Source organism: Dermacentor variabilis, chromosome 11 (assembly GCF_050947875.1).
Source record: "Dermacentor variabilis isolate Ectoservices chromosome 11, ASM5094787v1, whole genome shotgun sequence".
NCBI lineage: Eukaryota > Metazoa > Arthropoda > Arachnida > Ixodida > Ixodidae > Dermacentor > Dermacentor variabilis.
Window position 1 is genome coordinate 124,363,142 of NC_134578.1, and position 72,089 is coordinate 124,435,230.

Here is a 72,089-nt window from a genome sequence, read left to right on the forward strand (position 1 = left end):
AAGATCCCACGCGGAAGGCCTCACGAATTACGCAAGTATTTTATTAAAGAAGTTGCCGAGTCAGGCTCGATGGTGAAAGTTCACGTTGAACTTGTAGTGTACTAGAAAACATACATAACTTTACAGAAAAGCAGACAGGATAGCGCTTTAGAGCTTGGAAACTTTGCGGAAACACACACAGGACTGCGCTTCTCAATTTTACTGTAAAGCAGTTACAACACCGCATCTGAGAAGTCCTGTTTTTCCTACTTTTCTGTATAATTTTGTCTGCCTTTTGATGCACTTCATGGCCTGTTCAACATTTTAAGAGGTCTTTATTTTCGACTCTAGTCAAGAAGCCACCGCATTTTGATAAAAAAAGACTACTCATAATAAAGGGACGCTTATCTGCGAAACCTTTTCTGCCGTGGCTGCAGTCCTGTCAAATATATTTGCTCGTATACGCTCAAATAATATATGAAGGTACCCACGAAGTGGCTCAAGCGGCGCGAATAGATAGCAGCCACGGGCTTATCTTATTTAGGCCTGCCATGGCGTCGATGCTTCTGGGGGCCGGCAGAGAGACGCGGCCGCTCAGGCAAAGCGCGTCACCGTGTTCTTCCCTCGCGGTACGTGCTTGTGAGCCGTCTTCACCGGCTCTGGATGCGATAGTCGCAACGCTACAGGGCTCGCCTCATAAAGAGTAACTTGCTGGAAGATATCTAAACGGTGCGCAAAGAAACGGATAGACATTACAAGCCTATGTACATGACATGAGCGGCAATTCCTAGCGTCAGTTAAGACGTGCACGCAAAGTCCACGTTGGGATGGATGGATGGGTGTCATGAGCCTCCCCTTTGGAACGGGGCGGTGGGTTGCGCCACCAAGCTCTTGCTATTATACTGCCTAATCTCCTACTTAGGTTAAACAAGCGAAGTGTGCTTCTGTACCCCTCCGTTTTTTGTCGTTTCCCTAATTTTATTTCACCGATCCTCCACTAGCCTCTTACTAATCCCTTTTGCGGACATGTTTACTTTTGCACTGCTCTAGCTGAACCCAAGGGCTTCAAGGAGGTCAGTGGTGCCTAAATCGAACGCTGGGTAGACGTTTTCACATTCTAATAAAACATGATCCATACTCTCCCCAGCTTTACCGCAGCGAGCACATGCTTCTTCTTCCTTCTGATATCTCGCTTTATAGGTGCGTGTTCAAAGGCATCCCGATCTCGCTTCGACAAGTAATAAGCTTTAATTTGGTATATCATAACTTGTTTGTTTCCTGATTTCCTTTTTTCCTCTTGTGTAGTTACTCATGGCAGGCTTATTTTCTATCGCCGCCATCCATGAGATTATTTCGGCCTCTCTGAATTTCCGCTTGACGTTATTTGTTCCTGTGTTGTGTGTGTTGCGAGAGTATGGTATCGTGGGACGGACGGGACAGAGAGCCCTCTCGTCGTCTTAGCTGGGAGTGTGGCCGAGGACGAGTGTTGCTCGAAAAAGTGCCACAACGAGCGGAAAGGAGACAGCCGCCTCTTTCATAGGTTAGATGCATACCAATGCATTACATCGGACAGCGTTGGGATGTCAGCTGTGGAAGAACAAAGATGTATCTTTGAGCAACGGTGCTGGCGTGCGGACGGTGCCGCAGGCTGACCAAGTCTGGAAATGAGACACACTGGCTTCCCGCGCTGAGGACTTCGCCTTACCCTGTGGACATCTGTGCGCCCAGTGTGGCGCGACATGACAGGCAGGATTGAGGTGTATCACCCGGCTGTTAGCGCGTGCAGAGGGAAGAACCCAACGAGGGGAACGGCGCTGACGACAAGGAAGACGGTGTCACCGGACGCGCTGTGTCGGTGGCAGGAGCGCTGTGCTGTGAGTGTCGCTGTGCATTGGCGCCCTTGCAGGCTCATGCAGCTCACTGTTTGAGATGCGGGGATAGTTGACCAAGGTGACGTCTTGTGGCGCCTAGCAAAATTTTCGTTTCAGGACAGCATGGTCAGTCTAACTGCTGCTCATTTGTTGCCTATTTGCCGGAGTTTCCGTCAGACAGTCTAGGGAAAGCCACTGCTGTCGCCGTCGGCGATGCCAAGTTCCCACAACTCGAGCGAGCAGTATCAGACAGCAGCGGTTCCATAGTGTGTAAGCGAGATAGTGATTCCGTAGCGATCAATCGCGGACTGCTGCATGTTATACTCGACGCCTGAGTCTTGTAGAAGTTGGAACTCTGAAGGGAGGCCGCTGGGCAGCTTGCGAATTGCGTACAGATAGCGCAATTGTTTGTCGCTTACGCTGTTGTGACTCACATACCTGATCATTCGACATTTTATTTGCGAGTAAATCAATCAGTTGGCATGATGGGCTATAGCTACACTAGTTACTCGACTGTAGTTCGAACGAACTTACAAGAGACTAACCCTATGGAGCTTTTTACAAGAATAAGTTCATGAAAAAATAAAGACAGTCCACATACACGCACGTGGAATACATACTAACAGATCACACTAGGTACTGTCAAAAATGAAAATGGTCCGTAAAAGTGGAATTAAAATATCCACAATTTTTACATCGCGCAATTTACTGGTAACCACTTAAACATTGTACAAAAGGAAAATCTTAGTATATTCTACTAAACCACGTTAAATGGTGTTAAATATTACCAAGATAGTACTAGCAAAGCTCTAATATTGTAACTGAGAAAAACACGAACAACATTGCCGATTACTCAAGTCATTCGTATCTGCCTACCGAAGCAGAAAGGCATAGGCCAAAGATCAGTGCGTTTAAATTCTGCAAGAGTATGGTATCGTCGAATTGTCCGAATTTCGTGCGCCAGATCGCCCGAGATTCCAGACTTCTGAAAAAAGGTTTAAACATGTGTTGATGAAAAATGCATACTTGTAATAAATCGAAAGTGCTAGCATGTTCAACTCGAATAATACCGAACTCTCCGAAAGGGTATGTTGTGGTGGATAGTGAATCTATATTTTGAATAAGGCAAATGTTTCTTCTGCAGATCGAGAACCCCAGTTATGTTACCTTTAGTTGTATCTCACACTAAAGCGGAAGAACTTAAATGTGAAATAATTAAAGCATAAGAGATTTGCAGCTTAGCTGCCACTGCGAGCAAAGCGCGGCAAGGTGGTATTATCGCGCTTATTGAAGGAACATTTTAGAGCGCAGCTCTTCGGTTACCGTTCCTGCGGTGAGCGTCGGCGGAGTAAACTAGCGAACGAGCGAAGCAAAGTATGAAACAGTGAACGCGGAGCGGGCGATAAAAGATCCGAGCTTCAAACGGTGGAGACCAATGACAGCGGCCCCTTCAGTGACGTACGCGCAGGAAACTGGTGTCATGCGAATCCGCCCCGCCGCTGTATGCGTGCTCATATCTGGGGCCCTATAACGTAAATCTATTCCAATTTTTATTCCATTCTCCTGACGTCAAATTTGCGTAACCGCCGACGCAAGCATCGGGCGGTCACCTGCAGGTTGTCTGCACAGACCAATCAAATGCTCTCCTCCTTCATGAGAGGACACTTTTGTTTGATTGAAAAACGAATAACATTGCCTACACTGAGCGGCTTGTTTATTCTAATTGGCTGACGAGAGGCGAGGAGCACACTCAAGTGGAGAGGGGGTCGATGGGGCCGAGCCACTGCACTACATATCGATAACTGGCTGAAGGAGGTGGTGCTGGCGTCTGCGATTGGTCCGCTTCCTGTTACTTATCTTGCGGTAGCTGGTCGAAAATCGCGGTAGCATGCAATGGATGCTTACGAATGACGCTAAACGGATTGTCAGCAAAGGAGAGTTGGCAGAACAAGAGCGTAAACGTGTCGAAAGCGCTTGGTACCTTACACGGCCACGCAAGAAGTTTTATTACACGCAAATAAACCCATGCTCTCCGGCAAGTGCGAGTAGCCTGTCCCTAAGCGATCGGCGGCAGCCATCGCAAGCCGCCCTGTTCCTTCCGGAACGGGGCAGCTTGCGGGTATTCAGAAGAAAATTCAGTTTTTTTGGCATATACATGGATCTTTAAAGCGTACACATCACTTTGACGCGGATAGTTTTCGCGGTTTTGTGACGTCGCTTGACAGGCAAGTGGGTGCAGCCCTAAAGCTTTTAACGAATAGCCGAGGTCTAACGGCGAAAAGGCGTCGAATCTGAAACAAATATTTTTCTTTGGTTCGCTCCAATCATGCATAATCAGTGTGCGCGGGTTATCGCGGTTTTAGTGACATCGCGTGAAAGGCAGGCGAAGTGTAGATGTTTCTGCATAGTTTTTGACCAATCGTGATGGCCTGATTGCAGAATTGGAATAGAAAAGTTTGGAATAGTTTTACGTTATAGCGCCCATGGTCTCAGCCAGTTTCACACTATCATCTGCTCACGTAAGCTCTAGCTGGCGCTTTTTGTTTTTGCTTGGTTTGTTCTCATTCACGCTTATTTCGATTCTCGTGCTTTGTGATTGTCTTGAATTCTGATTGGATGCGGGACGCGAACTGTGTAGTACTTTCTCTAGCCACGAGGCCTTGCGATCATACAGAAACCTTCCATCAGTGGTTTATAAAAGACGACGCGCTTGACCCGCAGATAAGTTTTCCGACGTTTGCCGACTCTGCTACTTATCTCTCTCGAATTCTTTGCCTCACTATATCGCGAAATGAAACCACGCATAGAAATGCGCTGAAATTTTGCAGTATGGAGTATCGTAATCGTCGGGGAATCTCCTTGTATGGCTCATTACGCTCCCGCGATGCGCTTTCAGCTATTCCTTGAACTCGTACCACACACGTGACAAGCCCATCTTTTTTTTTTCATATATAGGTATTGGGATAGCAATTGTATGGATACTCCAGGCGCATTTCCCCTGTCGGTGTGGACGTCGGCGTCGCCGTGTGGTTCCCTATAAAGCCCAAGGGGCATAAAGCCGTCAATGCGCGCCGTGTGCTGTAGGTGAAAGCCTGCGAGGGTGAACCAGTGATCGCGGGTCAAGTGCGCGCAAAGTCGTAACGCGACGCCGCAGGCCGGATAAAAAAAAGTATGACGAGATGCATTGGGCAGTAGAAATCCACGTGAAACAAGATTAGAGAGGGCTACAGAGCTTCAATATAGCATTTCCTGAGTAGCACGAAAATTTGAGTCCGTGGAGCTGTCTTTTACTCTTGCTTCGTCGCAGGCGCCCGTGTGTTAGCGATGTTATTATTGACGTACCCGCTTGGAACGCAGATATTACATTTTCAAATTCCGACTGAAGGATGGCTCGCGCACTGACGCATATGGTAGTAATAATGGAGACGAATGCTTACATTACTGATTTCCCTACAATGCTTACATTAGAATAATTGATTGGCTGTGGTTAAGTACGAGGTATCTAAGCCACGCCATTGTACTTAGTTTTCCCTGACCTCTCACTCCGGTAATTATAGCCAAGTGACAAAAAATGCGGAAAGCCTTCGCATGGGGGTCATGGGTGATGGCTACTTCAAGCGAATAATGATCAGCATGATAAGCGCCGCCAAGTCAAATGGGTGCGTATCGAATGGTCGAAACTGCGACAACCATGTTTCTGTCTTGAGAAGCGGCTGCGTTCATTGATTTGTACTTTAGAAACACCTCATGGTGTAAAAATGGCCAGATATTTATAGTTCTTATAGCTGAGGGAATTCCCATTTACGAACTAGATGAGGGATGTTTGTTCGAACAAGCCCTGTGGCAATAAAATGGAGCCTGATAGCTGTTCATGTGTTCGTATTGTAGGTCTCGTTACCTTTCGTAGCGTAAGGAATTTCCATGATGTACATATCTCAAGTTAACAATGATAAATACATTAATTGTCATTTTTATACAGCGTACAAAATGGAATGGCCTCGAACAGAAACTTGAATATAGCTCGATTGACGAGGTTTCGATTCCCTGTAAGTTAGCTTGAAGGTGGGCAATAGATCATGATATTCTTTCTCCGGTGATAACCTGAAAGGCTTTAGCATGAAAACTGAATAGGGCACTGTGTATGTATTGTTAAAACAGATGAAGAGACTTGGTGCCTTGTACGGGACGCGCCGGAGAAAGAAAAAGTGATTACTATGATTTGATTACTATGATGCGAGTTTGGAATCGAAAACGAAGCACCTGTTAGTTTGGAAGAAATGTCCAGTATCAGCAAGAAAACCAGGCAGCGTCGTTGTAAACATTATTGACAAGATGGTAGGGGTCTGCGAAGAGTGGTCCTTTGTGACCGACTCGAATGCGAAATAAGTAGTGCCAGACGCAAATGGAAGAAAGCATGCAATAGCTGTCGAATGGTTTGCTGGTAATGTGCCGCCTTCTCATCGTTCACATTACCAGTTTTTTTACGAGCTGTTTAGCATTTAGTTGGCAATAAGCATGTGGCGCTGTGCGGACTCCCACCACTGCGGCGCCAGACCCCAGCTCGAGCTTCTGGTGCGAACGCCTAGGACTCGCGATCAAGCGCTACTTGCGTTCCAGCGTACGAGCTGCAATAAACCCCCTTTCATTTGGTGGAGCTGTGGGGTAGACCGCGGAAACTGGAACTCCGAAGCCGGACGCTACCTACTGCTGCGACCATGCCTGACGAAACCACCCAGGAAGATGCACCACAGCCTCCGGCGGTCATCGTTTCCGGTGTGTTGCGCCAGCGTTATCCTGCCATCTTTAGCGGCACCGATGATCATGACGTGGAGGATTGGTTGTCATCTTAAGAACAGGTGAGCCAGCATAACAAGTGGAACGACGTCACCAAGCTGCACAACGTGCTGTTTTACTTAACCGGCGTCGCGAACCTCTGGTTCCTAAACCACGAACACGATTTCGCAACATGGAGCACATTCAAAACAAATTTCGCAGAAGTGTTCGGGCGCCCCGCTGTGCGCAAGCTTCGCGCAGAACAACGCTTACGGGGGCGTGCGCAACATCACGGTGAAACTTTCACAAGTTACATCGAAGATGTCATTGACCTGTGCAAGCGCGTGAATCCCTCATTGTCAGAACAGGACAAGATAAAACACATTATGAAAGGCATTGATGAGGACGCCTTTCAAATGTTGTTAGCGAAGGATCCGCGTACCGTGGCTAAAGTTATCAATTTGTGCCAAAGTTTTGACGAGCTACGGAAACAACGCATCTTAACCCGGCGCCAACCGCCTACGGAAGATTCGCTAGCAGCATTAATTATTGGCGACAACCACACAACTTTGCTGACGCAAATAACAGAATTTGTGCGCGAGGAGGTTGCACGCCAGCTCCCGATTTTGCCGACCACGGAGAGTCCTTCTCCATGTTTGGCTCCAGCGATCCGACAGATAATTCTAGAGCAAGTGACCGAAGCTCTTCCACCTCCGTGTCAGCCGGCTCCCGTGGCCGCGCCTCTGACGTATGCTGAAGCCGTTGCACGGGCCAGGGTTCTGTCCTCCGCCTTCAGCGCCTCGCCCGCCGGTGTTCTCTCCTCGGCCTTCGCCTCGCCAGCCGGCGGATCCCTTTTTCAGTGCACAGCAGCATGGTACAAATCCTTGGCGTAATGCTGACAACCGCCCAATATGCTATGCCTGCGGTACCCTGGGACATGTAGTGCGCTTCTGCCGCCGGCGCTTGCCGGCCTTCGTAGGCAGCCCGCGACAACCCAGCTCCGACTTCCGACCTTTCCGTATGCCTCAAAGACCACCACCGGAAGTTTACGCTGCTGATGACATACCGGCACCGCAGTCACAGCTCTAAGGCACTCGTCGCTCGCCTTCCCCTCGTCGGCGCTCACCCACCCATGCGTCGTTGACCCAACCCAGTACAACGTCGTAGACCCAGTACAACTGAGGCGGAAAACTGATTTCCGCAGTTCCTGAGGCACGAACTGCGTCATCGTCGGAACATCAAAGTCCTCGTTTTTCCCCCGCTAACGTTATTGAAGTGTCCGTTGATGGCATCAAATCTGCGCTCGTCGATATATGTGCTGCTCTATCCGTGATTAGTGAGAAGCTTTGTCGTGCGTTACGGAAAGTGACCATGAAGCCGTCGGTACCGTTGCTTAGAACAGCCAGTGCACAACAAGTACAGCCAGTCGCTATGTGCACTGCCAGGGTGCTGATTCGAGACATCTTGTATTCGATTGATTTCTTTGTGTTAACTTGTTGCTCCCACGATGTGATTCTCGGTTGGGATTTTCTGTCGCGCCATGATGCCGTCATTGACTGTGCACGTGCTGAGGTTCAGTTCTCCATTCTGTGCGATTTGCATCTCACGACTTTCAAGTTCAAGACCTTAGCAGGATCTGTGTAGCTTCAGATACTGACCTTAGTCCTCACAGTGCTGTATTTGTCCCTCTTTCATGCGCATCGCTTGCCGAAGCGACGGTCATGTTTACACCCACTGCCGTCTTCATTCGCCGCCAGCCTATATTCTTGCCTTTCGCCCTCCTCACGGTTCACCATGGTGTTGCAGAAATACTGATTTCAAACCCAAATTCATATACTTTGGCTTTCCACTGTGGCAAGGCTATTGGTACCATCGAGTCTGTGGACGCTGACGGTATTGTGCATTTCCCTATTGCCGACGACGTAGATACTGCCAACGTAACAGCACTGACACCCCATGTGCCATCTAACCGAGTACCACCGGATGTTTTCTGTCGCTCCATTGCCGATGACCTCGAGCCGACACAATGTGAGCAGCTAATAGCTCTTTTAAATGAATTTCACGCCTCTTTTGACTGGAAGCAAGCATCATTAGGCCGCACAAGTACCGTCTCCCACCACATTGATACGGGACATCATGCACCATTACGCCAGCGTCCGTACCGCGTGTCATCCACCGAGCGTCGTGTCATCACCGAGCAAGTTGAAGACATGCTTGACCGTGGTGTTATCAAGCCATCCTGCAGCCCTTTGTCGTCACCCGTAGTACTCATTAAGAAAAAAGATGGCTCGATTTGTTTCTGTGTGGACTATCGTCGCCTCAACAAGATTACACGAAAAGATGTCTATCCTCTACCGCGCATAGATGACGCCCTGGATTGTGTACATGGTGCTGAATTCTTTTCTTCTTTGGACTTGCGATCGGGCTATTGGCAGGCGCCAGTGGATGAATCCGACCGCTCGAAGACAGCTTTCATTACGCCTGATGGCCTGTATGAGTTTACAGTAATGCCATCCGGCCTCTGCAATGCGCCCGCGACATTCGAAAGGATGATGGATAACATTCTGCGAGGCCTCAACTGGAAGACGTACCTTTGTTATTTAGACGACGTGGTGGTTTTCTCCCTTGATTTCACCACTCACCTCTCTCGTCTACGCGAAGTCCTTACTTGCCTTGCCACCGCCGGCCTTCAACTTAACTTGAAAAAGTGCCGCTTCAAAAAGCCCGCCAGCTGACCATACTTGGCCATGTGGTTTCCAAAGACGTCGTCCTTCCCGACCCTGACAAACTTCGTGCTCTCGCAGAATTTCCACGGCCGACTACACTGAAAGAGCTCCGAAGTTTTGTGGGCCTTTGCTCTTATTTTCGACGCTTTGCGCGCAATTTTGCCTGCATCATCGCTCCCCTGACGAAGCTCCTGGCTGGCCCTGGTGACCTTCGTGATTGGACTCCGGCATGTGACCAAGCCTTCACCACTTTGCGTTGCCTGCTTACCTCACCACCTGTTCTACGCCACCATGACCCGACTGCACCGACCGAAGTTCATACGGACGCCAGCGGCGTTGGTCTTGGAGCGGTCCTTGCGCAACGCAAGCCTGGCTTTTCGGAATATGTGGTTGCGTATGCGAGTCGTGCCCTCACGAAGGCAGAAACCAATTATTCTGTCACAGAAAAAGAATGTTTGGTTATAGTTTGGACGTTAAACAAATTTCGCCCTTACTTGTATGGCCATCCGTTCGATGTTGTGACAGACCACCACGCGCTCTGCTGGCTTGCGTCACTGAAAGATCCGTCAGGCCGTCTTGGACGTTGGGCTCTTCGGCTCCAAGAATTTGATATTCGCCTCATCTATCGATCCGGGCGCCAACATTCTGATGCAGATGCACTCTCCCGATCGCCCATGCGATCCAACGAAACGCCAGCCTCATCCATAGAGTGCCGGGTTGCTACACTTTCTGTTACTGACATGCCGTCTGAACAGAGGAAAGATCCGTGGATTGTGTCTCCCATTGACATCCTTCACAGTTCTTCAACGGATACATGCTCTCGAGCCCTTCGTCGCCAAGCCACCCATTTTGTGCTACGGGACGCCATCTTGTACCGCCGAAACTATCAACCGGACGGTCGCAAATGGCTGCTGGTCATCCCTCGCAATTTGCGTTCCGACATATGCAAGTATTTCCACGCCGACCCACAACAAGCTCATGCTGGCGTCTTGAAAACCTACGAGCGGCTCCGCCAGCGCTACTACTGGCGCGGCATGTATTCTTATGTCCGCAACTACATTCGGTCATGTGTAGCCTGTCAGCGACGCAAGACATCTCCTCATACGACAGGCCCTCTGCAACCTTTACCGTGTCCTGCACGTCCTTTTGATCGGATTGGCACTGACCTTTATGGGCCTCTTCCATGCACTGCTAAAGGAAATCGTTGGATAATTGTCGCAGTAGACCACCTTACAAGATATGCCGAAACTGCTGCGCTTGCTTCGGCTGCTGCTGGCGACGTCTCCGCATTCATGTTACGGCATGGCGCACCGCGAGAACTGCTCAGCGACAGAGGCCGTGTCTTCTTGTCCGATGTTACTAATGAGCTGCTCGCCGCTTGCCGCACTATTCACCGCGCCACTACGGCGTATCACCCACAGGCTTACGATCTAACGGAACGCTTCAACCGCACTTTTGGTGACATGCTCACTATGTATGTTGCGTCTGATCATTGCAATTGGGACGATGTCCTCCCTTTTGTGAGGTACGCGTATAATACCGCCGTTCAGGCTACCACAGGCTTCTCACCATTTTTCCTTTTTTATGGACGTGAACCATCCACTACCCTCGACACCTTGCTACCATATCACCCGGATGCCTCTGAATTCACCCCTCTTTCCGAAGTTGCTCGCCATGCTGAAGAGTGCCGCCAACTGGCTCGCTGGTTCACATCGGCTACCCAAGGAATTCAAAAAGATCGCCACGACAACGGGCAGCCCACACCGTCCTTCGCCGTGGACTCTCACGTCTGGCTTCAGCTGCCCTTCCAATCTCCAGGCCTTAGCCCAAAGCTTGCTCCGAAATATCAGGCTCCGTACCGAGTCGTCGCGTGTACATCGCCTGTGAACAATGTGGTCGAACCGGTGACGCCATCTTCGGACAAACGCCGCCGTGGCCGCGAAACGGTTCACGTCAGCCGCCTGAAGCCGTACCACGACCCCCTTATCGTGCCATCCCCTTAGGTCGCCAGGATGGCTCCTCTTCGCCGCGGGGGCAATTGTATTGGGCAATATGCATGTGGCGCTGTGCGGACTTCCACCGCTGCGGCGCGAGACCCCAGCTCTATCTGCTGATGCGAACGCCTAGGGGAAGTATAATGGCATGTTATGCAGCGAGAAGACACGTGCTCCATTTAAATATATTACTAAACACCCATTGTAGAATGCTATGGTATTACACTTTATAGCGCGTGGTCATGCTTAGTCTGAAAAGGCTAGCTGCCTGAGCAACGCAGCGTGCTATAGTACATGATGTCCACTGTACAAGGGAATAAGTGTATGACCTTTCTGCTTTAATTCAATACGTGATCATGTGCAGTCGACGACATGAAGTGTTCGAAAGTTATTAACTCTTCTGATTTTGCACTAGTGGTCATTTGAATCGAAGACAGAATTATGCAGTGCATATTCCATTCAAGGATCGATTGGACTAGGCCAATACTAATTCATTTTACAATAGTTTCCCATATTCGCACAACCCTTGAAATTGGCTAAACGCAACATTGTCGCATGGTAAGCTGTATCAAGTTGAGTTTTGAAGAAGGCCATGTCATCCGCTGGTTTATTCGCTAAAATTCCCACATCATTAAGAATTAACGCGCCCAACAGTACTCAACACACGTATAGCATGTTCTCACCAACGTAATTTTCTCATGTTAGGTGAGCGCTCATCATCAGGCGCATAAAGGACAATTTTGAGCAAACGACTATTCCTTAACGCGCAGCATTCTCTGTCCCATGCTTGGCATATTGCGGTAGGTAGGTTCCTGTGTTGCGTCGCTTTACTAAAAAGAGAATATGAGTTGTGAATGCGAAAGCAATAATGACGAACTTAACTGCGCTGAGCGGCCCTTCCAGTTTTGCGCAGCGAGTATTGCACCCTACGGTACGTGCTGCCCGAGCCACCAAGCAGCAGCAGCCTGCGGTGCAAACGCCCCATGCCACCGAAGCTGCGAAGCCGTCTCCGCTCAGGCAAACGCTGGCGCGCTAATGCTGCAGCACGTGTTCCTTCCGGACACTCTGCCGCCCTGCTCTGTCGAGGTGCCGTCGTGCCGACCGCGAGAACCAGGGTTGGCGTAGCGGCGATGCCTTCTTCCCTCAGGCAACAGCTGCGGCGCTACTGCGGCAGCAGGTGTTCTTTTTCGGTCGTTCGCCTCTATCGAGGCGGAGCGCGTGAAGTGGCGTCGCAGCCAATGGCAATGTGCGTTTAGGTGCCGTTTCGCGTTTACACAGGACAGACGCCAGCTTGTTTCATCAATGGATGTCTTCGCGTGCATAAGTGTATACCGACGGCGAAATCAAACCTATGCTGTCGAGCACAGCAGCGCAGCGCTCTAACCTATAGGTCAGGATTGCACGCATACTGCTCTCGTTCCAAAGCTGGCCAGGCCGAATGCGGCCCGTGGCGCTTTCTCGTCTTTTAACAGCTCGCGCTCTGCGGCACTGTGTTAGGCAGCGGCACCTACGGGGCCGGCTCACCTTTCTCATGTCTAGATATTGTGCGACGTACATTGGGCTAATTTCATGATCACGCTGGGTAACGAGGCATTACCAATTTCTTGCCGGAGTTCACATGTAATAGCCATTTTACATACGCCACATAGAATAGCAAGATATACGTAGGATACATAACACGCAGGCTATGATGAGTTCACAATCTTTGTTTCACTCCTTCACACTCTCCATTATTGCGCGCAGGCTATGATGACATCACAATCTATGTTTCTGTCGTTGACACTCCCGCACTACCTATCTAGAAACAAAGTAATGCCATGCAGGATCTCGTCTAAAGGCCGGCGCAGAAATCATGCCGTTACCGCCATAGGATATTTTTCAACCTGGTCGTCGTCATGCTGCTATCGTGACAGACAGATAGGCTCGGGACCCACACACACGCAACTGCTCAATTTACCCAAACACGTTGGTCCATCTGGTATCCCCTTGCGCTAACAAGCAATGCTAGCAAATCCAAAATGCCTCGCATACCGTCGATTGCCACAGTTCGTGGGATGTGCACAATGTTTTATTTGTAAACACCATTTGGATCCTTCTCATATAACTAATAATTGCATAAAATGAATACATTAGCATTTCTCATTCAGGTCCTAACAAATTGCGTAAGCGAGCGACTGCAAGATAATTCTAGGGGCTGCAGGTGATTACAATCATTTCTTTATAAATTATGCCATTTCGCAATGAACTCTTTTTTCATGTTTTAATATTTGTCTTGCGCCAGACAAAGTTTCAGGTGGCTTCAACTGCAGTTTAGTGATGCACATTCTTTTTCTCTCTTCGTCGCGCAGGAGCATCATTTTCGGAGGAGATTTCTGGTAATGACGTTGCCTCACTCTACCCACATGAACCGGAACTTGGGGCTTGGACTGTTGTTATCAGTACCGACACTGTTCTTGCAAGTTGCTTTTGGCTGCTACACACCACTCCCTCGTCAGTACTCGTAATTTTTTTCTCTTTTATGTCCTATATTCAGAATCCGTGTGTTGCTCATGTGTTCTTTGAAAGATAAAATTGGGTTGGTTGGGACAAACTGGTTGCATATGTCGCCGGAAAGCACAAACACAACACTAAGATGAGCAAAATCTGCCAACTTGTTGACGTGCCATGTGAACACTTTGTCCCTTGAACACTTTGTCCCTTCAGCGCTTGAGGCTTAATGGCGTATTTCCCTTTTTTTTAATATTGTGTTTTTTAGGCGAGCCACGCAATCAAGAAATTTTGAATAAGGGATACATTGCTCAGGCACTAAGCAGAAATCATCATCATAATCATCAGCCTGGTTACGCCCACTGCAGGGCAAAGGCCTCTCCCATACTTCTCCAACAACCCCGGTCATGTACTAATTGTGGCCATGCCGTCCCTGCAAACTTCTTAATCTCATCCGCCCACCTAACCTTCTGCCGCCCCCTGCTACGCTTCCCTTCCCTTGGGATCCAGTCCGTAACCCTTAATGACCATCGGTTATCTTCCCTCCTCATTACATGTCCTGCCCATGCCCATTTCTTTTTCTTGATTTCAACTAAGATGTCATTAACTCGCGTTTGTTCCCTCACCCAATCTGCTCTTTTCTTATCCCTTAACGTTACACCTATCATTCTTCTTTCCATAGCTCGTTGTGTCGTCCTCAATTTGAGTAGAACCCTTTTAGTAAGCCTCCAGGTTTCTGCCCCGTAGGTGAGTACTGGTAAGACACAGCTATTATATACTTTTCTCTTGAGGGATAATGGCAACCTGCTGTTCATGATTTGGGTATGCCTGCCAAACGCACCCCAGCCCATTCTTATTCTTCTGATTATTTCCGTCTCATGATCCGGATCCGCCGTCACTACCTGCCCTAAGTAGATGTATTCCCTTACGACTTCCAGTGCCTCGCTGCCTATTGTAAATTGCTGTTCTCTCCCGAGACTGTTAAGCATTACTTTAGTTTTCTGCAGATTAATTTTTAGACCCACTCTTCTGCTTTGCCTCTCCAGGCCAGTGAGCATGCATTGCAATTGGTCCCCTGAGTTACTAAGCAAGGTAATATCATCAGCGAATCGCAAGTTACTAAGGTATTCTCCATTAACTTTTATCCCCAATTCTTCCCAATCCAGGTCTCTGAATACCTCCTGTAAACACGCTGTGAATAGCATTGGAGATATCGTATCTCCCTGCCTGACGCCTTTCTTTATTGGGATTTTGTTGCTTGCTTTATGGAGGACTATGGTGGCTGTGGAGCCGCTATAGATATCCTCCAGTATTTTTACATATGGCTCATCTACACCCTGATTCCGTAATGCCTCCATGACTGCTGAGGTTTCGACTGAATCAAACGCTTTCTCGTAATCAATGAAAGCTATATATAAGGGTTGGTTATATTCTGCACATTTCTCTATCACTTGATCAGTGTAATAGAAACGCCCGAGTTCTGTCTATGTACAACACTAAATAGATGAATTTTCCCCAAATGTGCGGTAACCAACGGGGCGCGTCTTCGGTTAACCTACCTGTATTTCCCTCTTCGTGTCTTTCTCGCAGAAGCATGGGCGCGCATTTTACTGAGTTTCCACGACCGATTTTCTCTGCGGTCAAGCGATAAACAGAATATATGAGCGTACAGCTGTTGCGATCTTTTCTCTTTATCAACCATGCGGTCCCCCGGCATTGCAGCGTATATCTTGTGCTTGTTGACCCTGGTACATCGTTACAAAGTTTTGCAGTGCATTGCCAGAACTTCATTCAGCTCTTGCAGCTAGAGCACCGGCAAAGTCGTGATGCCTTTGTCGTAATGCAACCGCCGCAACGCCGTGTGCACTCTGCCGCCGTCCCTGCGTCGTCATTACTGCGGCATATTCGAGCTGTCGCCATGCCACTATCGTAATTTAATTGTCACCATGAAATTGACGTCATTGCTATTTCGTCAGAGAGTCGCTGCCGTGACTTCGCGGTTGTGCAAAGGTAGTCATGTTTTTGTAGTGATTCACTGCCATCATAATTTTTCCGTCGCGTTTTTATCGTCATTGCGTGAACATTCTGCATTAGTCACCCCATTGTCGTCGTGGTTATGAACTCCGTTTAATTGCAGCGGTGTGATTCTCTGTCGTGATATCGTCAGCGTCATGCCATTGTAATTATTTACTACCGTAATCCCTTTGTCATAACGTCGTCGTCAATATAGCTCCGTCAATCGTTATTCATTTTCTCGTCATGCAGTCATCATTATGATGATCATAATGATGACTGCATTGTGATTCCATTGTCGTCATTCCTTCGTCGCCTTGCCGTCTTGGTATTGTCATTGTAAAAATTTTGTTATAGTGATTTTAGCGTCGTCATCATATTGTAGTCATTCTATGGACACCATTATTTCGTCTGCATCATCGGTAAGTGCATAATCGAGCACCACGTGTTTTCTTTAAGCGAGGCGGTTCTTCAGTATAATATGTCCACATGGCTAATGGGGTCTCTGACAATGTTTTTCGCAAACACCAGAGTAAACTTATAAAACAACATACTGTTGCCTACCATAGTTTTCTTTTTGCTTAATCATAAATGTACTTTCTTTTTTTATTCCACTCTATTCTCTAACGCCCTTGACCCTTGAAGGTAGTATAATAAAGAAGAAAATAAATAAATGAATAAGGGCCCATTCCACCAGTGCGAAAGATCACATATAGTTTCTTCCTGTTGGCGAAAGCATATACATGTATATAAAATGAATGAAAAATAAAATCATTCAAGCCCATCAAATCACTGAATCCCAGAACGCATGCAACTCCTGCACTACCTATCTAGAAACGAAGTAATGCCATGTAGGATCTCGTCGAAAATGAATGAAAAATAAAATCATTCAAGCCCTGAATCACTGAATCCCAGAACGCATGCAACTTCACACAAACACACGCACGCACGCGCACACACACACACGCACGCACACACGCACACACACACACACACACACACACACACACACACACACACACACATACATATACATATATATATGGTCAGGTCCATAGTTATGCGATTTGGCCAGCAGAAATACGTTTATTGATTAGGAGGTACATAACCTTAATCCCATTCAAAGTAGTACCCTAGGTAATGCACACAGTCCTCCCAGCAACCCCGCCATTGTTCGAAACACTTCTGGAACTCGTCTTTTGGAATGGTGATCAGCCGAGCAGTCGCATTCCGAACTTTGTCTTCTGTTGACTGAGATCGCGTTCTTTTCAGCGGCATATTAACCTTGAGAAATAGATGTCACAGGAAGCCATGTCGGGGGAGTTGGGAGCGTGAATAAATATTGTATTCGGCGAAGAACGCCTGAATATGATGAATAGGCAGGTAGCCAAGCTCTCGCTGCCCACAGATGAGGTAGTTTGCGCCGCACACCATCACGTAGGCGACGAAAAATCTCCTGGTAGTATTGCTTTCTGAAGTCTTGGCCTTGCGGGCGTACTCATAATGCACCAGTCCAGGGGAGTCGAAGAAAACTGTGACCATGATCTTGTCGTTGCTGAGGACTTGCCGTGCTTTTTCGGCCTCGGAGATGTCAGATGTTTACACTGTAAAAATGCACCTCCGTTTCAGCATCGTAACCATAAACCCTCAATCATTCCCTGTGATCACAGTGTTCAGAAACTTGGAGTTACTGTTTGAATTATCCAACAGGTCCTGCACAATTTAGAGACGGAGTTGCTTTTGCTCCATTGTTATCCCTCGTGGTCGCGATTTCGCGAGCACTAGCTTCATAACCGAATGCTCGGTCAAAATTAAATGTACCGATCGAATGCTTATGCCTATCTCGTGCGCAAGTTCTCGGACTCTGATGCGACGGTCCTCCATGACCAAAGTCCGCACTTGCTCAATGACGTTTTCATTTTCGCTTTTTGAGTGTCTGCCAAAACGTGGTTCGCTTTCCGCAGATGTGTGGTCATCTTTGACATGGTAGGCCCAGCCGTTTATTTGTGCGGTGCTCACAGCGTCGTCCGACAAAGCCCTTTGAACCTCACGAATGGTTTCCACTTGCGTATCTTCAAGCCTTCGGCGAAATTTGATGCCATATTGCTCATCCTGTTGTTCCGTTATTTTTACAACTTGCTGGAATACGACAAGCACTTAGTGCACGTTCTCACTCATAGGCCATCAACCAGTAACTGACAATTTCTGCGGGCGGAAAAAAATTCTCGCATGCGCATGAATTTTCCCTCTATATCTCCTCCAAATAATCCTGGAACACTTCACTGTAAAGAAGGTTGAATAGTGCTTAAAAACATCTAGTATGTATAAGAATATATTATTACGATACCATCGACTGCCACGAGAAAGACCATCAAGTGTCCGGGCTACTGGCGAGACCAAGTGTCTGTCTTGCACCCTGACTCCAATGTAACTAGTGTTCTTATTCTGCGTCTTTCCAAACGTAGTATATTGGTGGAGTTTTGCTATCCCAGTCCTCCACAAGGAACTCCGCAGCGGTCGGTACATCCAGACTGTCACCATGCCTCCTGGTGAAGACAGCGCATCAGCAACGGCGGCGGTTCATGAGACTGCTCCACCATCACTGGTGCTCACCATCGCGAACTTGGTGTGTTCAGTGGCCTGGAGTGAGTCGATGTCGACGAATGAATCAATCTCTACGGAGGCGGCAGTGCTAATAACAGGTGCGACCAAAGTATTGTGCTCTCCAATATCATATTATTGTCTAAGGGACACTCGACGCGTGTGGCTCCGAAGGCATGAAAGAGAAGTGTTAACCACGTGGCACATCTTCAAAGAAAACCTACGCAAGGTAGACGGCGACACCTTTGGGGCACAAGCTTGTTGCAAGAAAGGCTCTTGTGCCTCGTGCTGCAGATATTAATAGAGTCGTACGCTACATACATCCAAGATATCTGGACTCTTTGCCGGAAAGCGCACGACCAGATTCCTGAAACAGAGAAAGTGGCTAAGAAAATAAATCGACTTGCGGACGACGTTTTCAACTTGCTAGCTTTCGGTTACTTTTTGACTATCGACGTCATGATGAAAGATTGCCGTCGCCATGAACAAACTATGAGCCGCCGTATCACGCAACACATCACCCGGCAGCCTTATACTGCTGCTAGGTCGACTAGTCATCACCGGCTCAGTCAGCCAAATATCTGCGACAGCTTAACCCGCATTGTTCCCGACGCACTCGAAGCACTCTATCTGCTACATTGCACATCGACTTCCCCGATGAGTCTGCAACCACATTTGTGATGGCTGAGGCCGCGTTCTCATTCGCTTGCGGTTCTTCTGGCCTCCGTAGTTTTTTCCGCCTCTTTTCGAAACCCTAATGAATGGCGTACCCGTGATGCCAAGCATATGTGCTTTTACAGCTCTCGCACCGGCAACATTGCTCGTCACCACTGTAACGAATGGCAGACACCGCTTCTGACATACCTCGTCGCTTATTCCCTCATTTCTGGAACTACTGCACCCTATGGCACCTGCCATTAACGCACTGTCACTGATGTTCCAGCTCCGAATCTTTGCAACGACCGCCCGATTTTACATCGATGCTATCAGTATCGTTCCTCCAAACCGTCGCTTTTCTTCGCGTCCTATCGCCGCCAGCACTCAGCCGGAAATCTAGGCACTGCAGCTTCTGGAAGTGAAGCTGCGTTGCCGACGCTGGCCCAAAATCTTCTGATGGCGTTGCGTGCGAGCGAAAGCCTTTTTACGTGCACAGCTTTCCTCTTATTGGACTGATTGATACAGGATCCCATCTTTTTACATAGAGTGCTGAAGAAGAAGAAAGGGAACCGAGGGCCCTATTTTTATTAGTCATATGTTTAGAGTGCTATCTTTCGACGACGAATCAAAAAGCTCCTCCCTCCGGCGTCGGCACGAAGTGTCCGCGTTGAGGATGCCGGCTATCATCGGTATGTGTTCGGCGCGTGTCGGCATCGCCGGTGGCCACGCTCCTGTCCTTTTCACCATGATTGCTCTCTGCTCGGACGATGTCATTTTTGATATCTGGCTAACTGCTCTGCCTGTTGCCGATTCCCTCAGAACCTTCCGACGCAAACCCGTGCCTTACGCCCCACCGGTTTTAGTCCCCTACCGCCAAACTCATTAGCGTATTAGAATTGCCGCTTCCCCCACCTGTTCGTGATGGAGACTACCTCATCACTCCTTCTCCCTACATTGCACTGGAGCATGACGTCGCTGTGCTTCATATTGACCTTACCATTACAGCTAGCCGGACTCGCACCCCTATTCTTTAAATCTGGAGCCAGGGTTCATTCTCTAGGCTAGCATCAATTGGTGGCGTTATCAACTGAAGTTTCTTCCAGGCATAACAGAACCTTAGGTCAGCCTCGGGCGCCGATCCCAACGTGAAGAAAATGTTTGCCGCGCACTTGTCCTTATCGCAGACTGAAAACTTTTTCAGTTTTATTACCCTGTCGAGATATATCCAACTTCGACGATCCCCTTTTAGGCCAGACGCTTGCGCTCAAGCATCTCATCCATACTGCCGATGCTACGCCTGTTCATATAGGAGGTTGTTGGGATCAAGTAAGCGTGTTACGCCTATCCAATGACGACAATATCGAGTTTCCGCGTTGGAACGCAGTGATTCAAACTTAACAAGATGCTCAAAAAAACCACCGCCCAACCACTTCGTACTGATCATTCACCAGCAAAACTGAAACCCACGGCCCCGGTGTTTATCACTGTGTTAATCCCGACGGTTTATTGAACGACGTCTTGGCGGGCTGCCTGATCCTCGGTACGCACTTGCTGCTTGCGCTCGGTTGTAGGAGGCTGTTCTTGTGCCGGGGTTCCAAATCGCCACGGCCTCGACGAGCTCGTTCCAGGTTCTGCTTGATCGTCAGGAGCATGTATGACACGTGGCCCACGCATTTCACAGCAGGAGAAAAACTGCGTGTGCACGCTCGGCTTCGACGAAGAGCAACGACGCCAGTACTGGTTCAGCCAATCGTGCACCTCTCTTTCTCTTTTTTTCCGCGCATGAAAATGGTGTTGCGCCGGAGGAGTTTTCGACGTACAGGCGACAACACGACGCACGGACGGATGAATCGGCTAGCCATCTACAACTTCGCTTTATGACACAATTGAGCCTTCTTCGAGTCTCTGGGCGTCGCGGTTGTTGTTGGTTCAAAAGAAGGACGGGACTAGACCCTTCTGTGTAGGCAACCGCAACCTGCAAAAATTACTAAGTAAGACGTCTGCACGCTTCTACGTATAGACGACGCCCTCGGATGCCTCCAAAGCCCCAGCTACTTGTACTGATATTCGTTCTGGATATTGTTAAAGTGCTCTTGACAATATAGACGGGCAAAAGCTCGCGTTTATAAAATCCGATGACCTATACCGATATGAAGCGATGCCTTTTGTATTATGCAGTGCTCCACCTACCTTTGAGCACATGATGGACTCCTTGTTTCAAGCTTTTCAATGGTCCACATATCTCTGCTACCACGACGACGTCATCGTCTTCTCGACAACATTCGACAAACACCTTGAACGTCTAAAACGCTTACTTGATGTTGTTCGAAAGGTGAAGCTCAAACTCAGCTCGTCGAAATATTACTTTAGCCGCCGCCAATGCTGTCCTGGACCATATCATCGACACGGCTGGAGTATAGCCTGATCCAGAGCTGTCCGAGACTTTCCGGTTCCAACCGCAGTCGCGCAGATTTGAATATTTGTAAGTCTATATTCGCACTTCCGCAGTTTTCTTCAAGAGTTTGCGGCAACTGCTCAACCTCCCACTATTCTTTGGAGAGACGCACGCATTTCTCATCGGTAGCTCAAAGACCACTACCTGTTCTCGCCTGTCGCCCCTCTCACTTGTCTGTCAACCACCGATACTCGCTCACTTCGATCCCGATGCCCCTGCAGAATTGCGTGCAAATTCCAGCAGTGATGGCATAGGCGCTGTCCTAGCCAAGACTTAGCGTGACCAGGATCGCGTTATTCCTTATGCAAGGCGCATCCTATCACCATCTAAGTACAACTGTTGCATTACAAAAATGGAATGTCTTGCTGTTGTCTGGACGGTCGCAAAGATCCAAGCCTACCTCTACAGTCGTCCTTTGATGGTAGTCACGGACCATAATGCCCTCTGTTGACTTCCATCCCTAATGAACCCAACGGGTCGGCTGGTCTATGCGCGTGAGGACTGACGTGGCAAAAACTTTGAGTCCTGAGAAACTGAGATCATGAAGGCCCAAGGATCCGCATCACCAATTCTGTGGCTCCATCCACGATGGGTCCGGGAGACGAAGAACCACCACAATGTCGTGGGCCCTCTAGACAGCCTGCAGCTGAATGTGAATATTGCTCCTCTTCAGGGGTTCCTCCCATTGCTTCTTCGTGATGGATGGGGAGGCGTTAAGCGCTGGGCACAGCCAGAGCATGTGAACAAAAGAGCACGACTCATGATAAGCCATAATTGGGGCACGACTGTGAGTGGGCAGGTCTATCTTGTTAAGGAACCGAGGAGTGGGATGCGAGCAGGTTTGCAAAAGTGTGAGCGCGCTAGCCTCAGGTTTGTTCAATTTGGATTTGGGGTGGAAATGTCCTCTTGCCTACTGGGTAATGAAAAACAATTTTATGAAAAGTACATAATAGATCTTTGTGTATGTTGACGTCGTTCCAAGCCTGGGTATGCGCTTGAGGCGCCAAGAGTTTTCTTACTCTGTGGTTTACAAGTCCATGAGCCTGCACAAAGACGTTGACAGTTTATAGCGCTGCCTTGTTGGCAAGCCTCAGTCCTCTAATACTGGCAGTGCTACTCGCGTATTCTCCGTATCACAGCTCCTGCATATCGCCGACAAGCAACGTCGTGATGCCTACATCAAAGCACTAATCGACTGCTTTGAACACTCTCCGGCCGATGCCACTCTACTCCTGTTCGTTCTCTGGGGTACACTGTACCTTCGTAATCTTCACCCGGAAGGCTCTGATCTACTTGTAATTCCTAAAAAAAACCCCTTATCAACAATTATAAAAGAGCCTCAGGAAGTACCAGTGGCGGAATATATCGGCGCATCTCCAATCTATGACCTTGTATGCCGCCATTTTAGCTGGTCAGAAAGTGCCCGTTCCGCACGACGTTGCGTTAACGCTTGTGAACTTTGTCAACGACCCGAGAAGCAATCGCAGCTCTCTGCTGGTTACCTGCAGCCGCTATTCGCATCTCGGTCTAGTTCTTCCATCATGTCGGCTTAGAAATAGTCGACCCCTTTCCCGAATCTACATCGGAGAAGTAGTTTGTTGCCGAAGCTGCAGACTGTGCGACCCACTGTATTCTGACACGCCCTCTTCCGACCAATTGCGCAACTAATGTTGCGGACTTCCTCCTACATAATAACACTGTGATACATTGTTCTCCGCGTCAAATGCTCACAGACCTTGGCTGTACGTTTTAGTCCAAAATCATTGACGACATCATGTGGGTCTGCTCTTAGAGTATAAATTGCCAACTTCCTAATGTTCACCAACGAAGAGAATCAGTGAGCTTTTGAACTGAACTCTTACAGGTATAATATGGAAATACCTTTAAACCGTCCGCCCTTACTAGGACCTTGCTCTAATTTATATTACCTTTATGCACAACTCATAACATCTCGAAATTGCTGGCCGTTCCCCGTTCTACCTCTTGTATGGCCGACAACCGGCACTACCAATATGCTTCCGTCCACCACAACTTCAACTAGTCAATATCCCCGTGATGCAATCGGCCGCGCTGTCGATTCTCGCCAACTTGCAAAAGCTTGTCTACAACTGTCCCCAAGAGAACCAGCAAGTCCTCTGCGACCCGCGTCACCGTGATGTCCATTTTTCTGTCGGCACCCTCGTGATGTGTTGTCCACTAGCCCGCGAAGTCGGGCTTTGTGAAAAACTAGTCTGTTGTTACACTGGCCCTAATGACGTACTCTGCCACGTGACCTGTGTCACCCATGAAATCATTCTATACATGCCCACTAGGTTTTCCGCTGTTGCAACCAGTGACATTGTCCTTGTCGCCAGACTCTACCCCTACAGCCCTCCACCCACCTTAGATATTTAACAGTACCAGGACGGCGCTTTTGCCATCGGTGGTAGTATTACAATACCATCGACGGATACTGAAGAAACGAGCTAGCGCGAGAAGAAAAGCGATGAAGTGTCCGGCCTCTTGGCGCGAGCCTAAAAAATTTTCTTTTATGTAATCCGCACTAGCTGTATAGTTTCCACCAACGCAGGGATTGTCGCGTCGCTGTTGAGAAAACCAGCATCTTCCAGGGCTTTCCAATGTGAAACGAGCGCTTTTTTATATTGGAGAGCGCTGGGGACGCTGCCAACCGCTGGGCTCACACTGGAAGAGACGCTAGTTTCAGTGGTAAGATATTTGGCGCACTGGAAGGTGCTGTAAACTTGCTGCAGTTTGCTGGCGCGTACTACCAGCTGGGTTAGTTGCACTTTCGCCGCACTGTTCCAGTACGTAATGAGTAGGCGCTATGGAATATTAAATGATTGATACATTTTATCGAGAAATACTAGTTTTATGACGTAAATAGTGATATATCTTGAGGTTACATATCTTTGTTTCGTTTAGGAGCTTGGAATAAATGTGCTTGTGCTGCTCCGTTGATGCAACTGGTGTGCGACACTGAAGATAACTTTTGTTTCTCGCATTTGCATCTTGACATCTGCTCTTGAACGTAGCAAAACGCAGATAACGCCTGGTTTCGTGGCAGTTTTTTTGCCCATATTTTAATTCATGCGTCGTTTAATTCTACGACGAAGGGCTTATTGGTCAGCACCAGTGTATGTTTAAATTTCCTGCACGTTCATCGCACTTCTCAAGTCAAGTGTCAGGTTCTTGAATCGTTGCTGTAACACCTTTACCTAAATTTTTGAAGCGATGACACCACCTATCAATGCAAGTTGTCACAATGTTGTGCGCCCGCCACGAAATAAGCGAAGCAGTCATTCGAGCGCGCTCGAATGGACCCCAGGAACCCCGATGAATAAAGAATGACGTCGATAATGGCGATTTTACATCATTAGCAATCTTTAGCGAGCTCCCAAGCCGTGTCCCACGAAAAGTTTGATGCTTTGTATTTGCAAAAAACGCGTAATTTGCCACGTCAAGACTAGAATTCCTTATGCTTGGTGTCTGCCACCCGGGAAAACCGGGCAATTCTCAGGGATTTTGAATATTCTGGAAGTACTCAGGGAAACTCAGGGAAATTGTGCTTCTCTCAGGGTAAAATAGCTGTACCTTAGCGAAAGGGAATGAAAGTCGCGTTAATGTCGGCCCGAGTAACAGAGAGGAATCGTAACGAATCGTATTTGACGCCATGTGTCGGCAGTGGCCAGTGTACAATTAGCGACCAATTTTCCGGACGCCCCGTTTTTGACACAGGCTGGACAATTCGAACGGCTTCGCGCCACCACCACGTACCCCTTGGAGTCAATGTATAAAACCATACCAAATTTCGGACGCAAGAACCCTTCACCGTCCGACTTTCCGGACTTTTGCCGTGACCGCAGGTCTAAAACGGCATTAATCAAGCCACCTCCGATACCATTCTGATTACCTGGCCGCCTCGAACCGATGCTCTCGCACGCAGATCCACTGGAATCTGTAGCCACCACCTAGGCAACGCTAGGCCTAGCTACTTCGACGTTCGCTACTGTTAGCAATGGTGGTGATATTCAGTTTGTAGTACTCGCCGATGGCTTCTAGCCTCGGAAAGCACAACGCGTGTCATTTGCCGGGTTCCGAAAGTAAGCTTCCCCTCTACCCAGCATTGATGCGCGGTGAAGTAAACGCGTGGTACTGCGGTGAAGCTTAACAAGTGTGAAAAGGGGCAATTGTCACAAGAGCTAATATGTATTCCTTAATTATACACGCGTTCACCTGCAGTCTCCTGTCAGAGTACAAGCACCGATATACCTAATAAGCCTAATAAGTGTACTGGCAGGCTACGAGAGCTTTTTCGGACTTGAGTGATCTGAGCCTTCTTATGTGCAGTAAAAGACATGCATTCATGTATTCGGACTGCCCGATTTTTCCGTCGTTTTCTCGGGCCCTCGGGAGTCCGAAAAATCTGAGGTTAATTGTACAACTGAGCAAAGAGGATCTCTCGTATTTTCCGTGGGGCGAGAGTGCGGCGAAAAGAAGACGAGAACAGAAAGGACCGACGCATTGAAAAAACAGAGGGAACGGAACTGTGCCACCGCTTCGTTGAAGGTGCTTGAGCTCAAAAAAAAGAGGTGGCTGACGCCGAGATGCAGGGTCCCTCATCCAAACCAAATAAACTCTTTAAAGCAGTAAAACGCAACATTATGGCGTTGTGCGTGGGCTGAGAGTACGTTAGGACAGCTGAGGTTGACATTTCAACTGCTGAGAGAGAATTTTACTGGTTACATGGTTCAGCACTCGTACCAATGAGCCAACATGAAATTTATATGTGGGCTCATTTGAGATTCTGGGCGGCCCAATGTCCAATTGAATGCTTCTGAGCATCATTCTAGGTATGAACACCGTGCATGCGAGCGAGCGCGTAGAGACGATTGACGCGTTTTCATTGGGCCTTACCAATGCGCAGCCAAAACGCAGGCGAGAGCTTGCATGGACAAAGAACGCCCGCATACCACAGGCTTGCGAGCGCGGTGGCGAGGGTGACATGACATCGCGGCGACATATTCTCTCCTCATTCGCGACTACGGAAGCTGGTGTTGCCTTTCGGCCGCACTGCTCCGTCGAGGCACGGTCGTTCCCGGCGTTGCGACTCAATTGGTAGCATTGCACTGAAGAGTCTGGATGCGGCGAAAAAACCTGACAATTGTCTTGGAACGCCTAAGCATTCTTGGCCTCCTAAAATGCCATGGGTAGACGCGCATAAGGTAGCAAAAGCAAGTAAGCAAAACTCAGCGAAAACGAAATCACAGCCGAGTAAACAATTGTTATGGATTAGTTGAAAATTCTGAGAATTTCTTTAGCTTTTTCCCTAGCTGGCCAATTTGCGTGTTTTACAGCTTATTTTATTGGTGCGCCAAAAGGATGCATTCCACAAACAGATGACTCCTCACCTAGACGACACCGCGACAGGGGTCCTGAAGGGTCCTTTAAGTTCGCCAATTAACGCAACGCATGATGGTCGCTGACGACTTTGTACGGCCTGCCATATAGGTAAAGGCGGAATTTTGCTGTCGGCCAAATAATGGCGAGGCATTCCTTTTCGGCCGCAGAATAATTGTATTTCTGCTTTTGACAGCGACCGATTAGCGGAAGCTATAAGCTATTCAAGTTCGTCTTTCCTCTGGATTAGGATGGCACCGAGGCACGGCTACTGGCGTCAGTGTGCATTTCGGTATCGGCGTCTTCAGCGAAGTACGCAAGTAACGGTGGCCTACTGCATGCGTCATTCCAGTTCTTGAAATGCGTTGGCCTGCGGCGTTTCCCACTTGACCTCAACATCACAATGAGATGTCTCAGTGGTTCAGCGATGTGTGAAAAATCCATGGGAAAGCGCGTGTAGTAGACACACATGCCACGGAATATACGCATTGGCTTCTTGTCGATGGGCTGCTGTCTGCTGCGGGTCGGGGCGGACTGCCGATTTTCTGATGACGTGGCCGAAGAACAGAAGCTCATCGTAAGCGAAGCGGCACTTTCCCGGCGTCAGAGTGAGCCTTGATGACTTGATGGCTTCTAGTGCTGTCTCAAGCAGCCTAAAGCGTTCGTCGAAATTTCCGGTGAAGACGATTACTTCCTACAAGTAAACTAGACAGGTCGGCCACTTCAAGCCTGCTAACACCATGTGCGTCACGTGCTGAAACGTTGCAGGCGCCGAGCACAGTCCGAATTGCATGACTTTGAACGCATAGAGGATGTCTGGCGTGATGACGGTATTTTCGCGTTCCCTATCGTCGACTGCAAATTGCCAGTAGCCAGTCTTGAGATCAATCGACGAGGATTATTTGGCGTTGCAGAGCCGATCCAATGCGGCGTCTATCCGTGGGATCGCGTATGCATCGTTCTTTGTGATCTTGTTCCGTTGAGGGTAATTGACGCCGGAACGTAAGGTTCCGTCCTTTTCTTTCCCAAGACTAAACGAGATACGCTCTTTTCGACGGCTGGGTGATGTCGTCGCGCAGCATTTCGTGGACTTGTTGCCTTATAGCTGTACCTTATCGTGTCGAAATTCGGAAAGTGCTCTCGCGGAGGGATCGAGTGCACTCTTCGGTTATTATGCTATGCTTTGCAATTGGTGTTTGTCGAATCCTCGATGATGTCGAAAAGCAGCTTTCTATCGTCGGAGAAGTGTTCTGAGCTGTTGATACTCATTCATAGGGCGACTTGGATTTATGTGAAAGTCCTGCTCGGGACTACGGTCGTTGGGGTAGTTGCGGCAGAATTAGAGAGGGCAAGCGCATATCCGGTATCCAGCATTTCCTCGATGTATGCGATGTCGTGCCCTTGTTGATGCGCTCGATCTCATGGCTGAAGATTCTCAGTATAACTTTCGCTTTCCCTCTCTGCAATCTAGCGATCCCATTTCCGAAGCAAATTTCACGGTCGAGCAGTAGATGTTGGTCGACCTCGATGACTCCTTCTAGGTCTGCGGCTGTTTCGCTGACGACGCAAATAACAAATCTGGAGCGAGGCGAGAGGCTGACTTGGCCCACAAGTACGCTCAAGGCACGCTGACTGGTAGGACTCTACGTCGGCTTCACTTGATTTTTGTACAGCATTATCGACTTTGTCCTCAGGTCGATGATCCCGCCATGCTGGTTCAGGAAGTATGTGCCGAGAACTACGTCTCGTGATCACTGTTGGAGGACAACGAACGTCGCAAGCTAGGTCCGGTCATGAACTGCAATTCTTGGCGTGCAGATTTCCGTTGGCGTTATGAGGTCGACTCCTGTATGAGTCGTCGACTCCTGTGTCCACTGAGGCGGTGACTGAGCGGCCGTCGAGAAGCACGTCGAAGTCGGCGGTCCTTCTCCTTGCGTAGCAGTTATGTCTCAGCGTCGGATGACGGCTGCATGGCGTTCATGTGTGGCTGGTATTTCGTGTCGTCAGGCGTTTTTTGGTCGGTGCATTCTTTGCTTCCGGGATTCGTCGTGACAGCGACATGTCGTTGTTCTGTCGTCGGGGTAGACTCTTCGCCATCTTCCTCGGTGATGGAGGATTTTCGTCAATTCCACGGTCAGTAACCGCACTCTTCTCAATCGTCCTTGCTTTTGACAGAAACATCGCTATTCTACAGTTCTTCTTTTACAAGGCTCATAAGGAGATGTACTTCTTTTCTCACATATTTGCGGAAAATATGAGTCATATCTTCCGTGAATACCGCGACGCTCTCTTAGGTAGCTGAGCTCGGTCTCGTAGTGGAATTCTGGCCCTCTCTCTCCTGACGACGCGTGGAGATGTAGCCGGGAACTCGCAGCAGAACAAGTGCCATGTCGTTAACGAGGACTACCGATTTTCAAACCAAGTCCTGGCGGAGGCTTCCAACGAGAAATTGACGTGACGCCACTTGTCCTGCGGGTTCCGCTAGTTGTAGGCTGCTACCCTCTCGACTGTTTGGAACCAGGTCTCTGGGTTTTCCGATGAAGCATCGCGGAATCTCGATGCCTCCTTGAGTTGCTCAAGCAGTACCGTTGATGGCGACGCTCTTGTCATTGTAGCTGCTGACTTATATTTGATCTTTCTGTTCTGCTGGGGTAGAAAGGCGTGTTCCGGGGGCAAGTTTTCTAGTGAGCCGCTTGCTCGATGGTGCGGGCAACGTTCGCTCTGCTTTCGGGCTTCCGGATTGGATTATTGCTTTTCGGAGGCGTTCTGTGCGTGCGTACCCAGCACGTTCACTAGATGTTAAGTAGTAGTGAAGGCGAAAAAGGAAGCAAAACTATGAGTGACGAAACTAGTTCTTGACGGGGCGAACCTGTGCCCTCAAAAGAGGCTACACTCATAGAACAACGACAGCAGCGAACACAGCTGGTGATTGGCGAAAATCTGATGAGCGCATCAAGCATGGCGGCTTTGAAGCATGCGTCATCGAAGGTCGCATAGTAATTGCTGGAGCCCGTGTCTTCCAGAAAGTACTACAGAAATTGCGTCGCGCATGCGTGCAATCAGATTACAGGAGGTTCCGTGCCAGAGGCTGCGGATAGAACTATCGGTAACATTCGAAAAACTTCCGATGCATGCAGGCGCATCCTGCATGTATCCTGCGGGAACATTTGTGCGACGGTGAAACGCGGTCAGCCGATACACAAGTACACGTGTCAACATTTTATTAAGCATTTACTGCGGATGTCCACATGGCATTAAATGCACGTAAGCATGCAGGTTGTAAGCCACAAGTGCCCTTCTGTCTGAAATAAATGTCAAAAATGGTCTGCTTAAAATATGTTTGAGCTTAATCCCACTAAATCTGACTCATTTTAACAATAGAGGGCTGGTCCTAGATTTTAATATTAAGCCTTATCAGTAGCGCTTATCTCTGCGAGCGGAGGACACGTTTCTAAGTGCTATACTTATCTCAATCTCTCCTTTATAACCCACATCAAGTATCTCAAAAATAAATGTTTAGAAACAATATTCCTTTTTGGCATATGGCGCGCACAACACGTGGTAGTGATAGGAACTGTCTAATGACTTCATACAATTGCATTGGGATTAGCAGTGCTGTGGCGAATCACTTTGCCGCAGCGAGCGCATTAACGATACTGGATTCTGTTCACTATTTAGGCATACCCCCACCCACAAGCGCCTTCTGAACAGCTGCTGTACAATGTCGCTACGTGGAACCGCATGAATGACTCCTTAGCCTTCAAACGTCATTGTCTACATTCACGCACTTTTGAAAGTACATGCGAACGCTGAACATAAGCGTTACACAACTACGAGTATTATGTCGTGTGACACACTGTTTTATAATGGTCCGATAGTGAGAGAGCGCTTTTCACTGCGTGTCAGGAAGCTCAGTAAAGAAATGGGTGTCTTACTTCTAGAACACCGTCTAAGCGTCCCACACAGGCTGTTAACGCCCTGGCAGTGGGAAAGCGTAAAATGTGATACTTCATTTGTCGAAGTTACGAGGTGGCGCTCGAGAAGAACGCATTCGAGTGCACTTTCGAGAACTTCCCGCAAAATTCTAGGGCCCGGAATGTAACAGGCATACATGAAGGTCGCATTCCGGCGTGTCTAATGCAGCGGTAGGTTCATTTTCGGAATGTGACGTTATGCACGCGCGAACAAGTACTTATACAGATCTATGCACTATTGTGTGCGGTGAAACATAACATGGAAATGTAATTAGAGAAGGCAACTATATTTACAGATTCAAAGCCGCGCTCAAGGCTTGATTGTATCTACAATAGCAGTAAAAGATATATATTGAACTTGGTCGCCAAGCCTTCCAACTCTGGCGGCCATTCTGTGATAGTGTCAGGTCCGTTCGTTTTGATCTTTTTAAAGCGAAGCCTTCTTTGTCTCTTCCTTGAGGTTTCGCGCTTCTGCAGTTGTCTGTCACGCCGCGTCAGGGGTTGGTTCAAAGCGTTTATATACGTAGCAGGAGCGTGGCACTGAGGAAAGTCGACACGAGAAACTCGTTAGAACCTTCCCACCACGTGGCATGGGCTCAATGCCCTCGTAAGCTCCTTGAGTGTCCCGCATTAGCCTCTTGACAGCTGTAATTATGCAGGACCCTCCTCAAAAGCATTGCTGAAGCTGCAGCGCTTGCCATTCTACTAATGTGAAAGTCCAGAGGAGACGCAGATAGAACTGTAAACAGGAGGTGGTATAAGAGACAGAGAATAGGGGGAATCGACGCTGTCGCGAAATGAGTGAGTAGCCTTGCACTCTCGCAGTTCCCACACAAAGGAAGAGGTGCGTGAGAGGCCTATGACGACGTGAGAAGGCAAGCAAACAGCGGTTGCGGGCGAAGTGAAGGTACGGTACGGTACGCTTCTGAAATTACAGTGGAGCTGTTATAACCTCGCTGGGTTCCTCATGACGTCCGCAGCTTTTCCAAGGTGGGGGAGTGAGAGCTGAGAGAGTGAAAGCAGAGTATAAAAACAGCATCGCTCAGCATAGCGAATCAACGAGGGTGGGTGGAGCCTAGGTGGGGAGTAGCATCGCGCAGCATAGCGACGCAGCGAGGGTTGGTGGAGCCTAGCAGAGGAGAAGCGGCGCGGCGAGGACGTAGTTGGTCTGACGGCATTGCTCTCCAATAAAAAAAAAACGCTGGCTCGCTTCGCTGGACCTCTTTCTCTCAGTGAAAAAAAAAGCGACGTGGCGTTTGCTTAGCACCTGTTGAATATGATTTTGAAGGCTATTTCATGGAATGTATAACCAAGACAAGCCATTGTGAACCAAGGGATTTGCTAGACCATTTGCAGCCTGAAAATACCATTATTGATGTTAAGCGAATGCCTGAAGAAAAGGCAGAAGAAGTTGAGATGTCTGATGTATGATGGAAATTTGAAGAGGGTGACTACATAGAAGAGACGTATGTAGATGATGAAAGTAGCATGATGAGTGAATGTGAAGAAGGTATGAGTGACATTCAAGATTAGCTCAAGAGTTGAATTATAATATAAAACACTTCATTTACCACACTGGATTTCTGAATTACTGTGGCTATGCTTAACACAGATGGCTAATCTTTGTATTCTCCCAAGCTACATAGACATGTCAAAAAAAAAGACGCGTGGTTCTGCTATCGCAAACACCAGATATCAGCAGAGCTGGGGGAAGCCCCGCGAAAGTTGGCCTAAATGTGCGGTTTGGCACTACCTTACTCGCCTTCTCCCAGCTCCGCTTGCCCCTGGTATTTGCGATAGCAGAGCCAAGCATGATTTTTTCTCAAAACAATTAGCACCACGCAAATTTGCGAAGCGGACAGCTGAACCAGTGCGGGCAGACGCAAAGTCGCATTAAAAGGCTTTAAGGTCTATGCGACACTGCCGAAGCGGTCGCACGTTAAGTGAATACATCTGCACCCACCGCGGTAGCTTGACGGCTGTGCCATTGCTCGATGTCGTGGGTCCAATTCTGACCGTGACAGCCACATTTACACAGTAGGAAAATACAAAAGCGCTAGTGTACTTCGATTTAGTTGCACGTTCTAGAACACCATTATGTCACAATTAAGCGGGAGTCCACCGCTGTGGTGTGTCTCATAAACCGATGGTGGTTTTGGCGCGTACAGTCCCATAACAGAAATAATAGTTAACACTTCTGCGACGATGCGATAGGGGATTTGAGGCAAAGAAAATGCTCAACCTCAAGGATTATGAAAAATGGCGCACAACAACGCCTCAAGCAAAGAGGCCTCCGTGTGTCTTCTCTTTAGTACGCAGCAGTAGTGCACTCAAGGTAACATGCACCATCATCTTACCACGCTAGTATAAGAATAAACGCTGAAGAAATTACACATTCACCCTCAACGTCGCCGCTAGTTATCGCCAATAAAAGCAAGCAGTAGAAACAGCTTTGCTTACATCGATTCCAACAGTGCATGGGACTCGCATATATTTTTTCGCCATTTACCCTAAGGGCTGACATTGTGTAGGGTTGGGTATCCCTTGAGGATTCGTATTTTATAATTTTTCGCACTCCGGGGTATGTCTTCCTGTTAATTTATAGCATTAGCTATCTCTCTTCCTCGCTGTCCTCTAACACTCACTTTTTTCCCGATGATTCCGTTAGCTTCTGTAAAATAATTACTGGTAATGACGCTAAGCACCTAGAGCTTCCCCTCAACTATAGCAAATGCTAAGTAATGCGCGTATCACGAGCAACATATAGCACAGACGCATGTATGTTAAATAATGTTCCCTCAGACTTGGCCGGCTAATATAAATAACTTGTGTGCATTCGGGACAAACTTAGCGTGGACGGCCCATAACAACTATGCAATAAGCGATGCTAACTGCATGCTACATCATTTTTTTCTGTCATTTTAACAACTCCTACCTGTTTAAAACTACTTCTTTGTACGACACCAGTGTGACTCAAGTTGGAAAAACAAGCGCTGTATGAAGTCCTACTCAAGAGAAAGCAATATGTGCAATAGAGATTGTTCATAATAGTTCAGTTTCTTTTCGCGTGCGTAACTAATGCATACCTGCTACTATAGTTGCTATGAAAACACCCTGTGGCCCTGGGCCCCCTAAAAAACCAACAGCGCGACCAGTAAGTCACCAGCCCACTTCTCATGCAAGGCTGTAATTGAAGCGGGACCTTCTCGTTCAAAACCACCACACCTTCTCACCTTCCCCTTTACTTCGACAACCTCGAAACCTTTCTCTCGGTTCATTTTCCATATCGCCTCATATGCAGCCACTAGGCTCTTTGTACGTGACTGTCAGTACAGGCACCTCCGGCACGGTGTACACCACGAGCTGCACCTGTTGAGATAGTTCGCGCAAGTCGTCCACCCCCTTCGCGAAGCGCTAGGCTAGTGCTGTCCCCTTCCTGTTTAGGACATAATTTAGCCCGCCCACCTGCTGCTATGACAAGGTTGCGCACGTGGGCATTTTCCGCGAGCTTTGCTTTTGCTCGCTCCATGACAGAACCCAGTGTCCGCCCTGGAAGTATCTCTACCGCCACTCCTTTATCCCCTTTCACCCTCTCCACAATCGCTTGTGAGCAACTAGCCAGATTTGAGTCGCCGGCGATAATCCCAATTTCACTCTCTCCTACCTCTCCCTACTTCCCTTTTTCCTTTTCCGCGTGGTTCCGATTCGACAAGGGGCACTGATCCCTGTGCTCCTGCTTTTTGTGTGTGGCAGCCGCAAGGTAGGTGCCGCTCTTTCCAGCTACCTCCTCTTCGCGTGGCATGCATTCCACGTGCTTTGATGACACTCCTCTTCTGTCACGTTGAGTGGCTGCGTTCCATTGTCACGACAATTCTCCTTCACAATGGCAACCCTGTTCAGCTTCTCCTCGGCGGCTCGAAGTCTTTCTTCAACTACCCTCCATGCATCATGCTCCCTATTTAATTCAGTTTTGAGTACTTCAACCTGTTTGACTAGCTCTTCCTTGAAAGTCTCCATTTTCTTCAGCCTAGCATCGACGTCACAGTGTGTACCCATTGACTCGACTCCCTAACCATTCTCATCTGCCTTGAGGTACCTCCCGCACACTGCGCGCTTTCTCGGCTTTCTTGCCATGTATTGCAAGAGGTTTTCTAATGCAAATACTATAGTACTATACTACTATAATGATTAAGAGCACATGCCTTCTAGCAGAAACTGATACGCACAGGATCTAAATCCTTAAACTGTAGCAAATTAATTCTCACCAATGTTTTAAAAGCCATCAATCTCGCGACATGTTTTCGCACGTGTTCAACTACGCGGTCACGATCTCACTTTCCTACCAAAGCAATATTCGCGATACCAAACCACACACAGTAAAACCACAAACTGCTGTTATTCTTGCCACCTTCGAGCTACAAGTTAAAGGCTATAAAGACTCAACGTCCTACCCGGTAACACGTTTAGAAGCACGTGGCGCGAAAGGACGCCCTGAATGTCCTGCAAAACAAAATGCATGCGACACACACCCGCGCACAAAAAAAGGGAGAGGCAAAAAAAATAAAGCACCCCAATTAATATTTAAAGCCTAAAAATCAGGAAATAAGAAACACAAGTAAGCTCAAAACATGCAAAAAAAAAACATGATTTCGTCGCCTCCACGGAGCCCTGAAAAGCACGTCCATTCGCCACAAAATTTCACGCCACTGTGATTATGACTGATGTTTCTATTTACGAAGGCATGGCAGCCTCCCTTTACCTCCGCAAAAATGTAGAAAGTGAGTTTGATCAGAAGTATTCAAACGAGCGACACCTGACGGCAAGCCATACGTCGTTGGTTTCATTCTGCTGTGGTTAACCACATTTTTAAAATGCTTCGTTCAATTTACGTGAAAGACCGCGTATAGGGTTGCTCGCCCCGGCTCTGCCAGTCGGTGCGCTGATTGGTGCGATGCCTCAATACATTGCGGAATGAAAACATGTTGGAAAACAAGAAAAATAGTGATTTCTGCTTCCACGTCTTTTCACCATTAGACCTCGGCTCTTGGTCGAAGGTTTAGTGATGCACCCACTTCACTTGTCTATAACACAACGTCACACAACCACGAAAACTCACCGCGCCAAAGTGACGTATACGCGTTAAATATGCATTATTACGCCGAACAAAACTGAAATTGAAGGAAAAAAAACTGTCAAAAAACACAAAGGACAACAGGAGAGTTTCACACCACAACGACTGGACTATCAACTGAGCTTTATGAGAAACGGCGTAGTCCCAGCGAGGCCAGCAGAGCATGCGCAACCACATTATCGCTAATCACACAGCATGAAAACACAAGATATCACATCTGTCGTGACCGACCTAGAAGTGCAAATTCTTTTTCATGTACGCGCACCGAGGTAGTACTAATGCAGTCGTCACCTAATAAACTGATGTAGTACGCTTCCAGGATTTCTCGCTCTTCTTTGCCCTTGCCTCTACCAAGAATCGTTACATTGGTGAACAAAAGGTAACTACCACATGCATTACAATGGCGAGGCAAGTTTGCACCGTCATGTGACCCCAGGGAGCAGCGGTGCTCACACAGGCGGTCATTAATACATCGACCGGTTTGGCCTATGTAAAATCTTTCCATGTGAGAGGGAACTTATACACAACCCCTGCGACACACGCCGTAAAACGGTTTTCATGCTGCGTTGTGCAAACGTGGTTCCTTGCCGTGCCTCAAGAAATGCGCGAGCACAGACCCGAAAGCTCGCAAGGGGCACAAAACACAACGCTTACTCCCTGCTTGGTGGCAACCTTTTTGATGTTGTGGTTCACTTTATGCACATACGGCATGACTTCAAGTTTTCTACGTTCAGATGCCCAAACATCTGCCAGCTTCGTACGTTCTTTCTTTAGCCTCTGAAGCAGTGGTTCAGCCACCGCTTTCAAAAGGGGTTGAGGGAACCCTGCGGCTTCTAAACGTTGGGATTGCGTGACAAAGCTACTTTTAATAGCGTGGTGACAGCTTCTTTTGAGAGCATTGCGGAAACAATTCGTTGCAATCCCTCTTTTTACATTCTTTGAATGTGCAGATGCAGATGGTAAAAGAGTTTTCTTGCCCCTAGGTGGAAACATCCAGCATAAATGCCCGTCATCAAAGAATGTTAGTTGACGTTCTAGGAACCTGATAGAATGATTGCTAGGAAGTTCATGAGTGAAATTAGGAATGCGTGAAGAAGCTTTAAAAGCAGTCAATACATCGTCTACTGCTGCAGGCAGAGTGTCATTGGGTAAAAGCTCTAAAAGTACTAAGAAATCGTCCACATACCTAAAAACTTTGCATACACGCTTGTTTTGAAGGAAGCCTTGAAGTTTCCTATCAAATTTTGCTAAAAATCTGGGAATGCACTGGAGCCAAACTAGAGCCGATACATCTTCCTTTTTTTTTTTTTTGAAGGAACAAGAAGCCTTCGAATTCGACAACAGTGTATGACAGATAAAAGGATATGAGGTCTTGAAAGGCATCCACCGACATACCAGATGCGTTCTGGAAGTTTACAGGACTGCAGTGATCAATAAGCTCACGAACAGATACAAAGAGTTCGTCGTGGGGAATGCTGTAGAAGAGATGTTCAATGTCAACTGAAAAAGGTCATGTTGACACCAGGGATTCTACTATTAAGGACCTCTACCAACGCTGCCGAGCTAGCCACGCTGAATGGATCCTGCACTGAGAGGGCCGTCAACTGTCGCTGAAAAAATTGACTCACTAACTTCTGCCATGAACCTGTCGCCGCGATTATGGCTCTCAGAGGGCGACCCACCTTGTGTGTTTTTGCTGAAAAGAACACTTGCAGGCGGTTCCCCTTGCAATTCATGACACTTGGCGAAAGTTTTTCCAAGTTGTTTTCATTCAGGAGCTTCACCGTTGTGTGGTTGTGGTGTGAACCTCTCCTCTTGTGCTTTGTGTTTTTTCGATGTTTTTTTTTCCTTCAACTATGTACCAACTGGCCCGGATTTCAACCCTTCTGCAAAACTGAATTTTTATCTGAATAGCCGCAGGCTGCCCGTTTCGTAAAGGAATAGAAGATGGCTACCGCCGATGGCTCATGCAATGGCTACACGCAGCTTCCGGAGAGCATGGGCTTATTTGCGCACAATAAAACTTTTTGCATGGCCGTGTAACGTTTTCAAGCACTTTCGGCACGTTTACGACCTCGCTCTGCCAACTCTTCTTTGCTGAGAATACGTTTTAGAGGCATTCTGAAGTTTGTGTTGCACGCTGCCGCAATTTTTGACCGGCCACCTCACACTAAGTAACGAAAAGCAGACCAATCGCAGAACCCGGCACCACCCTCTTCATTGGGTTATCGATTTGCAGCGCCATGGCGCGGCCCAATCGAATCCCTCTCGACTTGAGCGTGCTCTTCGCGTCTCTCAGCCATTTAGTTAACAGAAGCCGCTCATCGCAGGCAATGTTATTCGCTTTTAAACCAACAAAAGTGACCTCCTATAAGTGAGGAGAGCGTTTGATTGCCCTCTTCAGACAACCCTGTGGGTCACCGCCCGATGCTTGCGTCGGCGGTTACGGAAATTTAACGTCAGGAGATTGGAATAAAAACATATTGTAATAGTTTTACCTTATAGGGTCCCTGGGGTAAAAAACTTATGAGATAAGCCACATTTACGTTGCAGTGTCGACAACCACAAGAAGTCCCCTTTAACGTACAAGACCGACTGATGTCGGCTGTCATAGCGCTCTTTCGTTCGCTGTTGCGATACCACAATACGAAGACGAGCAACACGCGGGGCTTCTTCGGCAAGACAGTGGCTTGGAAACAGAGTACTCGCTGTTAAAGTCCAACGGTGAAATCTTTTTGATGCAGATTAGCGGTGGAAGTGCGTAAAAGAGATAAAAAGGACTGCAATCAATTGCCTCATACTTTGCAGTCTTGTAAGCCCAGGTGACGAAGTGGGGAATGTCATCCTAGTCTTAGTAATCGAAGATGCGTATATGACCAGCGTGTGCTTTAGTGTTCTATTCGTACGTTCTACAAGCCAATTTGTCTGAGGCTCATAAGGCGTTGAATGGTAGAACTGCGAAATGCAGAGGCGAAGCTGTTCTTGTAAACCGTTCGAAACGATCTGATGACCCCGATGACTAATGATGACACGGGGGCCGGGGGACCATGCCGAAGAATAATAAACCGAAGCAAAACTTCGCGACGCACGCAACTGTTGAAGATATTATCTCAGCGGCTTCTGCGTAACCGGTCAGTTGGTCGGCACAATCACCCATCGGTTTTCGTTAGATGATCGTGGAAACGGGCCCAAAAGATAGATAGTAGGGCAGGCAGGCGGTAGGGGAGGCAGTTGCAGAGGTCAGAGAAGAACCGGCGGAGCGGTCGTAGGGCGCTTGTAGTGTTGACATTGTTCGCAACTGGCGACGTACTGCGGGACTGTATTGTGTTCTGGGCCAGTAGAAAGGCTCTTGTGTCCGGTTCAAAGTTCTGATGAGGCCTAGATGGCGAGAGGTTGCAGGTTCGATCATCGTGCACGACTCTTAGTATGTCCGCTCACAGGCCCGGCGGTATCACCAGAAGAAAGCGTGCGCATCTAGCCCAAAATTGGTTTCGTGAAGCTGGCCCTGACGGACACAAAACCGACCAGTGGCTAGAAAACGCGATGCAGCAAGGAATAGTGGTTCCTCGCTAATATAATGCTTTTGCGCTGCCGTGATGGCAATCAAATCTTGTAATGTAGAAGAAATGAGAGCAAAACTGTCATAAAAACAGTCTTCGTCTTACGCCGTCGCTATCAGAGGAAGACTGGAGAGACGGTCTGCATCTGCGTGGCGACGCCCAGACTTGAAGGAAATAACAAAATCGTACTCCTGTAGTCGAAGAGCCCAACGTGCCAATCATGGTCATGTGCCAGTCATTCCGGTTACGGAGGTTCACGGACCAGCATAACTCGTGGTAGTCGGCAACGATCGTGAAAGGTCGTCCCTTCATAAAGGGCCGAAAAATGGGGACAGCGAGAACACTGCCAGGCATCTTGTTCGGTGACAGCGTAATTGCGTTTCACCCTAGTCGATGAGTGACTTGCACAAAGCCAATGTGTTCAGCTCCTTTATGACGTTGCACTAGCACGGCAGCGATGCCGATGCAACTAGCATGAGCGTGCGCTTTGGTAGGCTAGGATGCATCAAAGTGACCTAATACGCGTCCCGACGGTAGCAGAAATTTTAGTTGGCGGAACGCGTCGTCGCAAGCTGATGCGCAGTTGAAAGGGACGTATTTTTGCAGGAGACGCGTTAGGGGACACACCACTCCCGCACTGATTTCGGGGCTTCGAAGGACCTGACTACCTGCATCTTCTGTGGACTAGGACTGACACCGTTTTTGTCGACCACACGCCAAAGTACTAGCCTCTCTGTCTCATCGATACGTTATCTCTTGAAATTTAGGACCAAGCCGGCTTTTTTGACAGAATGAAGAGCAAGACTTATACGTTTTTTAAGCTCACTCAACGTATATCACCGAGGTAGCACACAAAGAAATTTCACATTTTATACGTCGGAGGATAGCGTTCATAAGTCGTTCAAATGTTGCTGGCGCGTTACATAGGCCGCACGGTATAGCGTTAAATTCATAAAGGCCGTCGGTTATCGCGTAGGCCATTTTCTCCTGATCGTCTGGGTGGCATGAATATTTGATCCAATACCATGATCGCAAATAAATTGCTGGACTGTAGGCAGCGCAATGCAGACAACTGATAACACCAACCAATTCTAGGAAGCGGATACGCATCATTTTTTGTGACCGCGTTTAGTTTTCTGTAATAAACGCGGAAGTGCCACAATCCATCCTTCTTCCCCACTAAGATTTTTGGTGCTACCCACTAACTAGAGGACACTTGAACGACACTTTTCCTTAGCATGTCATTGTCGTGTTCAGCGATAGCTGTCCTCAGTCGAAAGCACGCGGTAGTGCTTTTGCGGAATCGGGTACACAGACCCGCTGTCAATTCTGTGACTAGCACGAGAACGCGGGAGTGAAGCCTGCTAGTCACATTGAGTGAAACTGAACACAGAGAGATGTAACAGCAAAACTTGTGCGAGAGCGTAGCGCTCATGTGCGGGCAGTGACTTCTTGAACATACATCGGATCTGCACTTCAGAAGTGTTTCCATAGTGTGAGACTGCACCTCTTCGCTTAGGACTACAATGGAGCTGTAAGTGATTTCATCAGATTCAGAATGCTTGATATTGTCACGGGTATAAAGTATTTACACGGTGTATTTACGAGAGATACATACACAACAGCTGAGAATTCCGAGAGGCTGTTGCCACTTCGTCGTCTCCACCGTCGACGGCGTTGTTCTCTTTTCCCGCCGTAATACGACCCCCGCAGAAGAAGCACAGATGGGGCCATCAGTAAGTACATAGTAAGGCATAAGCTGAGAGACGTGTACGACGCCAGATGATGTGGAACAGGGTGACATGACGGAGGTCGCGGGGGTTATCCCGTAAGTGACATGGGTAGCTTGACGTAGAACGCGGTGAGAGCCTTTGTAGCACAAAATGAGTTTCTCAGAGCCCCACTCGGTGGCCAGAGGACTAGAGTAGTACGAGAGAGCCTGGTCAAAAGTATGTCACGATGGTGGCGATTGTAAGTGTGCCGTTAAGGTTCACCCGACGCCAGCAAACAAGTACGGGCCAGCTGGCGCGCATGGTCACCGTGGGCGATAGCGTCGCGGGCATACTGGGTCATCAAACATATTGAAATAGTTTTGCGTTATACGGCCCCTGGTGTATAAGCAAGCTACGCAATCAAGAAAGTGCATATTTTGAATAAAGGAATCGTTGCTCAGGCACTAAGCAGAAATCGGTGCAACAGAAATGCTCGAGTTCTATCTCTATGCAACTCTAAATACATGAATTTTCCTCAAGTGTGCGGTAGCCAACTGGGCACGTGTTCCGTTAACGTACCTGCATTTCCCTCTTCGTGTCTTTCTCGCAAAAGCACAGGAATGCTTTTTAGTGAGTCCCTATGAGCGATTTTCTTTGCGGACCAGCGGTAAAGAATATATGTGAGCGTACAGCTGGTGTGGTGTTTCCACTTCATCAACAATGCGGTCCCCCGGCATTGCAGCGTATATCTTGTGCTTGTTGATACTGGTACCTCATTACAAAGCTATGCAGTATATTGACATAACTTTAGCCAGCTCTTACAGCTAGAGCAGCGGCAAAGCCGTAATGCCTTTGTCATAATCCGACCACCGTAACGCCGTCTTCACCCCGTCACCGCCCCTACTTCGTCATTGCGGCGGCATGTTCGAACTGTCACCATGCTGTCATCGTAATTCCATGGTTATTGTGCAATGACCGTCATTGCGCGTTTGTCAGAGAGTCGCGGCCTGGCCGCTGTTGTTGCAAAATCGTCGTCATGGTGGGGTAGTGATTCACTGTCGTCATTCCTTTGCCGTCGTGCGTTTATCCTCATGTTGTCGTCGCCATTGCGTGGTCATTCTGTATTCGTCACCCCATTGTCGCCATGCCGACCCCGACACACCGTCATATCTTGAACTCATTGTCAACGCAGCCTCGTCATTCGCTGTCGTCATTCCGTCGTCGCCATACCATTGCAATTATTTTACCACCGTGATCCCGTTGTCGTCATAACCTCGTCGTCAATCTAGTTCCGTCATTGGATAATTTCGTCGTCGTTATGCAGTCTTCATTCTGTCGTCGTGCTGCCATTGTCTTTGTTATGTCATCGTCATGTCATCTTGGCGATGTCATCATAATAATTTTCTTATAGAGATTTCAGCCTCGTCATGACATTGTCGTCATTCTATGACAGTGATACTTTCGTCATCAGCAGTGGTAACTGCATGATCGTACTCGACGTATTTTATTTAGCGGGGCGGTTGTCTAGTGAAATATGTTCAACTGGTTCATATGGTGTCTAGTTCCATGTGTTTTACGAGCACGAACAATCTTTTTCACAAACACGAGCGACAACTTACTCAACAACACTGGTGCACCAGTGTAGCTGTATACCATATTTTTTTTGTTCAATCATGACCGCCCTTTCTTTTATTTCTGTTCCAATCCTTGCTGTAACGCTCCCTGGGCCTTGAAGGTAGTGTCATAAATAAAATAAGTAAACCGATTCCTAGAGTGGGTAGAATCCCCACAAGTTCTTTTTCTGGCGGCTTCAGCACAAACACAGTGTATATATATATATATATATATATATATATATATGTGTGTGTGTGTGTGTGTGTGTGTGTGTGTGTGTGTGTACTTAAAATGAGGACGACGCAGCGTGCTATGGGAAGAAGAATGATGGGTGTAACGTTAAGGGATAAGAAAAGGGCAGATTTTGTGAGGGAACAAACGCGAGTTAGTGACATCTTAGCTGAAATCACGAAAAAGAAATGGGCATGGGCAGGACACGTAATGAGGAGGGAAGATTACCTGATGGTCACCAAGGGTTACGGACTGGATTCCTAGTGAAGGGAATCGTAGCAGGGGGCGGCAGAAGCTTAGGTGGGCGGATGAGATTAAGAACTTTGCAGGGACAACGTGGCCAGAATTAGTATATGACCGGGGCAGTTGGAGAAGTATGGGAGAAGCCTTTGGCCTGCAGTGGGCGTAACGAGGCAGATGACGATGATGTGTTTTTCTGTGTGTGTATATATATATATATATTCTTTGAGCCGCCGTGATTGCTCAGGGGCTATCGTGTTGCGACGCTAAGCACGAGGTCGCTGGATCGAATCCCGGCCACGGCACACGCATTTCGATGGGGGCGAAATGCGAAAACACCCGCGTACTTAGATTGAGGTGCACGTTTAAGAACTCCAGGTGGTCGAAATTTCCGGAGCCCTCCACTACGGCGTGCCTTATAATAAGAGCTTTTGGCACGCGAAACCCCATAATATATATATATATATATATATATATATATATGCTTTGATTGAAGGCGGACCCTGGTTGAAACGTCGGATAAATTAAATACTGCAGGCACCTGAAATCATGAAATCCCAGAACGCATGTGCCCCCCCACGCATATATATATATATATATATATATATATATATATATATATATATATATATATATATATATATATATATATATATATTGTTACGTGTAGCTGGAGCCCCAATGCTATATACAGTTTATTTACAGGGAAGCTAGCGGAAGGCCAAAATGGCGACGCTATATCAAGCGGGTCCACGTCGTCTTCTTCCTCCTCAGTGCAGCCTCACTGTGGGGGCTGTTCCGTAGCATCACTCCCGGCAGTAGAAGCAACGTCCCGGTGCTTAATCTACACAACCGCGGTGAAAAGTGTCTGGTATGGCTTTAGTCTCGCCACGTGAGCGATGTCACTTGCAGCCGACGATGAAGCTGACAGGTCGGCAGGGATGACTTCATACGAGACATCGGTCACTTGTCGCCCCACACGGTATGCGCCAGTGTAGCGCGACAGCAGCTTTTCGGAAAGGCCCACACGTCGAATGGGTGACCAGAGAAGCACCAGAGAACGCGTAGTAAAGTGCACGTCGCGATGGTGGCAATCATAGAGGCATCTCTGATGCTCCAGTGAAGCCTCGAGACGGGTGCGGGCGAGCTGGCGCGCGTGGTCGACGTGTGCGATCGAGTCGCGTGCGTATTCAATGGTTGAACGTGTGGCCGAGGGCTACAAAGTGTCCAAGGGCAACGCGGGTTCTCGGCCATATAGGAGATAGAATGGTGAATAACAGGCGGTGTCGTGACGCGATGAATTAAACGCGAACGTCACATATGGTAAGTGAAGATCCCATTCGTGGTGGTCGGTCGCAACGTACTTTGAAAGCATGTCGGTGATGGTCCTGTTGAGGCGCTCCGTGAGGCCGTTGGTCTGTGGGTGGTAGGACGTGCTGACCTTGTGATTTGTCAAGCAGGAGCGGAGGATGTCCTCGACGACTGCCGACAGAAAGCTGCGGCCGCGGTCAGTGAGTAATTGGCGCGGAGCACCGTGCACTAAAATGATGTCATAGAGCAGAAAGTCAGCGACGTCAGTAGCACAACTTGTCGGAAGGGCTTTGGTGATTGCGTACCGCGTAGAATAATCAGTAGTGACGGCGACCCATTTATTTCCGGAGCCCGAGAGAGGAAATGGTCCAAGAAGGTCTAGACCAACGCGGAAAAAGGGTTCCGGTGGGATGTCGATCGGCTGGAGACATCCAGCTGGAGGTGTGGAAAGCTTCTTCCGCCGCTGACAGGGCTCACAAGCGGCAACGTAGCGTCGCACAGAGCGGGCGAGACCCGGCCAAAAAATCGACGGCGTACACGGTCGTATGTACGCGAGACGCCCAAGTGTCCAGCCAAGGGAGCGTCGTGAAGTTGTTCGAGGACAGTCAAACGCAGGTGTGATGGAATAACGAGCAGAAGGTCAAGGCCGTGTGGATCGAGTTTGCGGCGGTATATTGTCCCCCCCTTAAAGAGAAACATCCAGAGAGAGGCGTCGCCAGGCGTTGACTCCAGATGGTCGATGAGGGCTCGTAATGAAGGATCGCGGCGCTGCTCGTTGCCGATTTCAAGCAGCTGGGATACAGAGAAAACGCAAGTGTTGGCGTCCGCATCAGACGCTTCGTCGGCGGGGTAGCGGGACAAACAATCGGCATCCTGTTGCAAGCGTCCCGTCTCATATACCACGGAGAAGGTATATTCTTGCAGGCGTAACGCCCAGCGAGCGAGTCGTCCCGTGGGGTCCTTGAGCGAGGATAGCCAGCAGAGTGCGTGGTGATCATTGATGACACAGAAGGGGCGTACGTACAAGTATGGACGAAACTTCTCAACAGCCCACACAAGACCGAGGCACTCGCGCTCTGTGATTGAATAATTGCACTCAGCGGGTGATAGAATTCGGCTGGCATAGTCTACAGCACGTTAAAGGCCACGCTGGCGTTGTGCTAACACTGCTCCTATGCCGTGACCACTGGCATCAGTTCGAACTTCCGTTGAGGCAGACGGGTCAAAGTGGGCCAGAATTGGAGGCGTGGTAAGGAGAGCAGTGAGCAGCAAAAAAGATGCGGGATGGTCAGGTCCCCAAGAAAACGGGGTGTCTTTCTTCAAGAGGTCGGTAAGAGGACGTGAGATGGTCGCAAAATCCTTCACAAAGCGTCGGAAATAAGAGCACAGCCCTATGAAACTGCGAACGTCCTTGGTAGATTTCGGAACAGGAAAGTTTGTAACGGCGCGAATTTTGTCCGGATCAGGTCGCACGCCTCTGGTGTTCACGAGGTGTCCAAGGACGGTGATTTGGCGGCGAGCGAAGTGACATTTTGACGAATTCAACTGGAGACCGGCGCGGCGGAACAAGTCAAGAATCGCTGAAAGACGGTCTAGATGCGTGTCAAATGTGGTCGAATAAACGATGACGGTCGTCCAGATAGCACAAACAGGTGGACTACTTGAACCGCTGAAGCAAAGAGTCCATCATTCGTTCGAAGGTGGCGGGCGCGTTACAAAGAGCGAAAGGCATCACCTTGAACTGATAAAGGCCGTCAGTGGTAATAAATGCAGTCTTCTCTCGGTCCATATCGTCGACGGATATCTGCCAGTAGCCGGACTGTAAGTCGATAGAAGAAAAATAGGCGGCACCGTACAAGCAGTCTAGAGCGTCATCAATACGTGGCAAAAGGTAGACGTCCTTTTTTGTGATTTTGTTCAGGTGGCGATAATCTACACAAAAACGCCACGTTCCATCCTTCTTTTTGACAAGTACGTCGGGAGAAGCCCAGGGACTACAGGAAGGCTTGATAATGTCCCTTTGCAAGCATCTTTTTGACTTCCTGTTGGATGACAGCTCGTTCGGACGCTGAAACACGATATGGACGTCGGTCAATAGGGTTCGCATCGCCAGTGTTTATGCGATGGGTCACGACGGACGTTTGACCTAAGGGTCGATTGTCAAAGTTAAAAATGTCGCGATAGCCGTCAAGAACGCGGCAAAGGGCTTCAGTTGTAAGGTCAGATGAAACCATCTTTTCGATGTCGACGTCAGTACCGTGTGATGACGTCACGGTATGGACTGAGCTGTGAAGATCTTCCACTGTGAATGGCTCGGTCTCATCATCCTGCAAAGCGCTAATTGGAGGCAATGAAATCCCCTGAGGCAGAACTTGCGCGGTTAGCCCGAAATTGACAAGGGGAAGGCAGTTGCGGTTGCCAGTAATTGTCAGCACAGTGTGCGGCACGGTAACATCATGTGTAAGTATAACTGCCGTAATTGGTGCGACCACGTAATTACCGTCAGGTACAGCTGGTGAGGACAGCAAGTTGACGTGCGTCACAGATTGAGGCGGTTGGCGAAGAAAATCCATGCAGCTCACACGGCTTGGGGGCGGGTCCACAGGGGCGGCCAGAATAGGCAAGTCAAGGCGAAGTGAGCCGGCCGAACAGTCAATGCGGGTAGAATGATTGGCAAGTCAATCCAGACCGAGAATGAGTTCGTGAGCGCAATGCAAGATGACGGTGACGAGAACGACGGTGTGTCTCTCAGCAATGGTGAGTCGGGCAGAGCACATGCCAACAATAGCGACAGTCCCTCTGTCGCCGACTTGTACAAATTGGTTCGGGGCGGGCGTCAGAACTTTCTTGAGCCGACGGCGAAGAGCAGCACTCGTAATTGACACATGCGCCCCGGTGTCAATCAACGCGAACACAGGAACATTGTCGACGAGAAAGTCCAAAAGATTCTTGTTCGTGGGTAAGGTGAATCGAGGATTTTGAGCCAATGTCGGCTTTGCAGCTTCACCTCCAGAAGCTGCATTGTCTAGTTTTCCTGTCGGGGGTGCGGCGAGTAGGTCGGAGAAGGAGCACGGCGTGACGCGGCCAAACCAGATTGACCACGGTGAGGAGAAGGCGAGCGGGAGTAGCGGGGTCGTGTCAAAGGTGTCGCAGGGTCAGGTGATGGAGCGTGCATATAAGGGGCTAAGGAAAATGGCGCGCTAGAAGGGCGAGGGTGGTAATCAGTAGAATAGCGTATCGGAGAAGTCCAGCGGCTGCGGTAGTGGCGAGCGACATGTCCAATGCGTCGGCAGTTAAAACATATTGGCTTGTCGTCCACGGCTCGCCATTCGGAGGGGTTGCGCTGGCCGTAAGAGGAGTAAGAAGAACGCGGTGGGGATGTGCGTGGAGAAAGAGGTTCCGAGCGTATGGAACGAATGGATTGCAGGCCGACGTTGGACAACTCTTGACGGACGACAGCCTGCATCAAGGAGATTGTCACCGCAGAATGATCAGGTGACGTGAATGAAGGGGCCGCCGGTTGTGCCGCTTCGACCTCACGACGAATGATGCGGGTCAAGTTGTCACATCGTGACGGCTGGTGGAAGAGGTCGTCACAGGATGAGGTAGCAGCTGTCTTGGGAAGTCGCGTGATGTGCTGGGATACCCGGTGGCTTTTAGCATGCTCGAGACGGCGTCACTCCTTGAGGATCGCATCGATACTGGTGACATTCGTAAACACCAGTAAATTGAAGGCGTCGTCAGCAATGCCTTTGAGGACGTCATTAACCTTATCGTCCTCAGACATGGTCGGGTCAGCCTTGGCCACGGAGGAAGAAACAACTCCGCTGTTTGCGGCGACCAGAAAAGGTCACAAGCCCGCGGAGCCGTTTTCGTGCTGGCGGCCTGGAAAGAAATTTCCGCCGTTGAGAGCGCGACGGAGCCGCCTGCCCGGGCGCTGCATTTTTTTTTCGATGCGGCTTCTACGATGCGCCGCATGGCGCTGCCACTGTATGCGGCCCCGTCGGCTCATACAACAATTGTGACCTTATGTGGTCGCCCGCGCTCGCTCGCGCTGACGGGAGTTTTACCTCCTAAATGTCTTACTCCGTGGCCTTGGCACAAAGCGCCAAGACGTCGAGAATGTACGACACGTAGGACTCGGTCGACGTCTGTACACGTGTGGCAACGGCTTTCTTGGCAATGACTTGGCGACCGAACTGATTGCCAAAGAGGTCGCGGAGCTTCTCTTTGAAGAGATCCCAGCTCGAGATCTCCTCTTCGTGAGTCTCGAATCATGCAAGTGGAGCTCCGTCGAGGTAGAAAAGAACGTTCGCAAGCATAATAGTCGGATCCCACCTGTGATTGGTGCTGACACGTTCGTATAAGCGGAGCCAGTCGTGAACATCAGGACTGCCGACTCCGTTGAAAACACCAGGATCCCGCAGGGGGGAGACGGCGACGTGGGTCGGGGCAGCAGGCGGAGACGGTTACGTAGATGAAGAGCTGCCGGCTGGAGCCGAAGTTCCACTGTCGCCGTTGCGACCGCTGCGAAGCTCTATGACGGATACGGGGAACGTCCACCTCCGCCAAATTAATGTTACATGTAGCTGGAGCCCAATACTATATACAATTGATTTACAGTGAAGCTAACGGAAGGCCAAAATGGCGACGCTATATCAAGCGGGCCCACGTCGTCTTCTTCCTGCTCAGTGCAGCTTCACTGTGGCGGCTGTGCCGTACCAATATATATATATATATATATATATATATATATATATATATATATATATATATATATATATATTGTTGCGAAAAGTTGCAAAGCAATGGTTTTATTTACAGGAGATGGACGATTAGCGTAGCGTGATCGCAGCACAGCCCGGCCTCTCAAACTCCTCGTTCTATTCGTCTTCTCTTTCTTTTCTTCTTCTCCGTGCATTTTGTATCTGTTACATTTTCCCGCAAGCACACGAAGCCCATGGGGCGAGTCAGGATGGACAAAAAGTGTAGAAAGGCTTCAGGCGAGCAATACGAGTCAGCTGAGTTCTGCTTGATCGCCGACCATTGCACAGGAGCCGAGCTATGACTTCAGTAAGTTCGCTCAGGCGGTCCACAACTACAAATGGGCCTGAATATTGTGACAAGAACTTTTGGCACAATCCACGCTTGCGTTGCCGCGTCCAAAGAATGGCTAAGTCACCGTTTTCCAGCGATACTTGTACGTGACGGTCGTCGTATCGCTCTTTCGAACGACTTTGCGAAGCCAGAGTACGAAGACGAGCTATTCGACGCGCTTCGTCGGCGAGACACAAAGTCTTCGATATAGAATCATCACTGTGCAGAACGAAGGTTAGAAAGTGTCCAGAGGGCTTCGCGGTAACCTTGCATACAGGAGATCAAATGGGCTATAATTCGTGGTTTCGTGCTTCGCCCTGTTGTATGCGGAAGTGATGGGCAGCACGTCGTCCCAATTCTTATGATTGGAGGAGACGTACATGGCAAGTATGTTGGTCAGCGTTCTGTTTGTCCTTTCAACGAGGCCATTGGTCTGTGGATGATACGGCGTGGAATGACGGAACTGTAAAGTGTACAAAAGAAGTAACTCTTCAATGGCATCAGCCGTGAACTGGCGACCAGGGTCCCTGATGATGACACGTGGTGGGCCATGACGAAGGAGCACGGAATGCAGCAGGAAGACCGCCACGCAAGCAGCGGTGGAAGACGCTATGGCTGCAGTTTCTGCATACCGTGTAAGATGGTCTACGCAGTAAATTATCCAACGGCTCTTATTGTTAGATAACGGCAATGGACCCAATAGGTCAATGCCTACTTGCTCGAACGGCGTACTGGGCGTTGTCAGTGGCCGAAGGGGACCAGGGGCTGGAGTGGTCGGTCGCTTTGTGACGTTGACACGTTTCACAACTAGCGACATAGCGCTTGGTTTTTTGATACATCTTGGGCCAGTAAAAGCGCTCCTGCGTGCGGTGCAGCGTTCGTACGAAGCCGAAATGGCCGGATGTCACATTGTCATGCATGGCACGTAGAACGTCGGAGCGGAGACTCTCGGAGACAACAAGCAGAAAGCGTGCTCCATGCCCGAAGTAATTAGTTTTGTAGAGCAATTTATCACGGACAGTAAAGCGACCGCTGCCATTAGAAGTACGGGCGGCGACAAAAAGCGGATCGACGGTAACATCATCCCGTTGTTCTCACTCAAAGTCTGCCGCGTCAGGGAACGTAGAAGTAACAGCGGAGAGACAGTCGTCAAAATTCTCAGCATCGCTCTCGGTAGTCGCAAGAGGAATCCGAGAGAGGCAGTCTGCGTAAGCGTGACGACGGCCACTCTTGTACGATACCACAAAGTTGTATTCCTGGAGGCGCAACGCCCAATGTGCGAGGCGACCAGAGGGATCACGAAAACCGACCTGCCAGCATAAAGAATGATCGTCGGTGATAATCTTGATTGGTCTACCGTAAAAATAACATCGAAACTTTTGTATGGCGAAAACGGCTGCCAGGCATTCCTGTTCCGTAACCTTATATTTGCGTTCAGATTTGCTCAGGCAACGGCTGGCATGTGCGGCAACATGTTCTGCGCCACTGTGACGTTGTACAAGCACCGCTCCTATCCCGATTCTACTAGCATCAGTGTGAGCTTCGGTCGGGCAAGATGAATCGAAGTGACGCAAGAGGGGTGCTGACGTTAGTATAAACTTCAGTAGAGAGAATGATGCGTCAGACTCTGGCGTCCAATTGAAGGATGCATTTTCTCGCAATATACTTGTCAACGGGTAAACGATGTCGGCAAGGCGGGGAACAAAACGATGAAAATACGAACATAGGCCAATGAATGAGCGGAGTTCTCGTGCTGACTGCGGGGGCTTGAAGGAGCTCACCGCTTCAATCTTACGAGGATTGGGTCTGACGCCTTCCTTGTCGACTCAGTGTCCGAGGACCAGTGTTTGACGTTCGCCGAACCGACACTTTTTTTGAGTTTAGGACCTGTCCAGCTTTCTCAATGCAGTCGAGAACGAGGCTGAGGCGTTCGTTATGTTCTTCAAACGTGCGGCCAAAGATTACATCATCATCGAGGTAACACATGCATATGTCCCACTTTAGACCACGTAGTACTGTGTCCATGAATCTTTCAAAGGTGGCAGGAGCATTGCAAAGGCCAAAAGGCATAGCATTAAATTCGAATAGGCAATCTGGAGTCACCAAAGCGGTCTTTTCCTTGTCGGCAGGGTCCATAGGTATCTGCCAATACCCCGATCGCAAATCAAGTGTCGAGAAGTAAGAAGCAGCGTGTAAGCAATCAATGACGTCATCGATTCGCAGTAGTGGATAGACATCCTTCTTCGTCACTGCGTTTAGGTGTCTGTAATCCACGGAGAATCTCCAGGAGCCATCTTTTTTCGCACTAGGATTAGTGGAGCTGCCCATGGACAAGATGACTCTTAAACGACACCTTTGTTAATCATCTGCTTGACTTGCTCCGCAATAACTTTGAGCTCGGACGATGACACTCGGTAGGGCTTCTGGCGGATGGGGTGTGCTGAGCTGGCATCTATTCTGTGACGAGCGCTGGACTACGGTGAATGAACGAGTGCATCTCCATGCGTGAAGTCGAATGTAGCCTCATGTCTGGCAAAGACTTGTACCAGTGCTTGCTGTTCCGATGTACCGAAAGCCTTGCTGATCCTGCCAAGCATTAGCTCTTCAGAATGGCGATTATCGCAAAGAGAGCTAGCTGTAGAGACGTGCGTAGTTAGTGCCGCTATTGAGCTACATGCGGCTTCATCGAAGAGAGCGATTTTCATACCGCGAGGAAGGACAACCGGCGTGGCGAAGCAGTTCTGCGCCCACAATATGGCGACTCCTTTCGTCATGAACAGGACAGAGCAGGGCACAAGTATATCTTTTTTAGCACAGTTTATGCGGAGAGGCCTAGCTACAAGGTCAACACAGTCAGCATCAACAGTAGTTGCAGAAACGCGAACGGGCTTCAAACACCACGATGGTGCAATCACTTCATCAAGAACACTGAGTGTGTCTGTGTCCCTGTCTTCACCACCCGAGCTTTGTTCAGAATGTGCTGATATAAATGACTTGTTCAATGATATTTCGCCACATCAAACAGTGCACGGAAGTGCCGCACTGCTCAAGAAAATCTATACCAAGAATAAAGTTGTGCGATCAACGAGAAAGAACAAGGAATTCCGACACAAACACTTTCCCATCCAACAGAACCCTCACAGCACAAACACCAAGGGGATGAAGCCACTCGCCGCCTACTACAAAAAAGGTAATACCGTCGTTCCCACAAAACATAACTTTGTGGCCTAGCCGGTTTTTGAAAGCGAGGCTCATCATAGACACAGTCGCTCCAGTATCAACTAACGCCACGGTCGGTATTCCATCAATCGAGACATTCACTTTGTTTTTGAACATCACAATAGGTAGAGGTATTTCTTGCAAAGACCGTCCGGCGACCACACCTCCATTAGCCGCGGATGCTAGTTTCCCGGCGGCGGTGAGGAAGAACGGCGCCGAGGGGAGGAGAGCGACGGGGACGGTTATTTGGTGGCGTCAAACTGCGCTCAGATGCTGGCGAATCGCTGCGTCTGGTCTCGTGTGTGAAGTGTTCCACTGGGAGCAAATCGGTCGTCCGCAAGTAATATGAAGTACGGGTTCTGGGTGGCGAGAACATCGGTGGTGTCCTACGTGATTGACGGCCTTGGCGACAATACCGAGCTATATGGCCTGTGGAACCGCAGTTGTAGCAGGGTCGCGGTTCACAGCGTCTTCCTCGAAACGAATGGTAGGCGGCTGCGGTGGCGAGAAAGTTCGTTGTCATGTGGATAACATGTCTCTGCTTCTTGCTGAAATCCGTTATAGCGTTCATAAGTCGCTTCGTGGTAGTAGGGTCGGTGCTGTTCTTGTCGCGGCCTGACAGAAGTCACAGGGCCTCGAGGGTGAAAACTCGGCTGCTCTCGTTGTGGCCTAGCGTCATAAGGAGGGCCTCTGTCGTAGAGACGTGGCTGCTGTCGGGGCGCGAGTTCATAATCCTCGGTGCCCCTCGCCGCAGGATACGGGGAGAAGGATGCCACGCTTGGCTCGAAATCTGGTGATAGCCGGAAGCTATAAGTGCCTGGATGTGTCACTTGCGCGTGCAGGCTGAGCTCTTCCCGAATTATTTGTCGAATCGTTCATGCCAGATCGAGGGGCTGGTTGCTGTCCACGCTTGCAACTGTCGTCACATTGGGTAGCCTGCCAAACTTCGGCGTGATGCACCTTGTCTTCAGTTGCTCGAAAGTACGACAGTGCCGAATGATGTCAGCCACGGAAGCCAGGTTGTCTTTTGCGATGAGGAAATTATAAACATCCCGGCAATGCCTTTTAGGATGTGCCCGACATTGTCTTCTTCGCACATTCCAGAGTCCACCATCCTACACAGTTTTATTGTTGCCTCAATGTAGGTCGTGCAGGTTTCACCTGGCACTTGCGCACGTTGCAGTAGCGTCTGTTCTGCCCTTTTCTTTTTCGTTTCGGAGTCGCCGAATCGCTCTTTGATTTCTGAAACAAATCTTCTCCATGTTGTGAAGGTTTCCCCGTGATTGTCGAACCACAACAACGCAGTATCCTTTAGCAAGAACACGACGTTCGAAAGCTGAGAAGCGCTGTTCCACTTGTTGGCGGCACTCACCCGATTACAATAGATGAGCCATTCCTCGACGTCTTCGACCGATCTTCCGGCAAAGGGACGCGCATCTCTCAGATGTAGAACGCAACTGCAAGGCGCAGCAGTTGGAATGGGCCGTTGTTCATTTGCGTCGTGGGACATATTCAACTCCGGTGGATTCGGTGGGAGTCCAGCAAGGTGACGTCTCCGTCGAAGAACTTGTGGTTCAGCCTGCGTCTTCGGGTATCGATTACCCCGCACCTTCCACCACAACTATTACGAAGAGTTGCGAAGAAATGGTTTTATTTACAGGAGATGGACGATAATCGTAGCGTGATCGCAGCGCAGCCCGGCCTCTCAAACTCCTCGTTCTCTTCGTATTCTCTTTCTTTTCTTCTTCTCCGTGCATGTCGTATCTGTTACAATATATATATATATATATATATATATATATATATATATATATATATATATATATATATATGCAGGGTCTTTCAGCGAACACTCAAACATGTTTAAAAGTTGCTGGTGGCAGATATCACAAGTCTAATTGATCAGCTGGTAACGGCGGCGGACAATGCGTGCACAAAAATTGGGATACAAAATCGACTAACTCATAAGCATTCACTGATTAAGTTGTTAACTAATTACATTTTGTGGTCCATATTGCAATTTACAAATTCTAGCAGTGGAGTTCGCTAGGCTAACCGTACAGTTCGCTTTTTAATATGACAGCAGTTCCGAGATATAAATTCCCGAACTCTGAGGAGAAATACATGGGCGTACCAGTTAACTTGTTAACAAAACGTCCTTTCATGCACGGAACCACACAAGTAACTAGAACGCTAATGCATTTCTTCGCAAAGTTCATGAAATTATATCTCTAAACTGCTGTCGTCCTGAGAATTCGTTCCAAGTAAATCCGTTTTGCGAAGTCCACTGCTAGAATCTGTTAATTGAAATATGAATCATAAGATAATTAGATAAAAATATAATTCGTGAATTCTTGGTAAATAGTCGATTTTGCATTCCAATTTCTTGCAAGTAGTGTCCGCCGTTTCGAGTAGTCCGGCTCATCAACTAGATTATACCTATCTGCGACAGGCAAGTTTTCAAAAATTTTGAAAGTGTTGGCGGAAATACCCTCTATATAGTTACAACGTGTGTTCAAACAATGTCAGTTATTTGGTCAGCAGAAATACAGTTATTGATTAAGAGGTACACAACCATTATCCCCTTAAAAGAAGGCTCCTAGGCAATGCAGACAGTCCTTCCAGCGGTCCCACCATTGCCCTAAACAATTCTGGAACCCGTCTTTTAGAATGGTGATCAGACGGGCCGTCATATACCGCCTCTTGTCTTCACTTAGATCGGATTCGTTGAAGTGGTATTTTCTGCTTGGGGAATAGCTAAAGGTCACACGGAGCCATGCCAAGGGAGCAGGGAGCCTGACGAACCGCATGATTGTTGGATTTGGAAAAGAAAGTCTGAATGAGATGCGCAGATGGGTAGCCAAGTTCTTGCTGCCCATAGATGAGGTCGCTTGCGCCGCATAACATCATGAAGTCGACGAAGAACCTCCTGGCAGTATTCCTTTGCGACGTCTTGGCCTTGCTGTGCGTACACGTGATGCCCCAGCCCAGGGGAGTCGAGGAAAACGTGAGCATGACCTTGACATTGCAGCGGACCACCTGCCGTGCTTCCTTAGCTTTGGAGATGTGGGATGTTTCCACTGTGACGATTGCATCTTGGTTTCCAAGTCGTAGCTAAAAACCTCGACTCATCCTCACCGTGTTCAGAGACTTCGGGTTACTGTTAGCAGTATCTAGCAGGTCCTGTTCAATTTTTGACTTCACAGGCGACAGCCCGACGGACGGACGAGTCGGCTAGGCATAAACAGCTTCGCTGTAACACACAACTGAGCCTCCTTCGAGTCTCTGACGTCGCGGGTAGCGTTGGTTAAAAACAAGGACGGCACGTGACGTTTGTGTGTAGGCTATTGCAACCTGTACGATATTGCTAACAAAGACGTCTACCCGCTTCCACGCATAGACAACGCCCTTGAATGCTTCCACGTGCTCAGCTGCTTCTTTGCTGCTGATATTCGCTCTGGATATTGGTAAAGTGCTGCTGACACTATATACAAACAAAAGACCGGTGGAGTACCCTCCTTTTTTCATAAATATAGCTGAGTGCAGACCCAGACCTGTACTTGAATGCGATGAAAGCTTTATCCCATAATAATACATTGTTCTCTCCAAAAGAGTCGAGAAAATTCTCCCTCCAGTCCGTCCATGGTTTGTTGCTGTGTGCCTTCACTCGCAATTCGTACCAACTGTTTACTATTCCTGATCGGAATAGTCGCATGTTTTTCACTTTATCTTCATCACTGTGCGACTATTCCTTTGAGGAATAGCCAAGAGTTGGAAGGAATTGCGTGTCAACGCTCACAGCAACAAGCCATGGATGGATTGGAAGGAGAATTTTCTCGGCTCTTTTGGAGAGAACAAGATATTATTATGGGATAATGCTATCGCATTCAAGTACAGGTCTGGGTCTGCACTCAGCTATATCATGAGAAAAGGAGGCTACTCCAGCTGGCTGACTCATCCTTGCCCGAGACGCCTGTGGTTGCGCTAATCATTCATGGTTTGAGTCGGAATCTTCGGAAGCCAATACAAGTGAGACGGTTCAATACACTTTAAGAACTTCTGCAGGGAATGCGAAACCTCTACCTACAAGACTCGGTATCCCAACGGCAGCCCATGATGTCTGCTGCAAGTTGCCCAACGGCCACACGAGCTATTGGAAGGCGCCTGCTTGCAAGCAAGAAGTCTACCGCTTCTCCTGTGTCCAACACGAAGAGTGAGATGCTATGACAGAAAACTAAATAAAGAGGGCTTCGGCTTCCGCCTGAAGACACCAAGAGAAGCTGTTTATTTGTCGCATGCTAACCTCTTGTATATATCTGTTTTGTTGATGGAAAGGGACGGAGCGCATTAGTTGACAGTGGAGCAAACATCACAAACATTAATGCCGGTATTGTGGAGACTGCGAAAGTACAACAGGGATGGGCTGTGGAAGTACATGGCTACGAGGGAAGGCAAGATATTTATGATAAATGGACATGTTTAGCCGTATCCTGTCTCGGTAACAGTGTTGTAATGCAGGCGCTAGTACTCGACGGTGTACCCCCCTAGCCAAAGCCACCAGTGGAACCCTACCATCATGCTTGCCAATGTGATCTTTTATCTGGACGGGACACCGCGTGTCTAGTTTCGCACCCTTGAGATTGGGCTCTCCAGAAGGGACATTTTCAAAGAGCTGCTTTGCGACCTATTTGAAAACCCGTCGGGCCGCCAACAGGTAGCGCGAAAATAGCTTGCCATCCATGTCCAGTCGTCGACAGAATCGTATGTCTCCCTACATACAGGAAGTGCTCGCGCTTTGCCGGAACCTCGACGAGCACATGACCGAGGTTGCCACGGTGGGCCATATCCTAAAAGGCATCGCGGACGATGCCTTCAATTTACTCGTTGATAACGACGTTTCTACCATCAACGCCATCGTCAGATAATGCCGCCGCTTCGAGATAGCCAGAAGCCGCCGTGTCATCTCACCGGTTTCCCGGCTCCCACACACCCCTGGCACGTCCATTTGATCCGCTCTTACCGCCACACGACCATTTGAAGACAACGTCACACGTGTCGTTCGCCGTGAGATTGCAGCGGCGAGGCCGGTCCCCCTTCATCCACGACCCCCTGACGGTACGTTGACCAAGCGTGCCACACCATTTCCGTTATTCAAGCAGTTCTGCGGCAAGAAATTGCAAACCTTGGCATCCTTACCACCTGCTTTGTCTGCCGACGTCATTCGGCACCCATTTCCATGTCCACAACCTGTAATCCCCCGTATTTCGCTCCCAGACCACGCAATCCTGCTGAATGGAGAACTCCCGACGGCAAACCGATCTGATTCCGCTGCCACCGCGTTGGTCATGTATCCCGCCACTGCCGCACCACCTGGATGTCGCCGTACTGGAGCTCAATCCCTGTTCCTCGCCCATGCGCCGACGCTCGTTGTTATTCACCTCGCCGTCTGCACCCTACTTCTGATGCCCCTGACAGCCGCTCCTCCGTGCGATCGCCGTCGCACCAATGCCGTCGCTCCCTGTCACCCCAACCTCGCCGCTTTTCCTCGCCAAACCGACGGACGGAAAACTAGGCTATGCAGCTCTTGGAGGTAGTGCTGCATCACGTTCGTCCTGTCCAAATCCTTCGTTGACGCTCCTCACCAACACGAACCTAATTCGAGTAGACGTAGATGGCGTTACATTGACGCCATTGTTTGAAGGTCAAAAGCGTGGCAGATGGGGCGAGTTGGTATGTCATGACTTTTTTAGGCTTGTAGCGCAGCTCAAGAGACTGCCACCCATGTCCAAGGATGGCGCTCACTCTGTTCTCCGTTCCCTTGCATTACCTTTTTTACCTTTCCTTCTGATCTTTCTGAGCTGCACTACAAGCCTGAAAAGGCATTATTTAATACTGGAGCTCAAGTGTCCATAATTAGCCCAAACCTATGTGGTAGCCTCAAAGAAGTTATTACGCCTGCCATCACTCCAGGCGTACACGTCGCCAATGACGCCACTGTTGCCGTCAGAGGTGTGTGCACTGCTCTCAGAGGAATTGCTGGCTGCCAAGTTACAGTCCTGTTCACCGTGCTGACCGGTTGCCCTCATGACCTATTCTTCGGGCTCGACTTTGTGACTACGCATTCTGCCCTCATCAACTATTCCACAGGTAAGTTGTGTCTCGAGCTTCCTCTTCTTTAAGACGTTCGACCCGAACAACCGAACACCCATTGCACTACAGCGTTTGTTCACTTACCTCCAAAAGCCCTGGCCTTCGTCGAAGTCCTAACCTTCGTCGACAACCGTGCCTTATGGCGACTATGTCGTCGCCCTTATTCGTGATGTCCTTCTGGCGCGCGACATCCCTACACTCAGTCGTCATACCCTGGCCGCTAATCAGATGTCTCTCCCGTTTTCAAGTTTGGCTTGACGAAGCAAGTGTTACATGAAGGCATAGCGGTGGCCACACTCCCGTCAGTGACAGATGACCACGTCACTGCTTTTGCATCCGGGGCGTCTCCAGATCCTCCACATTACCCGCAGGATGCCATGAGCCTCTACGGGCCATTGGTAGCTCCGGATCTCGCACCTGGCCAAGCAGCCACCGTATATCGCCTTGCACTTTCCTACCGCGATGTATTTGACACTGACAGTCGACCACTTAATCAGACTTCCCTTGCTAAGCATCGGACAAACACTGGTGATGCTGTTCCCATTCACCGCTGACCCTATCGCGTGTCCACGGCAGAGCGCTACCAAATACTTTTCTTCCATCGACCTTCGATCAGGTTATTGGCACATTTCCGTCGGTGAGCAACACCAAGAAAAGACCGCTTTCGTCACTCCAGATGTCCTCTGCCAATTCAAGGCTATGCCTTTCGGTTTATGCCATGCCCCCGCCACGTTTGAATGGATGATCGACTCTCTGCTTCAAAGTTTCAAATGGTCAATTTGCCTTTGTTACCCCGATGTGATCCTTGTGTTTTCTCCTACATTTGAAACGCACCTTGAGCACGTCGCAGCTATCCTTGACGTCTTCCGCAAGGCTAGGCTCCAAATTAAGTCATCGAAGTGCCTTAGGGCGCCGACAGATTGCAGTGCTAGCCCATCACGTCGTTGCTTCCGGAGTACTACCAGATCCGGGGAAGGTTTGAACAGTAAGACTGAGCTACTGTCAAAGACGTCCGGAGTTTTGTGGGGCTCTGTTCTTATTTCCGACGGTGCGTGAAGATTTCGCAGCACACGCTCAACCACTCACGGAACTTCTGCAGAAAGACGTGCCTTTTACGTGGGGTTCCCCTCAGGCTGCCGCATTTTCACGCCTTATCACGATTCTCAGCAATCCACCGGTCTTGGCCTACTTTGACCCGTCCGCACCTACAAAGGTCCGAACCAATGGCAGTGGTGATAGGATCGGCGCCATCTTATCGCAACGCCAACACCGACACGACCCCGTTATAGCCTACGCTTGCCGGCTCCTGACAACGGCAGAGAGGAACTATCCGATTACCGAGCGCGCATGTCTTGCTCTCGTCTGGGCTGTTTCAAAGTTCGGGCAATATTTATATGGCAAACCCTTCTCAGTAATCACAGACCATCATGCGCTCTGTTGGCTATCGTCCCTCAAGGATTCTACTTGTCAACTCGGTCGTTGGGCCCTCCGACTACAAGAATATCCCTACACAATGACTTACAAGTCGGGACACCAACACAACGACGCAGATTGCCTCTCTCGCTACCTAGTAGAAGACGCGACTTCTACGTCTGATACTGACACCGACGCCTGTGTTCGCTCTCTTCTTCCACTGCTCCATGTCACCGACGAGCAGCGCCTTGATCCGTCCTTGCGTATCATCATTGACCGCCTGGAATCGTCACTTGCCGACAGTTCCCTCGCTTATTAACACTTCAAGATGGCGTACTCTACCGCCACAACGTTCATCCCGATGGCCGTGCATTACCCCTTGTGATCCCTAAACACCTTCGCTCGGCTGTTCCCCACGCACTTCACGACCTCCCCACTGCCGGTCACCTGGGTGTGTCACGTACCTACGGCCCGATCCGCCGACGCTTGTTTTGGCCACGGCTTGCTCGCTCTGTGCGAAGATGCGTAGCTGCGTGTGAGAAATGCCAGCGACGGACGGCATCATCGACGCTGCCTGCTGGGTACCTTCAACCACTCGAAATTCCCGCGAAACCATTCTTTCGGGTTGGTGTGGACGTACTTGGCCCTTTCCCTCTTTCTACATCGGGGAACAGGTGGGTCGCTGTGGCCACGGATTACGCCACGCGCTACACCATTACCCAAACGCTTCGTACAAGCTGCGCCACAGGCCTCGCCGATTTTCTTCTACGCGACGTGATTTTATTACATGGAGCTCCGCAATAACTTCTCACAGACCGTGACCGCACATTCCTATCAGAAGTTATCCCGGACATCCTGCAGTCCTGTGCCACGAGGACAAGCTATCCACGTCATACCATCCGCAAACAAATGGCCTCACGGAGCGTCTCAATGGCACTCCCACAGACATGCTCGCGAAATGTCTCTTTAGACCACACTGATTGGGACTTCGGTCTACCGTTTGTCACATTTGCTGATAATTCCTCGCGACACAACACAGCCGGTTATTCCCCATTTTACATTCTGTCCGGCCGGCAACCAGCACTGCCCTTCCACACAACCTTCCCTGTTCACGCGGCACCGACCAGTGAATATCCACTTGAGGCCATCGCCCGCCGTGCCCACGCACGGGAAATTGCCAGTGAACGCCTTCTAAAATCCCAAGAGAGTCAGGCGTTTGTACGACCTGCGACACCGAATGCGCACTTCCCGCCTGGTTCTTTGGCGCCTCTATGGTATCCGTCGACTCACGTCGGCCTGTCAGAAAAAGCGCTGTCTTGTTACAGAGGCCCACACCGAGTGCTTCGTGCCGTGACTCCCGTCACCTACGAGATCGCCCCTGCCGCCCCATCTGCTTCCCAGTCCAGTGATATCGTGCACGTTAAACGAATGAAGCAGTATCACCCTCCCAGTGATCACATTTAGACGATCCGGGACGTCGCTTCTGCCGTCGTGCGAATATGCTACACGCGTGCAGTACATGACTGTTTGAACGAAGCGCGTGGGCGCCATCACTTGAGAAAAGTGGAGGAAGAACGAACTGGTCTCGCGCTGTGAATCAAACCGGTCAGCGCTGCAACCGCTGTTGTAAATATAACCTGTAAATAGTTGCTCGTCTTACTGACTTCTCCGTCGCATAACAATGTGTTGGTGGCTATGTACCCAGGCGCCGTGTCTGAACTCGTGAGTCTGTGTTAAAGCTTCCACGAACTGCTTAAGCAACGCGTCTTAGATCGGCGGTAGACGCCAACAGACGATTGCCTCGCCACGTAGACCATCGGCTATGACCGCACGGCGCTCCCGGCACAGATAAAGGAGATTGTGCGCCAGGAAGTTACTCGACTGCTTTCGTTGTTCCCAGCCATGCAAGCGCCTACATTATATGTCTCCAGCCTTCCTAGAGGTGATACAGGAGGCGGTCACCTAGGCTTAGCAGTCTCTCTGCCAGCGGACTCCTGTCGCCGCGGCGCAATCATTTCAGGTGGCGTTTGCCTCTCCGCCGACTCCTGTTGGCGCGCCACTGATGTATGGGAATGCCGCCATAAAGCCACGTCCGCTGCCTGTGTTGACCCCTCAACAACCAATTCAACCAGCAGCGACGCCGCGTGTTGGCGCACAACCGGAGTGCACAAATCCTTGGCGTATACTTCAGAAAACCGGCCGATCTGCTACGCTTGCGGAATTCGTTGCCCGCTTCTGTGGCAGCCGTTTCGTGGCGACCACCGCTGCACCAAACTAAGCGGGTTACCTCTTCAGACCTCCTTATCGACGCCGCTAGATAAAGAACCTTAAGACGCACTATCGCTTTCGTCAACCGACTCACCATACCCAGCCGTTCACTTCGCGTCGGTCACCTTCACTGCCCTGCCGTTCTCTTTCGGCTATGCGTCGCCGGTCAAGTACTCATGAGGCGGGAAACTAACTGTTTCAGTTGCTGAGGCACGAGCTGCGCCGTCGTCCACCCGTCTAAGTCCTCGCTTGGCCCCCGCCAATGTTATTGAATTGTTTGTTGAAAGTGTACGAACCGCCTGTTGACACTGGTTCCCCTATTTCCGTAATGAGCCGTGCGTTTTGCTGCTCCATCCGTAACGTGACGACGCAATCGTTAGGGTTTCCCTCCATACTGTGAGCGCACAATATATTCAAGCCATGGCAGCATGTGCGGCCAGGGTGCTCATACAAGACGTGGCCTATAGCGTTGAGTTTCTTGTGCTGGCTTCGTGTTCTTATGATCTCGTCCTTGGGTGGGACTTTTGTCGCGTAATAACGCCGTTACCGACTGCGCTCATGCTCAGGCAGAGCTCTCTGTATCTTGAGACGCCTTCCGCCTATATGACCGCCCCTGGTGATGACAAGCTTGTAGTCGCCGTCAATACTGACCTGCCACTTTACAACGCTGTTTTTGTTCCCGTTTCCTGTTCCGCCTTTCCCCGTGCCACTATTCTGTTCAGGCCATCTGACATATTTCTTCGCGCAATACGTCACTGCCATTTGCGATCCTCGCACTCCATCAGGATAATCCCGGACTACTTGTTTGCAACCAAAGTTCCGGCCCTCTGACTTTGTGCCACAATTAAACGCTTCGCCGCGCGCAGCCTATACACGCTGATGCCATCGTGCCCCTTGATCCTTCTGAGCGTGAGACAAAACATGAGGCAAATTTCGCCCATAATTGTACGGCAGGCCTTTCTGCGTTGTGGCAGGCCACGTTGTGGCGGATCACGCACTCTGATGGTTGGCTTCCCTAAAAGATCCCTCTGGTCGCCTCGGTCGTTGGGCTGTTCCTATACAAGAATTCGACATTCGCGTTGTTCACAGATCCGGGCGCACGCATTCTGACGCGGATGCGCTCTCTCGATCTCCCGTGAAATCCAATGAACACCCACTTTCAGCAGTCGACTTTTCCCTGGATGCACTCACCATAAGAAACATGCTTTCGGAACAGCGCAAAGACCCGTGGATTGCATACCTCTTGCAAGTTCTCAGCTCCTCTTTACCCGCTAGCCAACCCCGTGACCTTCGTCACCAAGCCATGCATTTCGCAATACGAGATGTACTGTTATACCACCCCAAGTACGAGGACGACAGATGTAATTGGCTAGTAGTCATACTCAAGCACTTGCGGATCGATGTGTGTCCCTACTTCCATGCTGATCCGCAACATGCCAACACTGGCGGCTCAAAACGTGTCAGCGGCTCCGCCAACGCTACTACTGGCGTGGAATGTACACATTTTTCATTAAATATATTCGGTCCTGTGCCGCGTGTCAAGAACGCAAGACGTTTAACCATGTACCCGGCCAGCTGACGCCTCTACCATGTCCAGCCCGCCCTTTCGAACGCATTGGCATCCACCATTATGGACTGATTCCGTGCTCTGTTACAGCTGCTAATTGCTGGATAATAGTCGCGGCCGACCATATCACGCGATGCGGAGAAACAGCTCCACTGCCCGCGGCTGGTGCTCGTAACGTCACTTCCTTCATATTGAGTCGTTTCATACTCCCTCATGGTGCATCCCGGGAACTTCTGAGCGACAGAGGCTAAGTGTTTTTGTCCAGCATCATACAGAAGCTTCTCCGCTCGTGCCGTATCGTTCGCCACACATCTACTGCTGGACACCCTAAAACCAATGGCCTCTCAATGCTCTCGATGTACATTGATCTGCTCTCGATGTATATTGATTCTGACCATTCCAATTGGGACGTCGTTCTTCCCTACGTGACTTACGCATGTGACACCGTTACACGGTCCACGACCAGTCTTTCACAATTTTTTCTTTTATATGGCCGTGGTCCGTCCTCAACACTTGACACAATTTTACCGTACTGCCCGGACGCCTCTGAATTCAGTCCTATTTGTGACGTCGCACAGCATGCAGGAGAGTATCGTCAGCTCGCCCGCTCGTTCACGTCTGACAGCCAAGCCCCCCAGAAAGATCGCCGTGACAACGATCAGCATGTGCAGAGTTTTGCCGTTTGATCACTCGTCTGGCTCAGACTACCATCCGACTCTACTGGCCTCCCTCCCAAGTTTGCTTCCAAGTAACATGGGTCATACCGCGTCATCGAGTGTCGGTCTCCCGTCACTGATGTCATTGAACTGGTCAACCCTTCCTCGTACAAGCGCCGCCTTGGTCGCGGCACGGTTGACGTCAGCCGCCTCAAACCTCTCCTCCTTTCATCGTCCTGAGTCGCCAGGATGGCTCTTTTTCGCCGCCGGGCTCATTGTAATGAGAAGAACAGGAAGCAAGCAGTAGAGTGGCGCTATGATTAATGCAGGACGCGAGCGCAGATAACTACACTGTAAAAAATTGCGTTTTTTTACGGCAGATATGCCGTAAAATATGCCAAATCCATACCGTAAATTAGAAAGCAGCGCCACCGCCTTTAAATAGCTTCGAGAGCCTGGAGACGGACGAAGAGTCAGGAGTTTCCAGAGAAGAAGGACGAGCTCCGCGGATGCTCATTGGCGCGCCGGCCGTTCGGGGCGCTTGAAACGCGCATGCGCTAAGGCATTAGCGCGCGCTGTAGAATGCAAGACGCACGCTACAGCAACTTCGGCCGTCCCGGCGCCGGGGCTTTGGAGCCAAGTGGAAATCGTACAAGGGCACACAAAGAAGAACGGTTGGTCGCCTTGTAAGTGCAGGTAGGTCGTAACATTATGCAGGGGTCAATGGTGTTCTGCGAAGCGTATGCGATCTCGTTTGAGTGTTGAGCTAGCGGTTGAGCTTGCCAAGTCCGCGGTGTCGCCTGCGGAACGCTTCCGCGCCACTCTTCGGCTTCGCCATGTTTGCTTTCTCCCGCTTTTGATTTAAACAGGGTTTGGCACATTCATTGACGTGCGCACATGGTAGTGCTGTTGCGAATTGTTCGCTATCCAGTCTGAGCACTACACGTGATGCAGTGCTCTTCTTCAGTTTTGGATGCTTTCGTGCGCCCGCTGCCGCCTTTGTTTGTTGTGAGCGTTGTGGCCATGTTCGCAGATCGCGGCGCGGCGGCGGCAGCGGGGGTGGCAGCGCCATTGGGGAAGTCGAGGTGGTTCACGTTGCGGCTTCCTCAACTATGTTTTTCTTCTCCGCCCGTCACCGCAGGAACTCTGGACGTTCTTTCTTTGGTGTGCTCGCATGCCACGGACTGTGTGCGACGCATTTGCAGCCATGTCTCATTGTAGAACAGGTTGATTTGATTTGAGCACACACCGCTTTCTCCCTGCATAATCACAGCAGGTAGGTGCATTCAAAGTATATTTGGCATTTCGTTGACTATAAATGGTGCCAAAAAGCTTCAATTTTTGTTGGATAAGTACTTAAGGAAGTTGTAATGTAGCAGCCGTATAGCCCAGAGTGTTTTTATGATTTACTTTAAGGAATTACATGAGGCACTTGTAGTTATGGGCTGTCCTATATTACACTGCCACAGAAAGCAGGCAGTAGTGATGATTGCATCGTTGTGCAGGCCTCTTTTATTTACGGAATTGCAGACCATTAAAATTTGGGGTTTACAGTCTAGTTATTGAGAAAAGAAGTCATTATAATGCGAAATGAAGGTTGAGACGGTGTAATAAACTAAAATTTGTAACTTTATTTCTCTCTTTTACACCAAGTATAGTGATCGGAGAATTGAGGCACTTGTAGTTATGGGCTGTCCTATATTACACTGCCACAGAAAGCAGGCAGTAGTGATGATTGCATCGTTGTGCAGGCCTCTTTTATTTACGGAACGGCAGACCATTAAAATTTGGGGTTTACAGTCTAGTTATTGAGAAAAGAAGTCATTATAATGCGAAATGAAGGTTGAGACGGTGTAATAAACTAAAATTTGTAACTTTATTTCTCTCTTTTACACCAAGTATAGTGATCGGAGAATTGGGGCTCATTATTGTTTTAGGCTGGCGCATTTTTGGAAATATCTAACGCAAGCACCCAGTTTGAAATATTTGGCTGGAAATGTTGGTGCCAAGTACATAAGCATTCCATATGGTACTACAACAGACCTCCATATGCAAGGGTTTACAAACCAATATGGAATGTTGGTATACTTGAAGCCGATATTTCACGACAAGTGTTTTAAGCCGCATGCTCTCTCTCTTGAATTTTACAAATATTGACTTGCAATAAACAATCACTGGCGCCATTTCTACAGTTTCCACATAAGCCATGAAACCTGTAATTAAACATATAACTAATGACTTCCTGTGACTATCCTATGCTGCCAGTATGCTAGTGTCTCATTGTGTTAACGACAGAGCTTACTACTCAACAGCGAAAATTAACATTTAGTGCTCAGTTTTCTCAGGACAGTTCAGCAAAAAAATGCACCCAATATATGCTGTTATTCCCTTTAAACTGTGATCTTCGTGCGCACCATGTAGGGAAGTATGAGCATGCTATATAGTTAATTTGATTGAAAACAAGTGAAAGAGCATACATTTGATCACTGAGCCTGTTGCTTTTGCAATATGCAAAATTCTTTTTTCCAGAATTGCAGTTTTAATGTTCTTCCTTATATTTTATATAGCAGTTCCATGGGTTACACAGTCTGCCAACTACATGGACATATCCTTAATATTCAGTTCATTTTCTGGTTGCTTTCTGTTATTCAGTATGCTGCCAGAAAGCCAGTATCTGCATTTTTATGTGCCAGCAGTCTTCACAAGCAACTGTATAGCAATGGCTTGTAAACCGCTAACTGTATGCAAATGACTCATAGTCAAGTTTAAAAGCACAGATATACAGGAATGGTTTAAAAAATCGGGTCAAGTTTGTCGCAAATTTATGTCTTTGAATGGGTATGCACATGGTACACGCTCATGTTGTTCGAGGATGCCTATAGTTTCACTTCTATTAATTTAAATACTCTTCATAACTTTGCCCAAAATAGTTTTCAAAAGCCATTTATAGTTTCTTTCCTGCAATACTATTTTGTGGTTGAAAGAAAGCTAAAGACCTGCTGGTTTAGGAATAAGTGCCACGCAACACTCAGTGAAAATTAGAAAGTGCCCTAGAACGTACTTCTTGGAATGCGTATAGTTTGCATACGACTGGTACAGAACATTTGATGCAGCAGTCAGCCCTATCATGTAAAAGTGACAAGTACTCTTTTCATTTTGTTTAGGTGATGACATCAGGATGCCTGAAGAGTACCTATTGCTTGTTGATGGCCGTGTTGTGGCAGCAGCAAAGCCGTTCAAGCAAGCATTCTGCATGCTGTTTACAGCTTACTTCTGCTTCCACATTTGTTATGCAGAGAAGGCGTCATGCACACTTGAATTCATACAAAGGTATATTTTATTTTCTGTTTACGCTTGTATTTGTTTTCCATCATGCGCATTAATAGCATATATTATACTGGCCTTAAGAGAAAGAAACTGTATACAACAACCTTTAACAGTGCTGTGGATATTGCAAATTCAGTGTCCTAGCTTGATACAAGAAATTGACGGTAGTTGGCAGCAGGAACCAGCAGATATTGCTTCTGTGTAATCAAAAATAACACTGGACGATTTGAAGCTTAATCCACTTTTTTCAGCTTTACAGTACACGTCTGTAAAGCTGAAAAATGTTGAAGCCTAAGTTTCAAATTACACAAAAGTAATGCGTTCCGGTTCCTGCTGCGCTCTACCATCAATTATTGGAGTTAATCGGAAGGTTAAGCTGCTCCCATATTTATAGCAGCGAGATTTATATTCAGTTTGCAATCCCCCAAGGTAATAAGCATGTCTAAAATATCCTTAGGTAAAATGTGTTCACGTTAAAGAATAAAAGCACTTTAGACATTTGTTGCATCTAAAAGCAAAACCCATCTGTGGCTTTCTTCTATGATGAAAGTCGGTCAGACCTCCGACGTGCGCCTTACACCAGATGCACCTGTATGATAAAAGTCAAAAGTCACATCTCCTGGGTGTTAGGTGGATAAACGGTGCACGAAAATCGGGGACAAGACGAGAAGTACACAGCAGGCTTTGCCGGTTACTAGATTTTTTTTTTGCGCTGTTTCCTATTCAACTTGCTCATGAAACAAGTTGTCCAACTTTGAATCCTTTCGTATTATTTCGTATTATTTACGATTATTAGTATAATCGTATTATTTGTATGTCATGTTTGAAATCAAGCGTGAGCTGTGGCATTCAAAAAAATTCCAGATTATCCGAATCATTTCTTTAATGCCGTTATATATAGGCTTTATTGCAATTATGCCTGCCTTCTCTTTATTGGGGGGGGGAGGCATTTAGGACATAAACGCAGACCGTGGAAGGAAGGGCAAAAAAGGAAATGAGGCGGTCAGCAAGAAAGTTCTTGCCTTGGTGCAGTGCATTACTGAGTGTGAATGGAACATCTAGGTAAGTCTGCCCCATATACCTGCCTTCTCTGTTTTGTGCTAACTTTTAAATTTTGTTATAAGTCATTCTACCTTTCATAAAATGCAAACCACTCTTTTCAAGAGCACTCACATTGTATGTAAGCACCTCTTTATAGCATTTGGAAGCCCACTGAGTCATTCTTTTTACTTTGCCCCACAGCATGAACTAGTTGACCGCACGCAGGGATACTTTTTCGTCTGCCAAGCATGCCCAGAACCTTGCAATGCGAACTACAGAAATGGTTCCCTTTCACCAAGTCATCTACACAAGAAGTTATCTTAAAGCTACGTAAAGTGCAATAAAGTGTTTTGAAATATTTGCTGTTCATTATAAAACATCACTGGATGTTTTTCAGTGTAAAGTTTTCATTCTGTATCAGTGGTGTTTCAAAAAGTGAGCTTCCCATTACAATAAGTTAAGCTGCTCGCTTACTTTATTTCTATTTGTTCCGTTGACAGCACTGATATTTTGTAGCGATGCCTTTTCCGATTCTGTACTTTTTCGGGCTTTTCGTGCTTGGCCAGTGGTCAGAGCGACTGTGTGCTCTCATTATCAATAGGGTCAGACAGCCGTTTGTGGCGGATTATAAGAATAGCAAATAATAAGGCATCGCTACAAAATAGTGGCCAGGATTGTGGTGCCCCTAATTACCTGCAAATTACTGGCAGCTGTCTCGGTATATTGCATATTTTCTCTGATGCGGTATTTGCACTGCATTGGTGCTTAGTTGTGTTGCAGCCTATTTAAGCTTCAGTCAGTAAGTGCGATATATTTTGTTGCAGGAAAGGGAGTTCCGCATCCCGACTACCCTGACTAGAACATTCAGGTTTGGAACAGTTAGACCGCGTGAAACAAGCGATTAAAAGTACAGTGCGCAAATACATTGTTTTTAAGGGACAGTATGTTCAATATTGAAATTAAAGATGCAGTTGTGCAGTGTCTAGCTTCATTTTCGCCGGCGGAATTGATACCGTAACGGTGGTATTTAATAGCAAAGTAAAACAACTGACGAGCGATTTTCAGGAGGAACTGTAAATTTTACTGACGGTACCCGTAAAAAAAATTACAGGTCTGCGTTATTTCTACGGGAAAGGTGTGAATTTCACAAGCAAGGCCCGTGACTAAGAATAACTGCGATCCGTAATTTTTACGGGAACAAGTTGGCAGCCAAAACTGACGGTCTAATTCCCGTAAAAACAACGGACGATTTTTTACAGTGCAGCTGTTGGCGCCGAGACCATTGTTCCCTTCGCGCTGCGTTGATTTTTCGTCTTTCGCATGCCGTCAATAAATTGTCTTATCAGGATATTCGTTTTTACAATCAAAATTTCATTGATTGCAAGATATTAAAACCCTGGAATGAGGCTAGGATTTCTACCCTCTAAAATAATACAATTCTATCATATTGCGTCGATAGCGTTTCACTATATATGGTTTTGTTTTAACGAAATCGTATGAAATAATCTGCACCCTTTTGCTGCTATTAATATTACATATGTTAAAAAAAACGAGAATTCTTATCTTGATCACTATTTCTTGCAAAACTTTCTTGTGTGTAATGAATAATGTTATATCCCACAGAAGTAAATAAAGCACTGATGACTTCAGTCTGGCGTGAATTTCTATTGAAATGACAATGATGCGCTCGCGCTGCTTAACGAAGCTAAGTCTTGGCAGCTGAGCATTTCAGGAAGTACTTATATTTATTACGTCTTTTGTGTATAGAGTTTATTTCTTACTACAAACTTCTGTTTTCAGCTCTTGGCCCCGAGCTTTTCAAAGCGAAGACCTTATTTGGAAACACAGTGAGGGTGTGTCACGATGACATTTTTGCCCTAGCGAAGACGGTTCAATCTACGCAAATCAGAAAGGTACGCCTTACTTTATTATGCTTGTTTAGCACACCTGAGACCCGTAACATATGCACTCTCTACTGACTATTTCTTATCATAAGAATATGTTCACCTGCATTATTCAACGGGAAGCTTTCTTTGCCTCTTCTACTATCTAGCTGCTGCTGCTGTCTTGCCACACACATTACATCCCTTCTATTTTTACTACCATACACATGTACTCGCTGCTGGTCTTATTGTCTACGAAATTAGTCTGTAATAAAAAAAATGGCGCAAGATATATTCACTGCATAAATAGACGTCATCAAGAGCAGAATTTCTGTAATAACGCAAACTGACCGCTTGCGAAAATAAGGTTAGAACACCAACAGAATGTTGCACACAAACGTATTCAAAAATTACCTATTGAATATTTTAAGAAACTCACAACTACGAAAAGATTTCACAAAGAACCTAACTAAAATGTTAATGCTGTTTTCTTCCTGCTGAAGGAAGGCATTGAGCATTATCAGCAGCATATCAGAGACAAATGCTTTTTGAAGCAGTGCAGACTGAAAATACATAACGGAAGCTTTTTTTTTTGGCTTCGCGGCGGAAGCGCACTGGAAAACCGCAGCGTGTCATTTAGTGTTTGTGGAAGTGTAGCAGTGTAGCAGTTTCGTCAATATGGCTACAACCAGTGATGTTTTCTTTTAAACAAACCCATTTACTTCAGGTTATGGCACACAAG